Source organism: Ictidomys tridecemlineatus, chromosome 12, assembly GCF_052094955.1.
Source record: "Ictidomys tridecemlineatus isolate mIctTri1 chromosome 12, mIctTri1.hap1, whole genome shotgun sequence".
Classification (NCBI taxonomy): domain Eukaryota; kingdom Metazoa; phylum Chordata; class Mammalia; order Rodentia; family Sciuridae; genus Ictidomys; species Ictidomys tridecemlineatus.
The window spans coordinates 39,158,129-39,230,217 of record NC_135488.1 but is presented as its reverse complement, the minus strand read 5'-3'; positions in this window follow the sequence as shown (position 1 = coordinate 39,230,217).

The following is a 72,089-nucleotide window of genomic DNA, read 5'->3' as shown; positions in this document are numbered from 1 at the left end:
AGGTACCTTCCACCAAACCCACAGAAAAAGTCCAGCACCCAGAGTGACCCCCGTGTGCCCTCTGGCCTTGGGGTCACAAGGGCAGGTGGCGTGGGCCATGGGTCGTGGGGTCAGGGGGATCCAGGAAATCTCTGGACTTTCCTCCCACACTTCCCAGAACCTAGGTCTGCGCTAGAAAACAGAGTCTATTAAAAAGTAGGCTGGAGAACAAGGGAAGGAGGCCCCAGGTGAAATCCCTGACTGTCGCCTTTCCCCTGAGAAGGGACTTTCTGGCTTGTGAAAGAGGAACACGGCGGGGTCCTTATCTGAGTCACCGAGGCAAGAGACCCCAGGGCCAGCTGCAGCTGCTAGGACAACTCGGGCGACGGGGGCTGGGGGCTGGTTTAGCTGTGGGGTGGAGGTGGGCGCCGGGGCCGGAGGTGAGTCCAGACGCCCAGCCCCACATTCCCGTTGTCACCAGGGAGGACAGGAGGCACTGAGCCGGGTGTGTGGAGAGCACACCTGGGCCCTGACCTCGTCCTGCCTCCGCCTGCCCTCGGGAGGCCCCGCTGGTAGAAGGGGCTAAAAGCTGACCTTGTTCTGAGGTGCCCCTGTGAGCCCGGGGGACGAGGCAGCCACAGCCAGGGCCCTGGCTCAGGGAGACACAGGGTGCAGACAGGGCCGCAGAGAGGTTGGGGGCAGCAGGATGCACCAGTGGCCTGAGGAGAGACTCCCCTTGGCACCCCTGGGTCCCAGGCTGGGGCTGCTGTGGGCTCAGCCACAGCACCTAGAAGGGCCGGGGGAGGGCCAGCAGGGCTGCACAGCTCCCGGTGTCTTTGAAGAAGAGGAGAAACGAGACCCGTGAGAGAGGAGGAGCCCAGGGTGCCACGGTGGTGACCGAGGCCCAGCCACCTGCGCATCTCACCTTCTCCGGGTCACCGAGCCCCGCCTGGGGCCGCGCTGCAGTGGGACTGTCCCTCGGTAGGGGCTGGGGCTTCCCTCTGGAACCAGATGCGTCAGCTGGCCCCAGGGCACATCCCGTGGATCTGCTTGTCTCCGAGGGAATAATCGCCTGGTGTTGGCACGAGGGCAGGAAATGGCTGATTATGGCACTGTCCGCAGAGTTGAGCTGCCGTCGGTGGTGATGGGAACACTGGCCTGCGGGGGCGGCCCAGGCTCTCGGCAGGCAGTGGGCAGGAGGCCTGGCCCCGCAGCCCTGGCCCCCTTGCTGGTGCTCCCCAGCCTGATGTGCACGGGTCTGAACAGCATGAGAAATCGCTGCAAAGAAAACAGGAGTTTTCCCTGGATGAGTGTGAAGGCGTGGGCTTATTGTAGCTGGTGAAGAGTTGGCGACGGCTGGTGGAGCATAGTGTGGCTGCAGGCTCCTGGACCCACACCCAGGATGATCTACCTGCAGAGCGGCAAGTGACATTTAGGTGCTTCTCATGGTCAGTCATGAGGGAGAATCACGGTGAGGAGGGCACAGGTGTTCCCAGTCTCCACTGAGCATTAGAACTTCAAATCCTGAAGTCCAGCCAAACACCAGGACGGGATTTACAAATCTTCCAATAGAAGGAAACAGGACTTTGCATAGATGGGCAGGATGGACACGGGACACGTGGGGTGGCAGAGAATATGGCGTTGAGGTGTCCAGGGTCTAGGAGCCGATCCACAGAGCTTCCAGTGGCCAAAGCTGGGAGACTTGGAGCAATGAAATGAGTAACCCAAGTCTGAACCCTGACTCAACGTGCAAAATCAATACCCGCAAAGTCCACCCTGATGTAAATGGCGGTTGAATGTGTAAATGGAGGAGAACAGCCAGATCCTCTCCATAGAGACAGTCCAAAAATTCACCTATACCCTCCTCCTGGAGGAGGGGATGATGACTCCCACTCCCAAGTGTGGGGGTGTTGGGTGAACTTTGAGAGTGGAGTACGAGAAAGTGAAGCTCTTTGCAGCCCACCTCCACCTGGAGGTCAAGGTCAAGGTCTCCACCAGGAGATCAAGGTCAACATCCACAAGGAAACGTGACGTGGACCTATGGACCCTTGATGCCCGACTCCTTCTGGGGTCTTCCTCTCAAACCCTGTAGCCCCTGACCTGGAGAAAAACATCAAAACAAACCTAAATTGAAGGACAGTCTGTAAGACTCCAAAACAGGGGTCGTTAGCTCCTCAAAACTGTCACCATCCAGAGCAAGGAAAATCCAAAGAACTGTCCCAGCCCCGAGGAGTCTCCGGCAACGTCACCATGAAATGTAGTGTGGGACCCTGGATGAGGCAAAAAGGGGTTATTAGGTAAAAACCCAGGACATGTGAATAAAGAAGGAACCCTAGTCAATCACAATGTGTGTGTCTGTTAAATGTGAAGGAGGGACCACAGTGACGTCAGGCACTAACAACCCAGACACTGTGGGGACTCTATACCCACTCAGCTTTCCAACACATATACAAAGACTCTAGAACACACAGTTGACTGTTTTGAGGAATCCTGATGCTCAGCACACCCATACCTGAAATCAGAATGGGAGCTGCAACCACACACCCAGGTGTGGACATGTTTAAACTCTTGGTGACCTCCATGTGTGGGCAGCAGGGGACCTCGAGACCAGCCCAAGCAGAGTCTCTGCTGCCCAAGACGATGCCGATTTCCGTGTCCCTCTGGGCACTTGGCTATTGCAAATAGGCACGAGGATGCTGTTCATCACAAATGCCTCAGAGACCCAGGCCAGCAAAGCAGTCACCATGTCCAGCTGCCACGGTGGGTGTGGGGCCAAGGGAATGAGCTGCCGGGGTCTCAGTCATCGCAGGCACTGGACAGAACTTGGCACTTGATTCCATCCAACCACAAGGTGGGACAGGAAATAAAGTCCTACCATGTTCCTCAGAATGGGTGGGGGATGCTGGGCGTGGTGGCACAGCGTGGTGGCACACACCTGTCATCCCAGTGGCTCAGGAGGCTGAGGAGGAAGGATTGCAAGTCCAAAGCCAGCCTCAGCAATCTAGTGAGGCTCTAAGAAACTTAGCAAGGGTGACGCTCAGTGGTTGAGCTCTCCTGGGTTCATACCCCAGGACCAAAAAGTAACATAGGGATGTTGGGGACAGAAATCTGTCAAACGGCAGTAGCAGCTCCCACACCTGGGCAGCCAGGGCTCGGCAGGAGGCATTTAAATGGGAAGTTCCTCCTGATGTGCAGCGTTGACGGAGGCCGCCATGGGCCTCAGGCCAGGCAGCCCGTTGCGCCTGGAAGACAGAAAGTGGCTGTCTGTCTTGCTCCTGGGGCCCCGTCTCTGTCTTGGTGCCAATTATTTTCTCTAAACTGAAGGACTTGCGTCCCCTCCCAGGGACCAGGGTCTTGCTCCGCTGGTAGAGGAAATGCATTTGCTGACCAAGTTCCCCGAGGAGGCCGCTGGAGATTCCATTTCTTTCTTTCTTTTTTAGTTCTCGGCGGACACAACATCTTTTTTTGTATGTGGTGCTGAGGATCAAACCCGGGCCACACGCATGCCAGGCGAGCGCGCTACCGCTTGAGCCACATCCCCAGCCCCTGGAGACTCCATTTCTGAAGATGGGCTGCTCTGCATTCCCTGCTTCCGTGCTCTGCCCAGCTGTCAGGACTCCTGTGACCCCTGTGGAGCCTTGTGACCAGCCACCTGGGCTGGCTGACCGGCTGGCACTTGGACTGCCATGTTGGACCTGGAGACCGTGGTTCTTTCTAGTAACAGATGGCCCTAGACTCTGCCCTATCCCGGGTCCCGAGTCCCAGGAGGCTGGGGTCCACCCACGTGACCTGTGGTCTCTCAAAGCCTGAAGGCCTTTCCTCTAGAGGACACAGAGGATGGACGGCCAGGTCAGAGAGGCTGCCCCGGGGGGAGGGTGCAGCCTGCAGTATTTTGATCTGCTGCAAGTCCTTCCTTGTTCCTCCCCTCCACCAGCTGGAAACCCAGTGTCCAACCGGTGCAGCCCAGAAGCTCAACATCAAGCCAGAACCAGCGCTGAGCCAAGACCGAAAACTCGGGGGTTTGCCTTTGGAATTTACAGTCCACCTGGAAGAAGGATGAGAAGTGTGTGCGTGTGTGCGTGCGTGTGTGTGTGTGTGTGTGTGTGTACCAAAAAGGAGAAATCGCCCTTGTCTAGGGGGTCTGGAACGTGAAACAGCTTTTAACAGGCAGCTTGATGCAGCCGAGATGAGAGATAGTGTCGAGTTTCTTGCTCCTCGCCACCAAAAGACGGAGTCTAATTCTGCTGCCCCTGCAGTCCGGTTGGCCTTTGTCCCACCTCTGGAGTGTCCTGCAAGTGGCTTTCTGGGTCTCCTAGGTCCCAGGAGCCTTGAGCTTCTAGCCAGACCTCGTGGAAGATTTGCTCAGGGGGAAGCCGACGCCGTGTCCGAAGTCCCACTGCCCTGAGATCCCGGGCTGTGGGGAAGCCCAAGCCAGCTCACGGAGGGGCAGCAGGGAGTGAGGGACAGTCAGTCAGTCCCCTGCTGTTCTAGCCACCCCAGCCAACCCCAGACTTGGGATGAGGAAGCTCTTAGAAGGTTCTATCCCCAATCCCTCTCTGACTGTAATCCCCCGAGTGAGAATCAACTCCAACTTCAGTCCACCAGAGAATTATGAAATGTAATAATCAGCTCCTGGGTTTGGGGGTGATTTCGCCACCATTGATAACGAGAGACAGGACGTGGATGGTAATGCAGCCTGGGCAAAGGCCGTTAGAGTTCCTTTAGAGGATCCTGTTCTTTAAGTCTTTGTAGGACCAGCTTCTCTGTTCTGGTTGCAGGACTCACTCCTCAGGCAGAGAACGCACAGAGACTGTAGATCTCTCCACAGAGACGGCGGGGAGACGCAGATCCGTACAGCCCTTGGAAGGGCACGGAGCTCACCTTGTCTGTGTGTACCTTCGATTTCTCCCGGGGAGGGGCCTTTGAGAGGTCTTTACGAGCCAGGGGGTCTTAGTGATGTTCTAAACCATCTAGGTCTATTTTGAGAACTGAGTGGTACAAAGTAGATTCTTCCAAGGAAGAATCAAGGGAAATAATAGGATTTAAGTCAAGAAGTACGGATTTTCTACTTATTCCATGTTGAGTTAGGTGATAAGATTAGACATTTCCCCCTCGAGTTCTGGGAGGGGGGCTGGAAAGCGTTCGGTAACTCCAAGTGTTAGACGCAGAGATGCCGAGGAACAGGCGGAACCCGGGGTTGGCGGGCCTTTCCTGTTCAGACTGTGCGGGGGTCTCTGTGAGTCCAGGGCCTTGGCCACCTCCTGGCCATTCAGAGCTTCAGGTACGAGGTGGCCCAGGGAACACAGCTGGGGACAGCTGCAGGGTCTGGCTAACGATATGCTTTATCCCCAAGGCACAAAGGCCAGCCCCCCTGAGCCGCCCCCTGCTTCTGCCCCCAGGGGCTCTCTGGAGCCACCTGCTACCCAGCAGGCTTCACTCCTGGTCTCCCAGAGAGCCCAGGGCAAATCCATCCTGTGTGGATTAGGAAACTCGCCCAGAGCTTTCCAGAGGGAGAGGCAAGGACAGTGGGAGAGCTTGCCGCCTCTCCAGGAGGACCCCTGACAGGAACTTGGCATTGAGTCTTCCTCTTCTTAAACAAAAATAATTCACATCTTACATTGTTTCTCCACTCCCCACCACACACACACACTCACACACGCACACACATGCACACACACGCATGCACGCACACACGCATGCACACGCACACGCACGCACACGCACACACACATACACACACGCACACACACGCACACACACTCACACACACGCACGCACACACACACACACGCACACACACACGCACACACATGCACACACACGCACACATGCACACACACACGCACACGCACACACACACGCACACACATGCACACACATGCACACGCACACACATGCATACATGCATGCACACACATGCACACACGCACGCACACGCACGCACACGCACGCACATGCACACACGCACATGCACACACGCACACACATGCACACGCACGCACACACACACTCATGCACACACGCATACGTGCATACACACACGCACACATGCACACACATGCATACACACATGCACACACACATGCACACACGCACACATGCATGCACACACGCACACACATGCACACACGCACACGCACACGCACACACGCACACACATACCCCCGCACAGACACACACACGCACACACACACATGCATGCACACACATGCACACACACGCACACATGCACACACGCACGCGCACGCACACGCACACACGCACACACACGCACACACATGCATACACGCATGCACACACATGCACACACGCACGCACACGCACGCACACGCACGCACATGCACACACGCACATGCACACACGCACACACATGCACACACACGCACACACACGCACGCATGCACGCACACACTCATGCACACACGCACACGTGCATACACACACGCACACATGCACACACATGCACACACGCACACACACGCACACACATGCACACACGCATGCACACACGCATACACACACGCATACACACACGCATACACACATGCACACACGCACACACATGCATACACATGCACACACACATGCACACACGCACACACGCACACACACACATTAGAACATCTGTAAGTGGACCAGGCTTACTGGGCCTCTGCTTTGGCCTCCCCATCCGTCACATTTTTAAAACCTGATCAAAGGATTCTCTCTAGACCCAGGGAATACGGAAATAACCAGCCAAAGGGATTCCTCACTTCTCCACTCCCTTCTATTGCTACGTCCTGTTCTTCCCCTGGTTCCTGGAGGTCTGCACATGGTCTCATATGGCGCTCGCCACTTCAGGCAGGAGATGGTGAGGCAGGGCATCCCCAGCAGTCTGAGGGGAGAGTATTTTGAATGCAAGAGGCAAGGCGGCAGCCTGTTTCTGCTCTAGGGGGGCCTTTTCAGTTTAGAGCCAGTCAGGAAGTGACTTCTTTTTTTTTTTCCCACAAAAAAAGTCATAGAATGAACCTCCTCTCTAGTTTTGGTAGCAAGCAGGACAACAAGTAGGACTGACCCAGAGATCCTCAGGTCTGGGGGAGACCAGAGCCAGGTGGGCTGTAGTGGGTACCACCTCAGGGCATTTCACGGAGGAAGACACTTTCCAGAGAGTTCTGGAAGGAGCTCAACTTCTGCATATTCATGCCAACTGAACCTCTGAGGCTTGGCTTTAATCCCGATCGATCTAGAAATGACATTGGAGGACAAGAAAACTTACAAAAGAGAACACGCGGCTCCATGCCATAAAAGACAGGTAGGCTGCGCCTGGTCAAGGACGTCCTGGTGTCTGAGAGCGTGAGAATTAACACGGAGTCAGTCTGTATTACCTGGAGCTGGTTTGCCGTGGCTGTGGTTAACTGGGTAATGAGCTTTTTTTGTCCTCATTCTAGAGCAAGGATCAGCCATGCCGTTCACTGTCTTTTTGGAAACGCATGTTTATTAAAACTCCCCTGGGGTTTGTCACACATCTATTTCCTGTTTGAATACCCAGGGCAGCAAAGTGAGCCGGCAGTCCTGCTTCCACGGAGCCCAGTCCTGAGAGGACACGGTTCTCCTGGCCCACCATGCCCCATGGAAAACATTTAGAGACACCCTGCCTCGGCCTGATTCCCTCTGAAATTCACCCTGAAACAAAGGCTGATGTGAACGTGGCTCATTCAGGATGCAACATCCCAGAGAGCAGGCGTGAGGGAGGGAGGGCCAGGATGGGGGACAGGGAACAGCTGTGTTACCCAGCTGGGCAGCCACCAGGTACTCTTTGCTTGGGACACTGCGAAGGATCTTCTGGAGTGGGGCGTGGAAGCCTTCCCCTGGGACAGGAAGGGGGGACCCATTGCCTCCTTCAGGGCCAGCTGTGTTTCCCACCGCTCAGCAGCTGGGGAGGGGTGGGGTGAGGCTGGCTGGGTGCATCCAGCGAGGACCTCGCTCCTGTGGAGGTGGCTGGACAAGAGTGAGGCTGGCTTCCCAAGAAGTGTCCCACAGACGTGGGTCCAGGCAGAGAACTGGTCAGCACTCTCTCCGGAAAGAGCCAATCCGTGGTGGCTGGCAAGGCTGCACACTAGCCCCAGACAACCTGAGCCCCGCTGCAGACCAACTGCACAGAAGCGAGGCTCTTGTGACGGAGTCAGCAGGAAGATGCTCGCCTGGAGTCGATTCGTGTCTGGAAGTTCATCTCTGAGGCTGGGTTGGAGGAATGCAGAGCTCCAGAAACCGAGGGCCCAGAGAGCGTGGCGCTTACCTCCGTGGCCAAACAGTCACCTGCTTTCCTTGGCACTCGTGTCACCAACATCGTGTTGACATCAGGAGCCCCTGATTGGGTTGGCATTTGGTCTCGACCTGGAAGAGACAGAAGGTTGGGAAATGGATGGGATTTTTCCTGCAGAAGCTTCAAAGAGTTGCAAGAGAATTAGAAGGAGGAAGACACTAGAGAGGACCTGGGTGGGTGGGGCACGTGCCAGGGAGACTCCATGGCAGAATTAACTAGTTTCATAGAGCTCCCTAAAAACAAACGAGACAAGGCTGGGAGGACAAAGGGGTGCCTGGCCCCACTGACCCTCCTCCGGAGGAGCCTGGAGCTGTGGGGAAGCAGTGCACCATCTCTTGCACTAGGGGGCGCTGTTGACCCAGGACCATGTAAAGGCTGCTACCTGACCAGGGCCCCCGCGGGGTGGGGGCGGGGTGGGCAAGAGCAGTCATTGCTCAAGTGGATGGAAAACACGTTTCTTAGGGTTCCTGTGCAAGGCCCCGTGACTCCTGAGGGCTAATTTGCATTTTTAACATGTTATGCTAATAATATCTCATTGCAACAGAGGAAACGGCTTCCTGTCCTCCACGGAGGAGTCCAGATTCTATCCCCAAACTGTTGTCTCAGGTACTAAGATTTATATAAAAGGCTCAGAGGGAGGCCGTAATAGATTTCGATACATATTTCACACTATTTTTTTCTAGCGCACCACTGATCTCACAGGCAGATTTATGGAAATGCAGTATTTATTATACAATATCCATGTTGCATTAAATCTGATTGCACTGCGAGGGAGAGTTGGCGCAGTAGTCTCAGGGCTGAGCCAGACTGAGCCTCCCCCCAGGGAGGCCAGGAGGGGACCCAGATGTCTCCTGGTGGTACCGTGGGTCCTCAGCTCTGTGGGTAACCTCCCTCCCATAACCTCTCCCCCCCACGCCACCCCACCCCAGCAGCAGGACTGGGCAGGGTATGAATAACACGCTCAGAGACAGCAGCCCTCAGTCTTATCTGAGCCGGGAGCCTGGCTTGTTATCCAGTCTGCCGCCCGCAACTTATCTAGGCAGCCGTGGGGAAGGCTTCCTGGGGTCCCCAGTAGACCTGCCCTCCTTGGAAACCTGGAAACCTGAGAGGATTCGCTTCCCACAGAGCCCTCTGGGCCAGGCATCAAATTGGCCTGGCTCCCCTCTGATCTCCCGAGGCGGTGCACAGGGGGTCCGGGCAGCTGTAGTAACTCTACCCCCGCCGCTGCTCCTCAGGTCCTTTTCTTTTCCTAGACAAGATTTATAAGGCACGGTTTAGTCTTACGGCAGACAGACATTCCCGGGGGCGGGGGGGGGGGGGGGCCCTGAACTCCTGTATACCACGGCCCCTCTGTTCCCTGCAAGTTAACTCCAAGATGGGGTTTTAGATAAAGTTGGGTTGATACCCAAGGAAAAGGGAATTTGCTTGAGACCAGAAACCACTTTACAGGACTTGATGGATTGGGTTGACCTCAGGAGCCAGGGAGGGGGGTGGGCAAAGGAACCAGAATGGCCTGGGCACTTTCAGGCCTTTGTCTGCCCTGCCTGGGGCTGTACGGAGAAGCTGTAGGGGCGCTGGAGTCAGAAAAAGCTAAATCTGAGTCCTGGCTGCCTCCCTCACTGAGTGCCTGGGGTGGGTTACTGAGTTTTCTTACCTAGAAGATGAGGATAATGCTCACCTCTTTGGGTTGTTGGAAAATAATAGATATTCAGCACAGACCCTGGCACAGGGAGAGAAGCCAATGTTAGCCATTGTTATGAGTTCCCTTGGTTAATTCATTGAAGCCACAGACCCAGTGACCTTTCTGTTGTCCTGAGAAATGGACAGAGTCACCACAATGAAGGGACAGCACCCAAGAAACAAGTGGGGGTGGATCCCCACTCACACTGAGGTTCCAGTCAACCCAAAGCTTGATCAGGGATGGGAGGGATGCCAGGTGGCAGGAGACAATAAGACACAGAGTGACCCCCTGTCATTGGGGGGCTAGGGACGTTTTTCACAAGCTGATCCCCAGGGTCACGAACACCTATATACTTTTCCAAGGTGGGACGTGCCCAGTCTTATAGACTTATCACGAATGCCCTTTTATTTACCTGGAGATGTCAGTTCCCAGACAGCCGGGGCCTGGCTGCTGATCGGAATAGTAATCAGCTTCTCCTGTCTCCCTGTCTTCACAAGAACCTGGGACACTAATAACTTCCCCAGGGAGGGGCCGCAGCTTTGCGGAGTGTCTGTGAGGACGCACAGCCGGCCTCCGCCACCCTCCTTGCAGCAGTCAGGGATAAAAAAGATTCTTTTTTTTTTTTTTTTTTTTAACTTAGCTGACAGTTTCATTAAAAAAATAAAATAAAAAATAAAAAAAATAAACACTTGTGCCTGTTGTCCACAGCGGAGTGACATTTGTATTTTTAAACAGCTACTCAAAATTTACTTTCTATGGAACCTCCATTTTATTTTGTTTGTTTTAAAATTTGGAAAATGCCAAAAGCCTACTGCTTTGAAACTCAGCACCCCACGACATTGTGACAACGGCCCTACACCTCACTCACTCTAGGCTTGTGTGCGGAGGGGGTGGCATTGGGAGAACCCCTTTTCTGTATAGATACCCTGAGAAAGCACTTGGGTTGTTTTGAAAAAATGGTTTTCACGTTCTCGATATTGAGCCCAGGCATTCTTTCACGCAGTGTCTATTTGCTATTTGCACAGTTGGCTCAAAAGGCCTGGTCCCTGGGGCTCCCATTTAAAGCTAGATTCTTGTAACTTCAGCCTGGGGACGGAGGCCCCTCCTGCCACCTGGGTCCTGCTCCTCAGCCCTCGCTGCTGACCCCCACCGCCCCCTCGGCTGTGCCAGGGAGCAACCTAGGAAGAAGGTGAAAGGTCGAGAGAGGAAGGAGTTCAGTGTCAAAATCAGCCCTGGGCTCAGGGAAGCTTGGGCCTCCTTTGGACTCCTGCCTGCACCACCCCTATTCCCAGGCCCCAGGAGATGGCAGGTCCTTACAGCAGGGTCTCCTGGAGAGGGTTCCATTCCCACAACTAAATTTATTCCATCAGAGTTTTTTTCTTTACCTAAGTCTAATGGATGCTGTCATGATGTCAGAGCAGATGTTATGATTTTAGTCAAAAGCAGTAAACTAGAAGAGACGGTATGGATTACAGCTTTCCTGTCTATCCCAGGACTACCAAGAAAGGCCCAGCCAGACCCGATGGTGTGCGGTTGCCACCAACCCGGACCACGCAGAGCCCCGAGTAGAAAACCAGCCTGCCAGGCTTGTTCCCAAGTGATTCTGAATATACACCTTTATCACCTCTGTCTACCTAGATAGATTCATTCTCCATTAATTTCTTTCTAGGAGTTGTTCATTCTATCCTGCAAGATTCCTCGACATCTAGCAGTGTCAGATTTTGGGTGGGTGGATGGATGGATGGATGGATGGATGGATGGATGGATGGATGGATGGATGAATAAAAGAAAGCATGCATGGTGCCTTGTTCATTCTGCGCAAAGCAAATTAAACCCACAGGCTCATCTTCCATGAGCTCATTTCCTAGCTGACTGTTGGGTGTTGGGTGACATGGGGAAAAAAAATTTAAAAAGGAATTTGTGTTTATACTTTCACCCAGCAAAATGCATATCAGATTACGGGAAAAAATCAGAATGTCTGTAGATAAAATTAAAAGTGTGGGGTTTTATCAAGTCATCGAAGCAAATCATGCTTTGCAAGACGCCCGCAAAATTGCGAATGTTCTCATGGCCCTAATTCAAAATGTGTTCCTTAAACAAAGAACATCTTGGTTTGATTCCTTGTGTTTTGAAGCCTGTATGGAACAGATATATGTTTTTCCGGTGTGATATAAAAAACACAAGGGGCATGTAAAAATGTTCCGTCATTTCATCAGATGTATAGATTCTCCAACCAGCAGTTCTATAGAGGAGTACAACACAGTTAAGGGTAACTGATATGCACTTAACTTCATTGTCATCTAGTATTTGGGATTTTGTCCTTAGAGTTTCAGATCCCTGGTTTTTTGTGCTTATTTAAAATCTGGTAGTTAAGGCACAAGTATGTTCTCTAGGACACACTGATCCTGTCCACTGAGGGTCCTTGGAAGGTTTTCTGAGAATTGGGGGGAATGTCATTAAAGACCCAGGGGCTGAACATGCCTAACCCTGCCTTTCTCTTTTGCATTTCAATGGGTGGCTTTTCACAAGCAGCTGATGGTAACAGTTGTGTTGGGTGGGTTGAAGTATAATCTCACGACCCCAGTATAATCTCACCTCAGCTAATTGTATCTGCAATGACCCTATTTCTGGGTAGGTTCCACTCACACAGTGACACGGAGTTGAGACCCCAATAACCATCGATGCTTTTTCAGGCACTGAGAAGCAATGTGACATTGTGGTAGCAACTGCTTTGCAGTCGCCCCAGAACTACTGCTGCAGGTACATTCTGAGGTACGAGGGATGTGTTACTCATCCTACTGTTACTGTAACAAAATACCTGAGACCATCAACCTCAGAAGAAAGGTTTATTTTGTCTCACCACGTTGGAGGTTTCAGTCCATGGTTGGTTGTTCCCATTGCTTTGGGACCCGTGGCAAGACATCACACTATGGCAAGTAAGATGTGGCACAGCGAACCTGCTCACCTTATAGCTAGGAGGCACAAAGGATTGGGGTTCCACAATCCCCTTGGAGACACACCTCCAAAGACCCCCAAAGGCCTACCAGACCCCATCTTTTAAAGGTTCTATCATTTCCCAGTAGTTGCATGGGCTTATACGGTGAGATTCTACTGGGGTAGTGTGGGCCTCTATTCATTTTGACTCTCCTTATAAAAAGGGGGGCTTTGGAGACACACACACACACACACCCCAAACCTTTAATACACAGGCCTTTGAGGGACATTCCAGTTCAAATTGAAGTAGGGGCTTAGGACTTTGATGTGTGAATGTGGGGGACACACTTCAACCACCTGGAAGACATCCATCACGAGTTAAGACACGGAGACAGGCTCTGCAGCCCAACGGCCCTCCTTCCCTTCTGCCCCTTCCAAGCCCTCCTGCTCCTTCCCCCACGGCTGTCTCAAAGCCCTGAGAGACTTGTCCCTTTACATCTCGCCTGTGGCTTGGTTTCCTGAGACCTCCCAGACACCAGTCATGAGCAAGAGACGCAGCAGTTAGCCCACGTCCTGCTAACTCTTTAGCACAAGGACTCTTGACCTGCCGGATTTTGATCCACGTGTGATTTCTTTTTATAAAACCATGCATACCTCTTGTTACCCTCGCGTCTATCAGAAGGGACGCTGGATTGGGTGGCCCACATGAGGAGCGACGACTCTGCATGACTCACAGAGACCCTTGAGAGGCAGAAGGAGGAGCCCACTGGCATGCTCGACTTGAACATGTGACGTCCCACTCACACAGTGACGTGGAGCTGGGCCCCCAAGAACCACCAGAGCTCCTTCAGGCACCAAAAGGCAATGTGACACTGCGGCGTGAATTGCTTTGCAATTACTGATTTCTGAAAACCTGTCAAGACGACCCTTTTAGTGCATGCCTCAGAGCACCACCGAGATGGAAAAATCTCACCCTGACCGGTGCAGCTTTCCACCTGGACGGCAGGTAGATGGAGAAGCGAAGGCAGTTTCATCCGGGAAGAGCCAAAGAGAAAAATCTAAGGCAGCAATATGAGAGCAAGAGGAACCCGTCAGAGAGCTGGGATTGAATCCGCACTGGATGGCTGGATGACCTGGGACAAGTCCCCGTCTGTTCAATGTGTTTATCATGATGCCTGCCCTGTGGAGTGCTCACGAAATACATCACAGTGGCTCTAGTGTCCTAGGCTGTGTCCATCTCTGTGAGCCCAGCCCCGGTGAGCGGTGCAGGCACAAGCTCTGTGAGACTGCCCTCAAAGGACGTGGTGGCTGCAAACTTGCCTTTGCTACAAAAGCTGCTCTTGCAATGCAAACAGGCCAGAGTCCCCCGCTCCCCCAGCTCCCCCAGCTCCCCCCGCTCCCCCAGCTCCCCCAGCTCCCCCAGCTCCCCCAGCTCCCCCAGCTCCTGACCCGCCATCAGGTTCTGCATGCATGGCTGGCTTCCTGAGCAGTGGGGGGCTGCGGGCAGGAAGGGGAAATGAGCGGTGGCTGTGCACACCTGGGCTGCATCAATGGCCACGTTGTAGAGCTGGCCCTCCTGGGCTGCTGGCTCTGGGGCTGTGTTAGTCATTGCCTCGCGGGGCCTTGGTTTGTTTTCATACTTTTGGGAGTGTGACATGCACCTTCAGGAACTCATCTTTAATTGCCTTCCCTCCCAAGGGACCCAGTTCCTTCTCTACTCCTCTCTTCTTTCTAAGTCACTTCTTTCTTCCTCTGTCTCTCTTCCTCTGTATTTTTCTTCAATCAAGTAGAGATAGGGAGGCAGAGGTCCAGGATGAAGGAGAGTAATACTGGAGCAGGGAAGCTCACTGATGTTATTCTGGAAAAGTCTCCTTGGCTAACCCAAAGGGGCTCTGTCAGCCCGCCCGTGGTTCTAGCAAGTGTGAGCAGCATGTGAGTGCCATTGTGGGAGAATCATCTACCCAGATCCTGTTTTCTTGCATGCTGAGCCCTTCTCAACCGGATGGAACCTTACAAAGGATGCCTTGCCCAAGCACATGTTGCAGATGAGGAAACGAGACTTCAGGAAGGTCTAACAATTACATGCTTCCTGGGCTTGGAGGTGCACACTTGGCATCCCAGTGATTTGGGAGGCTGAGGTAAGAGGATTACAAGTTTGTGGTCAGCCTGGGCAACTTAGCAAGACCTTGCCTCAAAATGAAAAATTAAAAGGGCTGGGGATGCTGTTCAATGATAGAGCACCTTGGGTTCAATCCCCAGGACTGCATGCATGAACACACACACACACACACACACACACACACACACACACACTCACACACTGCAACTCAACACAGGGATCTACGTAAACCTTGCCCCATGGATTTGCCCTAATTTCCCCTTTGTTCACATAGGAAATTTGTTTTCTAAAGGCTCCATGAATATGTCCCCATGTTACAGAAGTCATGAACAGCCCTGTAAGTAGCCACTAAATGAAAACGTGTCTCAGACTACACCAACACGGGCCCTTCCTTATTTCTGATTATATGGTGCAAAGTCATGTAAAACTGCAAACTTTACAGGAACTATATATAATCTTGTTTCTAGACACACACTGCCCCAAGTTGGTGCCTAAGTCTCGGTCTTTTGCACCAACACTAACTCTTCTCATTGCTGTTATTGTTTTGGACATGAGCTCATCCAGCTCCGAGCTTCACATTTCACTCTCCGTGTCAGCACACAGAGGTCTAACACATGTTAAGATGTCGCATCCAATGCTCTATCCTGTGGATGTACCAACATTTATCTGACATTCTTCTTTGGGGTTCATTTGGGTTACTTCATTTAACATTTTTAAGTAAAGACACGGGAACATTCTTAGGTCTTTGGAAACACATAGTTTTAAAAGCTTAAATCTTGGATGTAGAGACACTGGGTCAAAAGATACGAATTTTAAACATTTCTGTAGATATTGCTAAATGGTAAACCAACCGATTTCCACTGGGACAACGGTGTATTCGAGGGCCTGTGTATTACCACTTCCGACCTTTGGCCCTCTTGCTCCTTGGCCATTCTGGTGAGTGGAACAACATGTTGCTGTAGTTTCGTTCACACACCTTGTGAACCCTGGTTTCTTCCTCCTGACCCACCTCCACTTCTTCACTCTTTTCCTGTCCCTTGTAGGTACGTCATTATGGTTTGGAGATGAGGTGTCCCCAGAAGTTCATCTGTGAGACGATGCAGGAATGTTCAGGGGGTGAAACTGTCAGATTGTGAGAGTTGTGACCTAATCAGTGGATTAATCCACTGCTATGGATTAGTCAGGTAGTAACTGGGCAGGTGGAGACGGCTGGAAGAGGTGTGTCTCTGGGTTTATGTTTTGTCCCTGGTGAATGGAGCTCTTTCTCTCCTGGTTGCTGTGTCTTGAGCGGCCTTCCCCTGCCCCGCCCTCCCACCATGATGTTGTGCATTACCTTGGGCCCAGAGCTATGGAGTCATGGCCTGAACCTCTGAAACCAGGAGCCCAGATAGAATTTCCACCTCTAAATTTTGCCATGGGGTCTTTGGGTCACAGTGATGAAAAGTTCAATAAAACACATGGATGGTGCCCCAAACGTGCAGTAGAAACTTCAGCAAAACAAAGGCCAATAAAAGGCAAATTCACACCCGACCATTCAGAACAGAGACTGACCTTCAGACTGGAGGTACCAGCTCTGGGTCAGGAAACGATACTTCAGACTTAGAGCCACGACACTTTCTGACGGCCTTGACCCATGGGAAGGGTGGTGGATGGGCTGGGCACACTTGGGGAGAGTCGGCCTCAGCTGTCTCTGGGGGCCTGCTGAGGGGCTGCGTCCCAGCTCAGGTCCAATATGCAGGGCCAGGATGTGGCACAGAGCCGCAGCCCTGCATCCTGTGGCCACCTCCGTCCCTTCCAACCCTTCCCCGCTGTTGACCTACTTCTCATCCCAGCACATATGCTGGCGGGTCCCCAACAGCCCTTGCATATGGCGGATCCCAGTGGCAATGAGCAAGAGGTCACTGGCCACAGAGGTTCTGACTCTACCCTGGATCCAAAGGGCTCCTGAGTGCATGGGAGTCGGCTTGGTCCAGATTCCCCAGACAGCCAACCTGCCTTCTCTCCCCCACCCCCTCCCTCCCTCCCGCGCTCTCTCTTTTAATGTCCTCTAATGATGCCTGGAGAGCCGCCAGCCCTGGAACTGGCAAGAGACCTGCCTTACCCAGGTGGCCTCGAGACCACCCCCAAAGCCGGCTTGGACCTCTGCCCCTGAGAGGAACTGCCCATAAAGCATTCTGTGTTTTTCCTCTCAGACACATATTCTTGAAATCAATATGTCACCACCTTCTCTGTGGTCTCTGCCTGATGGAGGGTACAACTATGTATGTTTCTGTACCCAGGAACTATACCTGATTTTTTTTTTTTTTAAGAAAAGGCTCACATTTTTGGTACCACATGCATTTCTTTAATTTCTGTGGGCTCCTGCTAGAATACCATATTGCTCTCCTAGTTAACTTGTCCTGGACATAATTAAGCCTGTTTTCACTTAAGATTCACACTTGAGGAGTGTGAATAGCATAACTCACTCAACCCCTTTATGAAAAGAGGGGAAACACGCAAAGCTCATTAGAGTTTCTCGAGCATTCGTTCAGGAACTAATTGCTAGTTTTTTATGCCCCTTCAGAACCCGAACAGCTCTCTTTAGGAGCACAAAATCAGAACTTTATGTCCACTTTGCAGAACATTTGCCTGTGACACCATAGGTCAAAGGAAAAACTCTTGTCCTCCGTGTTCCAACCTGCACCACCTTGTGCACTAACATACGAATGGGAATTTGTTGAGGGTCGTGGTGGGTGACAGAGGGACACATTGCCGAGCACCTGAAAGATAACCAAGACAAAGACACTGAGACAATTCAGTCTGGGGAAGAACCTGCCAAGTGTTAAAAAAAAAAAAAATAAGGCTCATTTAAGTTCTCTCCATTATAAAATTATTCATGCTCGTTTCAGAGATGAAAAGTTTGGATGGAGAGAGGAGGAAAATCACTGACAAAGCCCCACTTCAAGATAACATCATTAACATTTTTATTTATTAAATGCCTCTATGATAGGCCTTGACCTTGGAGAGTGTCCCAGGGTAGTTTGTTCCATGATTATGGCTCCCGTCGCCCTCCTCAAACCCTGTTCTTTTACTTATTCATTCAATGGTTCTTCATGAAGTCCCGTGTTAAGGGCTGAGTCCTGAGACCCCTGGAGAAAACACATACTCTAGTGGAAGGAGACGCGATACATGAGTGAATGAGTGTGCAGTGAGCCTGGGAACTCACTGGAAATGTGTAAGCAGAGGGCAGCGTTTTCTGGGTTTCTTCAGTGCGGAGAATGGATCCCGTGGAGAAAAGAGCAGCATAGGGCGGACAGGTGGGAGGCCACTGCAGAGGCTGAGATGAGCCACAGAGCAATATGGCGGCTTGGACTGGAGTGGCCGAGTGGCACTGGGGGAGGGGAGGAATGTTTAGGCGTTTGGGTCCTCAGAACTTGCCGATGTGAGTCATGGATGCATCATGGGTGTGAAAGGAAAGGAGGAATGGAGAGTGGCTACCAGGACTCTGGAATGAGTGTCTGTGTGAATGAGGGCGCCAACTTCAGAGGCAAGAAGACTCGGAGAAGAGCAGGTTGGAGGTAAAATAAAGAGGCCTGTGGTGATGGGCAAGGTGCCCAGTGGACATCCAGGTGGGAAGGTCAAGTTTGCAGTTGGATGGATGAATCTGGGGTCCAGAGCCGGATTGTCTAATTGGGAGCTGTTGACACATGGACAGCATTTAAACTCTGGAAATGGCTGAGGTCAGTTGGGGACCACTGTGAGTTGAGCACAGAAAGACTCTGTAAGAAAGTGCCCCACCTCTTAAAAACAGAGGATGAGGAGACCCTTGTGCCATACCCCAGCCACAGGCTCCCTGCCTCCACAGACGGTCTGGGGATATGTGAAACAGGAGGCAGATTTTCTTCTCAACTAATGTCATTTTGTGAAGGAACATGTTGTATTCTGGTACCTACTGAAATTGTGGAAGTCAAGGCAGTATTCTACAATCTTGATTTAAAAGATGGCTATTGTCATGTTTGTAAAAAACAAAAAAAGATGGCAGACTACGTATTGACAATCCAACATGTAAATCACATAATAAAATACATTTAAATGGCTTTTTAAAGCTGCATAAGAAAGAAATTTTATATGTAACTGCTGTTCATGAGAATTGGTGAGCTTTTCACACCATTCTTTGTATGTTTGTAAATGTCCTTTGGAACTTCCTCTCTTGACCAATGAATTATTTAGAAGAATGTTGTTCGATTTTCAAGCATTTAGCGATTTTCCTATTTCCTTCATCTGAGTTTTAGTTTGATTTCATTAAGGTTGGAGAACATAATCTATATGATTGTAATTCCTTTACATTTTTTTTTTGAGGATATGGTGTATTTTGATGAATGCTCCATGAACCAGGGAAAAAATATGAATTCTCCTGTTGGAAGGATGGTGGTAGAGGGTTTATATTTACCAGTTTGATTCTATTGGTCAAGTCTACTGTTTTGGTCTTCTCTATTCTTGTTTATTTTCTTTCTAAAAATTCTGCCAGTTGCTTGGAGACGGGTATTGAAATCCCCAACTATAATTACACATTTTTCTGTTTTTCCTTTTAGCTTTATTAGTTTTGCTTTGTGGGTTTTGAGACTCTGTTATTTGGTGTGTACACATTTAGATTCATTGATTTCTTCCCAGTGAATTGATTCTTTTATAATCATATAATGCTTCTCTTAGTCCATGGTCATTTCTTTGCTCTGAAATCTACTTTATCAGCTATTCATACAGCAACTACTGTTTTGGGGCTATTAATATTTGCATGTTATATTTTCGCCTACGCTCTTGCTTTCTATCCGTCCATGTCACTGAATGTGAAGTGGATTTCTTGTAAACAGTGTGTAGTTGAAGCCTGTCTCTGCCTTTTAACTGGTTTATTTAGACTATTTACATTTAAGGGATGGTATGTTAGAACTCAAGTCTGCCATTCCAGTGTTTCCTGTTTCTTTTCCATTTCTCGTTTCTCCTTGGTTGCCTTTCTGCAGGTATCTGCACGGTTTTTAGGATTCCACTTTGATTTGTTTATGATGTTCTCAAGAGCATCTCTTCCTTTTTCTGCATTGCTCTGGATCTCGTGGTAGAGATTTATTCTGTTCTACTCTTACCAGCATTTTTACCACTTCCCAAGGTCTGTGGAAACCTTACCAGGGTTGACCTCCCTTTAATTCTCCCGTGCTTACGTGAGCAGGAGATGGCTTCGTTTTCATAGTCAAATATGATTTACGCAACTCCCGAGGAGAAAGGTGGCCTATGGCGTGTGCCCATGTAGGATTCTTCGCATGACTCTTTTCTCCTTTCCTGGTGCTCCAAGACCCTTTTATCCTCTCTGTCCCATTTAAAGACCTTGTTTCAAGCATTCTTCAGGGCTAGGTTGGTGAGCTGCAGATTCTTTTCATGCTCGGTCATTGAACAATAGGCGTATTTCTCATTGACTCCTGAAGGATGGCTGTACCAGATAAAGAATTGGTGGTTGACAGTTCTTTTCTTTCGGAACTTGAAAAATGGGCTGCTTCCTTCCGGCCTCCCTACTGCTCAGTGTCCTCCCACAGGGACTGTCCTTTTCCTCTGGCTGCTTTTAAGAATTTTTTCTCTGTCTTTATTTTCCAGAAGTTTAATTATGATCTTGGGCTTGGCATGGATTTCTTTGGAGTTCACCCATCTTTATCAGTTTATGGTCTGTGGCCAGATTTGGGAAGCTTCCTAGGAGATGTTTCTTTGCATTCTCTTCAGCCAGGGCTTGCAGAGGTAGGACCTTTTGTTGTTAATCCCGTAGGTCCTTGGGGGTTCCTTTTTTTTTTTTTTTAATTTCAATTTGCTTCCTCTCTGTTTTTTTTCAATGGGGTTAAATCCACTCACATTCCTCAATCAGCTTACTGATTCGATGTTCTCTTGTCCCCTCCCCACCAACGGGGGTAAACCAATACATTTTTTTAAAAAATTTTTAGTTCCTGGGTCTTTTCAGTTTTATAATTTCTAATTGTTTCTTTTTCGTAACTTCGTTTTCTTTGCGGAGCCTTTTATTTTTATTTCTGTCAACAGAATTTGTAGTTGACTGTTGAAGTATTTTCCTAAAGATCACCTTAAAATCCTTGTGGGATAATCCCCGCTCTGGGTTCATCTCACTATTAGTTTCTGTTCTTTTTTTTTTTTTTTTTTCATTTCTTTCAGTTATGATTTTCCTGCTTTTTTTTTTTTTTTGTATGACTGGGAACCTTTCTCTTGTGTCCTGGACAGTGTGACGATGTCTCAGGAGACTGTCTTTGAGGTTTGTCTGCAGTGACAGTTTCCTTTTCACAGTCTTTGGGGGTTCTTTTGTTCTGTTTGGTTTCTCCTGATGCTCACGAGGCTCCCACTGAGTGAGGCATAGAAGGCATTTCTCCAAATTGGTTCCTTCGGATGGGGGAAGGGACCCTCTGGCCCTTGGAAATAAAGAGCACTTGCCGGGTGGCGCCCCCTGCTGGTGTGCCCTGCCAGCCTGTGTCTCTGGGTGGGAGAGGAGCCTCAGAGCCTGGAGACCCAGAGGCTTCCTATGCTCAGGGTGTCTGAAGGGAGAATCTGCCCTTCTAGAACTGCCCGGCTTCCTGGTGTCTTTGGAAGAAGAAAAGTACCTCAAGCTTGTAGGAAAGGACAGCCTTTCCCTGATGGTTTACCAGGGGGGCTCCGGATCCAACCTTGGGGTCTCTTGTTCTATGCAGGGGGACGAGTCAGCCCCCGGGGGCCACTCTCTGTTGCAAAGTTGGGGGTTGGGAAACCTGGGGCAGAGGTGGCCGCAAAGAGCACGACCCTGCTGCCATACTGCTCCTGCGCTCCTTGGTGGCCAGTCAGTTCACCTTCTTCTTTCCACCTGTCAGAACTCCTTGGTTGCCTCTTAAACTAAAAAGGAAATCTCTGAGAACTAGGGGTAGGCCCAGGGTTCTCGGAATTGACCCCAAAAGCACAATCCAGTTGATACTTAGGGCCTTCCTCCATGAAGACCCTGTGCATAGGACGAGCTGGTTACAGACTGTGAGAAAATATCTCCAAGCCACACATCCACTGGAGGAGTGGTACCTCAGAACCCAACGGGATCAAGAGAACAAGAGGGCGAGCCAGGATTGGGAGAAACACGGGCAGAAACACTGACCAGGGCCAGCCATGCAAACTACACGAAGAACTCTGAAAACTCAGCAGAGAGAAAAGAAGCGACTTAAAATGGGCAAAAGACTCAAACAGACACCGCACCAAAGAAGACACGCATGGCGAAGGAGCACAGGGCAACGTGATCAAGGTCATACGCCATCAGTGAACGGTAAGTTAAAATAATGAAATACCACCCCGAGTGTTCCTCGGTTTTTTTGCTGCTGTGACGTACACACTTGACCAGAACAACTGTAGAGGAGGAAGCGTTTACTTAAGGCCTCACGGTCCCCAGACAGCCAGCTCCATCATGGCTGAAAAGTGAGGCACAGGGAAGTAGCTCACTTGATGATCAGGCAGCAGAGAGATTCCACTCTCCAGGTATAAAATATTCACTCTAAAGCCATGTCCCCAATGAGCCACTTCCTCCAGCCTTCGGTCACCATCAGGGATTAATTCACTGATTAGGTCAAGGCTATGGATGACCCAGTCATTTCTCCTCCAAACCTTCTTGCATCCTCTCCCATGTGAGTGTTGGGGGGACACCACAGCTAAACATAGCAGCCAGCCAGGATGTGCCACCCCAGTTACCTTTGTTCGTTGTTACTGGTGGGAATGCAAAATGGGACCTCACTTTGGAAGGCAGTTTAGCAAGGTTTTTTGTTTGTTTGTTTTTTTTTTTTTTTTACAAAACCAAACATGCCCTTGGCATGAGGTTTGGTAATTGAACTCCTTGCTTTTTTTTTCCCCAGATGAATCAAAAACTTATGTTTACATGCACATCTGCATGTGGGGTGGTTATAGTCACCTTTCTGTAATTGTCCAAACTTGCTAGCACCAAGATGTCCTTCAGGAGGATAGACAGAGGAAAGTCTTGACAATTGAATATTCTTCAGCCCTAAAAGGAAATAAGCTGTCAATCCATGAAGGGAGGTGGAGGGAACATAAATTCACTAAGTAAAGAAACCAATCTGAAAAGGCTGCATACCTGCAAGTCCAACTACAGAACATTCTGGAAAAGGAAACACTATGGAAACCAAAAAAAGAAAAACGATGGTTACCAGAAGTTATGGGGGAGAGAGAGGTGAAGGGAGAGGTGAATAGATAGGTACAGAGGATTTTTAAGGCTTTTCTTTTTCTTTTTTGGTGGGGAGGGGTATTGGGGATGAATTCAGGGGCACTCGACCACTGAGTCACATCCCTAGCCCTATTTTGTATTTTATTTAGAGACAGGGTCTCACTGAGTTGCTTAGCACTTTGCTTTTGCTGAGGCTGGCTTTGAACTTGCAATCCTCCTGCCTCAGCCTCCTGAGCCCCTGGGATTACAGGTGTGAGTCACCTTGCCCAGTTTTGAAGGTATTTTATATTTGTTTCCAACCCATAGAATGTACACCACCAGGAATGGACCCTAACACAAACTATGGATTTAGGATGATAATGTTGTGTCAGGGTAGACTGGTCCATTATAACAAACCACCATACTGATGGGCAAGGTCAGCAGCCGGTACATGTGTGGGGTCAGGGCACTTATTAGAAGAACTCTCTGTACTTTCCACCTGATTGTGCTGTGAACTGTGAACATCTCTAAAAAATAAAGCCTACTTTAAAAAATAGAATAAATCTCCATAGTCACACACACACACACACACACACACACACACACACACAACTCAGTTAGGAAATGGGTTAAAGACATGAGTAGACATTTCACCAAAGAAGGCAAATCAGCACATTGAAAGATTATTTTGATGCCATAAACCTTCAGAAAAATGCAGATGACAAGATCATCAGAGTGGCAAAAATGAAAAATAATGACAATACCAAATACTGGTGAGGATGTGAAGAAACTGAATCACTCACTCACTGCACAACCACCCTGGAGAACAGCTTGGCAGTTTCTTAGAAAACTACCCATGCAACTACCAATGCTTTCTTGGGCATTTGTGCCAGAGAAATGACACCGACATTCATGCAAAAACATTTAGACCAGTGCCCACGGCAGCTTTGTTTTTGTTTTATTTGTTTGTTTGCTTTTGTTTGTCAATTAGTTGAAAACTGGAATAACCCGCGTCCTTCAGTGGGTGGATGGTTAGACAAACTGGTGCAGCCAGGGCATCGAGATCTACTTTGCAAGAAATAGGAACCTAATATGGCTACTTGCAATCACTTGGATCAATCTAGGGGGAATTTTGCAGCACAGAAAAAAAAAAAAAAGTCAATTCCAAAAGATTACATGTTGCATAATTTCATTTATATGCCAGTTCATATACTATCCATATGAACTAAAAAATATGTAGACGTGGAAAACAGCTTAGTTTTTGCCTAAGGTTAGGGACAGAAAGGAGGCAGGGGAAGGAAGTGGGTGTGTCAACAGAGGGACTCTGGTGGCAAGGGAGCTGTGCCAAATCATGAGCTGAGGGGCACACACAAACCTGCATAGGAGGTTAGGGTTGCACAGAACTAAATACACACACACACACACACACACACACACGCACACAGAATATGAGCACGAGTGGGATGGTATGGCTGAGATCAGGCGTTCTATTTATGTGAACAGCCTGGTGTGGTTGGTGCTGGGGTGTTGCAGGGTGTCACCAGGGGGGTACGCTAGGCGAAGACATCTCTGCATGTCATTCTAAATGTGAATCTACAACGGTCTTGAACATTCCCACTTGCTTTTGAAGAAAGTCAGTGTGCACTGGCTTCTTTGGGTGATCTGCAGCTGGGGCTCCGCGTGTGCAGGTTCAGGGGGTGGGCGGGGGGAGTGACAGAGAACGATGCCTCTGCTTCGGTGGCTGTAACTTGGGGACTCCACCTGGCTAACTGGCAGTGCAGCTGCCAGCCTCAGCTCCACCTGGATTCTGAGTTGCAGGCAAGGAGAATGCTTGATGGAACCCCTCCTGCCACTTCTCTTCCAAATCCCGCTAATTCCTGCAGGCCACCCGGCTGCCTGTCCCACGGATCCTAAGGAACAGAACTTCATGAGGCTTTCCTGACGATGCTACTTTTCTGCCGTTGTTTTGTGTGCTTTTCGATGAGACAGTTAGATATGTCATGGTGGAAAGTCCGGTATAACATATTTTAATGCTCATTAATGGACATTATATGTTTTTACTTATTAAAAAGCTACGTATTGGCGGTTGTGGTGGTGCACACCTATAATCCCAGTGGCTCGGGAGGCTGAGGCAGGGGGATTGCAAGTTTAAAGCCAACCTCAGCAACTGAGTGAGGCCCTAAGGAACTTAGCAAGACCCTGTCTCTAAATAAAAAAAAATAAAAAGTGCTGGGGATGTGGCTCCGTGGTTAAGTGGCCCTGGGTTCAGTTCCTGGTACCAAAGCAAAACAAAACAGAATAAAAATAAAAACAGGGAAAACAAACTCTTCAGAGTTAAAAAAAATAAATATAAAGTGCTAATATGATAAATGGCCATGCATCATGCTAATGGAGAAGGCAGGCCGTAGGGAACGCGCGGTATAAAGGGTGGAGTTTATTTGCAACAAAGAAGAGCTCAGACAGTGCATTATCAGGAAGACACGGAACAAAACCTTTGGAAACACAAATAGAAAACACCAAGCCAGTGATTTTGTGCAGAATTAAAATTTTAGAGGCTCCTCACGGAAATCTATGGACACCTTTCATACTCTGTGTGACTAACCTGGCCTCCTCTCCAGGATGCATTTAAAAGGAAAATTGGTATCCGATTATGTTATAAACATTTCTCCAAGCCAGTAAATCTCTTTTTAAAACAAAATTTTAATGGCTTTATGCTGTCGGTGCAGTAGATACATCATCTTTTTCTTCACTACCAGACATGGACACTGTCTGCCTGTTTTTTTTTATCTCTCTGGTATTGATTATGTTCTCATGTCTTGTCCCCATGAGAACCACAGATGAAAAAGGATGAATACCTTGGTGTCATATTGGGGTCCAAATTTCCCCCAAAAAGGTGTTGTGTAAACTTACATCCCATAGAAGAGGGTTTGCTACAGGAAAACCTTTTTAGAACTTGGTGGTGTCTTTTTAAAGAGAAACATGTGCTAATTTTGTCATGGAAAAGTTGCATCCTATAGCTTTTTTTTTTTTTTTTTTTCTGGTTGCTATGTGGGACATACTTTCCCTGTGTGTCTGTGAACAAGGGGAAGTCTCCTTGTTAAAATCACTTGTGCCTTTTGAATAGAGCCCAAGAATGGTCCCATCCATTTGGATAAGTGTGCAACTTCATTGAGAAGCCAAACTGGAGTATATTTTATCCATTTTCTGCGGTGGCTCTGGGTGAATTATAGCATTATAAATTGATTGTGGTGTTCCCCAGCAGATATTAAGCGGGTGGTTTCTGCAGGTGCACCACTGTGACTAGAGCAGTGTTACAATGGTACAAAGGACCTGCCTTGGAGGGCCTTCCGTTCCCCTGCAGGTAGGGAGTCAGACCCAACCAGACAAGCCTGTGACAAGTCCGTGGGACCAAGGTGCCAAGGAGAAAAATACACAGGGAAAGAGGACCTGGGGGTGTAAGTTCGAGCCTGTGCTATTTTCAAGGCTGGTGTTAGGAGAAGGCCTGAAGGATCAGAGGCCACAAAGAAGTCACGCAGAGGTCAGTAGGGAAAGTGTCACCGTCAGAGAGCACCAAAAATACAAAGGTTCTCATGCAGGTCCTAGAAAGGACAATGGTGGGTGGCATCCCAGGTGGAGGGGAGATGACGGGAGACCGGGTCATTGAGAGGGCCAGAGGCCAGGGGTCATTATAGGTAGATGGAAAATCATTTAGGACTTGTGGCCTGGTGCGGGCGATATGGCTTTGTTTATATAAAGGCTGGTAGTCTCTGACTGCAGGTAGAGAATAGGCTTTAAAGAGTTGCACGGAGAAGCCCGGAAGCCAGTTGGGTCATGGCCACGCTCCTGTTAAGGGGATGACGTTGGTGGATTTTTGGTGTCGTCTGGAGAATCGGCGGAAGGATGGCTTGGGGCCTGGGAGGGAGGGAGAAGTCAAGGTGGCTCCAAGATCTGGGGCCTAAAGTGCGGTGATACCCGTGCACAAGTAGCAAGGGGCACCGCTGCTCCACAGTTCTGCTCTGATATCACAAGCTGGACTTGAACCTGAGCCCAGGGCGGAGGGGAGGAGACAGCAGCAGCGTGTGAGTCGGCCAGTCCTGGAGAGGGTGGAGACCTGGATTCAGAGGCTGTGAGCAAGGGCTGGAGGCACAGCTCAGTGGCAGAGCGCGTACTCAGTGTCCACGAAGCCCTGGGTTCCATCCCCAGCAAACCCCAACAGAAAAAGGACCGCTTCAGAGGTTACGAGTGATTATAACCAATGATACCCCCTATATATAGAGAGAGAGGGGTCCGTGACTGAGAACCAAGCCCTGGGTAGCCCACCAACCTGCAGTTTGGGTTTACAAAGAGGAACAAGTCTGAGATGGAGCATTGAGGCAGGAGGAGAGCAGACGGTACCCTTGGGACGTCCAGACAAAGTCCAGGTCGTTGGTGTGCTGAACAAAGAATCGAGCAAGACAACAGAAGTAACAGAGTACAGATCTACTGAAGGGGAAGATAGCCCTCCATTAGGTGGAACAGAGCGGGCTGGGAGGGCCAGAGACAGAGAGAGAGAGAGAGAGAGAGAGAGAGAGAGAGAGAGGGAGGGAGGGAGGGAGGCCGCCCCTGTCTCTGGAAACTAGGGTGTTACATTCTGAGCTGTTTGAAGACCTTACCCCATTTTCTCCCATTGGTCATCTTATGATTCCCGATTAGAGTGTTTTCCAATTTCCTCCCCATTGGTTACTTTAGAAAACCTACTTAGAATATTGCCCACTTTGCTTCCCTTGGTCATTCTAAAATTTGAACCTGAGGTGGGAGTTGTCACGGTGTTGTCCCCAGCGGTGGGGCTGTCATGGTAACGGGATTTTACTGTACACCAGGACAGAACTTGTCTGCTCGTCTGGTCCTCCAGCGGCTTCTTTCTGATCCCCGTCTCCGCTGTCTTGGTGACCCTGAACTCCTGCCCAACACGGGGAGACGGCGGGATCCTGGACCCCAGGGAACAGGTGTTTTGAGGAAGGGATCCTGAGTTAGATGAGGGCTTAGGACTGAACCTGGGGTTGATGGGGAAGGCGCTGCCACCCTGGGTGACAGCTGACACAGAGTGAGGAGACTGGAAGGTCACGTTGAGGTGGGCTGAGGACAGATTGGGAGAGGAGTAGAGCAGAGACCACAGGCCGTAGGGACCACCAGAGGGAGAGCTAGAAGTGGGGCTGCAGCTCACAGGGATGGGGGTTTCTAATTCTTTCTTTCTTTTTAATTTGGGGGTGGATTTCAGCACCTGTATTCTCATGTAGAGACTGGGAAGTTGATGATTTGGAGAAATAAAAAAGGTGGGACAATGGCTGGACTCAAGTTTTTTAAAGGCAAGAGGGATCCCACGCCTAAGTGGAAGGGTGGCTGAGTAGGGACAGAGTCAGGTCACCCCTCGTAACAGTGGAAGGCCATACCTGGGTCCAGACTTCCATGAGTTGGTGGGTTTGTTGGTGGAGGCTGGCAGAAGTTCTTTTCTGGTTTCTTCCGTCCTTTCTATGGGATAAGAAGCAAGGTCGTCAGGTGGAGAGGACAGAAGGTGTGAAGGGCTGTCACCAAGGGAGTAGACACAAAGGAGCGTGGGCGCTCAGGCGCCACCTGAGCAAGTGGTCGAGATTTTCCGGGGAGACTTGCCTACACGTTGCATGGCTTTCTTCAGCCTCCGGCTTCTCAGTTGCAGGTGTGCACAGAGGTGGACTTCTGCATGGCTGGGGTTCGGCCAGGTGAGTCTAATCCAGGGAGACCTGGTCAGATATCCCAGGGCACAGGTGAAGGAGGAGCAGTGCCCAACGAGGAAGGAGGCAAACCTAGAAAGACCGACTGTGAACTTGATTCAGGAAAGTCAGGTACCTTCTAGGCATCATGCTTTTAAAGTAAGGGGAGTAATGTAATGCACTGGGTGTTGGATTTTTTTTATTTGTCTACTTGGAGAAAGAAGAAGCGAAGTGGCACCCCCTTTCTCCACAGAAAAGCCCTCTTCACCACGGCTGATTTTAGGACTGTCAGCAAAAGAGTCCATTGTAGGTAAACTTCCTATTTTCATGTTGCCTGTTGACTTGGCCACTGGCCGAGAAGATACCAGCACTCCACGTGCTGGACACCCCCTTACTAGGTTTTCACAAACATGTATCCAGTCTAGTACTTTGAAGAAATGTGCAAACAAGGCCTCTGGCCTTGAGCTGGGGCTTCACAGAGATGTCTACATTTTTAAGATAAGTTACGTTAGGCTCCATGGTAACAGCTGGCAGGGGGTGGGGAAAGAAAGGGGAGAAGAAGCTCTCCCCTTCTCAGGTGTTGTCCTTGAAGGGTTAACTTGCCCAGAACAGTGACAGAAAAAGCTGCTTTTATGTGAACTTCTGCAGATTGTGAACTTCTGAGCCCCTCCCCTTACCTGCTGGGTATAAAACTCTGAAACTTCCTGAACTCGGGGTTCAGGGGATTGACTGATTATGGCAAAAGCGGTGCCCTCTGAGGCTGGCTGCAGCCAAATAAAACTGTTTCCCGCTATCTTCGGTGCCTTGCCTCGTTTGTCCCTACAACAGAAGAAGAAACTCTTCAAGTTGTCTAGCAAGCTTGGTGTCCCTGGCCCCAGGTGGCCACTGAAGTAGGTATAAGAAGGACTCTGTTTTGCAGTTAGGTAAGTCTTTACGTACAACTAGAAGCTGCTTGGGAGGGTGATGTCAGACAGTGCAAGATCTATTGGCTCAACCCCCACATTAGCCAGCTTTTTGTTACTATAAAGAAACACGGGTGGCAGTCTACTTATGAAAAAAACCAGGAGAGACATTTATTTAGCTCACCGTTCTGAAGGCTGAATGTCCAAACAGCATGGCACAGACTCTGGTGAGGGAGGACCTCATGGCAAATGGTAGGAGTGCATGGTGGAGGAAAAGATCACATCTCAGAACAGAAAGGCGGAGAACCGTGGAGGGCAGGCTTGGTCTTCCAACAACTACCTTCTGAGGGCATGTCCCCATTGACCCAAGGGTCCACCTCTTAAAGGTTCTATACCAACTCTCCACACAGCCACCCTGGGGACCACTCCTGTAACATATGACCCTTTGTAGCGACCCACTGAAACCCAGCTCCTTCAGCGAGCAAAAGGCAGAACTCCTGCCCTCATGGAGCTTGCAATGACAGAACCTACCACTCAAATACAAAGCGACGAGGAAGAGAGTCTTAGGAGTGGGGTTGGGGATTACCTTTTCAGTTGAGGCGTCAGGGGACACCCCACTTTGAACGTGGCATTTATGTAAACTCTTGAAATAAAAATAAGAATATCTGTGAATGTCTAGGGGAAGGGTGTTCCGGGCAGAAGGAATGACAAAGGCAAGGGTGTGGCTCTCTCTGGTCTGTGTAATGACATGAACCTGGAGTGGGCAAGGGCAGAAGCAGAGAGAGATGCAGGACGACTCCTGGGGTCATCTGGCAGGCGGCAGGGGAGAATACATTTCAGGCAGGAAGGAAGTGAATGACTATTGTTCAAGAGGGAGAGAACTTGGTTGGCTCATGCAAGGATAGAGGCTGAGAAATACAAATCCAGGAGGGACCATGGAACAGTTCCAGTCCAAGTCCAAGAGCAAATGAAGACAGATGTCCTGGCTCAAAGACAGCGAGGCAGAGAGAAAAATATTCCTTCTTACTAAGCCTCTTATTCTTTTCAAGACTTGGATGATTGGATGAGGCCCACACACGTGGCAGAGGGCAGCAGTCTGTGCTCAGTCTCCTGATTCAAATGTTAATCTCCCCCAGCAATGCCCTCGAAGACACATGCAGAGATGACATTTAAGCAAATATCTGGGCACCCCATGGCCCAGTCAAATTAATCATCACATGGGCCTTATCCCAAGAAAGCATGATTGATTTGCCATCTACAAAAATCAATCAATGTCCTATAATGAAGAAGGAGAATCACAGGAGCCTTTTAGAGGCAGGGGATGCCTTTGACAAAATCCAGCACCCCTTTATTATAAAAACACTCAACAAACTGGGAAGAGAAAGGAAACTCCTTGACCTCGTAAAAGATATCCATGAGAAATTCAGAGATCGGGAACAGATACAACATGTCTGTGCTCACCACTTCAAGTCCACACCGTGTGGGGAGGTTCTGGGCAAGACAAAGAAATGAAAGACATCCCGTTGGAAATGAAAAACCAAAACATCTTTATTTGTCACGGCATGACTTGTACATAGAAAAAATCCTAAGGAATCCCCCCCACACACACCAAAAAATGATCAGAGCTAATAAATGTGTCCAGCACTTCAAGAGATTGGGCACTTCTGGAAGCCAAAATATAAAGTGGGAAGCAGCAAAGAGCATTGGAAATAAACTTTTCTTGATGCTCAGTATAGATTTTGTTGAATTAAATGGAGTGATTTCAAATGGAAGGAAGATCCTTGATCCTTGGGCGAAGTTTGATGGTTGGTAAAGCATGGGTGTGGTCTCACATGGTCTTTACAGATGACTCAGTGAAGAAGCATCAATGTGATCCCCATTTTCGGGGAAGAAAGTCGTACACAAAACTAATGATCACCTCAGGTCCCACCTCTATGAAATGATGGAGCCTGAACTCAAATTCAAATTCTCTTCTGTCCAAATTCTTTGCTCTGGCAAGAGGGGAAAGAGTTTGTCTACTTATCCCGTACAGAGATTTTAAATCACAGTTCATATCCTTTAACTGTGACACCATTTTTGAAATAGCAATTTTAAAAGAGTTTCTTAAGTAACTGGAAAAAAAATGTAGGGAAGAAGCACTCGTTTTGCCAAATTCATCATTAGAACCTTGAAGTTCATTTCTTGCTCCAAAAGGCCACATCCCAAGGAGGATATAAAAAATCATGAGGCCATGAGCTCATGTTTGAGAATTCGCTGTTTTAATACAGGCCACGGTTTGTCAAATGAATTAAGGCATATTTTAGAACTGGCCCTTGCCAGGGACCACCTATATGTCCTTCAACTGAATTACTATAAATTCTTAGAGAAATGCTAATATGATGAGCACTTTGTGCTAAGCACCCGCCTTGCCCAAAAGCACTTGTATTGGTGGTCCAAAAGCAGATGAGGCAATTTTTTTTTTTAGGATAAACACTTTTCTATTTCCATAGGTCTTTGCCTACATAAGGGCTCAGTTGATATGGAAACGGAAGTAATCAGAATTGGGTCTCCCTGGCATACACAGGGTTTCAGTGGCTGAGCAAACGGCTGGCCTTCATGCAGGGGAGGGTGGGTGCCGTGGGGGAGGATGGGAGAAAAGACAAGAAGGTCCAGCCCCCGGATGCCAGGTGCTCTCTCTTAGCAGCAGCATCATTGGGAAAGACCCCAGGACCTACCACAGGGAGGGCACTACACCAAAGGGGACCCTGGGAACTTTGATGGACAAACACTAACCCCACACCCGTACTGCGGGAGGCCTCTGCCAGCCTTGCATCCTTCTCCCTGGCTGGCAGGGGGCGCCTCACAGGGCCAGCAGCCTGCCTTGAGCCCAAAGCTGCACATAGGGTCTGACCCTGCTGGGGTCAGCCTGGAGGTCTGGGGTGTATGTGGTGCTCAGGCAAATCCATGAATGATGAGATTTGGAATCTTTGCACCTTCTCTGTATTTGAAGCTCCGGGACAAAAACCGGGATCTCCAATCCTGGTTAGGAACCCGGCAATGAGAACTCCAGATGGGGATTGACGACATCATTCTCCATTTCTGTTCATTAGTTTTTCTGCCATCTTGAGGTTGCTTTCCTGCTTCTATTAAATATTCTAGTTGGGGGGGGGGAAGTCTCTCTGGGAAACAAAGGGAAGTGTGTCGCTGTATTTTTTTTATTGAGACATCTGGGGATGTTTTTAAACATCCACCATAAAAGAATCATATTTCCAAGGAGCGAAGAAGGATAATTGCATCAAGCGGCCTTGGCCACGTAATTACATTTCTCTGGGCCTCGATCTCTTCGCCAATAAAACGAGGAAGACGCGAGCTGGCCGACGGAACATCTCGAGGGTTCCCTGAGAACTCTCTTCTGCCAAGGAGACCCTGGAGCCGGAGGGTGCCAGGGGAGGGTGGCCATGACCTTGGGCAGAGGCTTCGTCTACAAGGGCAGTGAAGCTCCAGCAGCAGCCTGAGCTCCGGCTGCCAGGAGTGGGTGACTCCGGCACCCATGCCCTAGGGAGCCTGTGGTTCCCTGCACCTGACTGACTTTTCCCAGGTCCCACCTGGGACTCAGCTTTCCAAGGGAATGTCTCTGAAGCGTGTGAGCAGCTCTGGGGTCATCTCAGCCGCTGACTGTGTGGGGGATGTTCGGGAACTGATTTAACTCTCTGGGGGTCTCTGTGTCTCTTTCGTGGTAACATGAGAACCATCGTTTTGTAGGTTCTACTTGGTGGTTCGGTGGTGAGGCTTAAATGGAAGATTTCTGAGAAGAGGGTTTGGAATACAGAAATTTCTCCAATAAATATTAGTCATAACAGCCGCTGTGGACAGAGGAAGCTGCAGATGCGTCGGATTGCCTTTGGCCTTGGCACGCATTGGCTTTTGGTCACTGCCTTCAAATTTTTGTATGGCCATTATGAAGTAAAACCAGCAGAAGCTGGGTAAGTGTTACGGATTTACTCCGCCCAGCGTTTGCTGGGCAGATGGAAGGAGTTCTAGTATTGCGTTGTGCAAAGTTCAGGAAGGGCTTAGAGCTGGGTAGTCATGAGAACCATAGCGAACACCCTGAGGGACCACCCAGACCCCCTGCAGGCATGAAAGACTTGCTTCCTCCAAGGCCAGATGTCATCCATTTTCTGTTGCTATCATGAGATACCCTGGGCTGGGTACTGTACAAAGAAAAGAGGTTTATTTAGCTCACGGTGCTGGAGGTTTAAGAGCACGGTGCTGGCTTCTTCTTGGCTCTCGACAGGGCCTCATGGCAGATAGTATCGCGATGGCAGGGAAGATGTGTGAGAAGGGCAAGGGTGACAGAGGGGTGGTCTCAGGCTTGCTTCTAACAATTCATCCTTGTAAGAACTAATCCAGTCCCTCGAGACCTGCCTTCGTCCCTTCCAAGGATGGGCTCCCGTGACCCAGTTCTCTCCCACCAGGCCTCCCCTCTTCAAGCTCCTGCCACCTCAGCACTGCCATTCTGGGGACCAGTTCCCAGCACATGAACTTTGAGGCACAAACCACACCCAGGCCTTAGCCTGGACATGCTGGTAGGACATGGCCCCTGACTGTCGGTCCTTTTCAGGAATATCTTGTCAGTGCAGAGGTGAAAAGCCCAGTCTCACTGGGTCTCACTGGCTCAGGGCACCATTGAGAGGCCATCCTTGCCCCAAAGCTCCCCATGGGATTGGCTGACCCTGCCTTAAGACTACCTCACAGCCCAACTTCTCTCCCCACCTGGCCCCTCTCCCCTTCCTGCCTCTCCTTCCTTCCACAGGCATGGATCCTAGGGGCCCTGGTGGAGATAGCACTGGGGACCGGACCAGGAGGAGTCTGGACAGAGTCCCGAGGCGTCCATGCGATCTGGGGTGCTAAATTGCTAAGTCTTCATCTCATGACTTGTGGTTCACAGCCTCTGAGACGGACGGGTGCTCCATAGTGGGTCAGAGTGCCGAGCCCGGCCTGGTCCCCAGCTCAGGGTCATTGGAAAAGGGCGTCTTTAGCAAGCTCCAGGGCTATTCTCAACCATAAAGGAAGAGCGGCTGCCTAGGAAGGCAAACTTCGCATTTTTTTAAAAAAAAAAAATTTAAATGTGTCCTAATTAGTTCTACATGACAGTGGCATGCATCTTGACGTTACGTAAATGGGGTGCAACACCTCTTTCTTCTGGTTGAACACGATGGAGAGCTACACCGGCCGGGTAGTCCTATCTGCCCTGTCTGACTCGTTCTATTATCACTCGGGGTTCTGAGTCTTCTGGGGTCAGAGTGGGGTGTGGATGTTGCTTTTCTGCTCTGAGAAGGGGACGTGGGCCAGCGTGGTGATGAGAGGCAACATCCTTTAAGGGGCTTCAGTGCCACTGGCTGCCTCTTCTTGGTGTGGCCGGCGATTCTTGGCCCCTCGGAGTGAAATGACCTCCAGGTTCGAATAGCTTTGCCAGCCAGACCTATTATTTCAAGTAGATTTCAGAGACGATGGACATAGGTGGTGTTGGAAAATGAGCCAGAGATGATTGGCAACTTTAAATGTAATTGTGAAAGGAGGATGAGTCCCATCCCCACAACAACAACAACAACAACAACAACAACAAAAGCATCTGATCAGCTATTAAATATGCATAGGTCACTGTATTAATTCACGTCAGCGGGAACTCAGGAAAGCCCCCAAATTTCAGAGGTAAGCTCATCACTCATTTCTAACCCTGACGCGAAGATGAATCATTTCAGGAAGCTGTGCAGTGAAAATTCAAGACTCAAATTTAGTTTTCTCTATCACCACTGAAACTGGAGTCCAGCCTTGTGCCGAAACACACTTTCTCTCTGCTCAGTACCTGCTTCAGCAAGGCCACAGTCAGGACACCGTGCTGCAGGGGAAGCGCGTGGCTCAGGACACGGGTCCACGGTCACATCCCAGCTCCAGCATGGGGAGCCCTGTTACTTGGGTGAGCTACCCCACCTCCCCAAGCCCTACCTGTAAAATGGGGCTTATAGACTCCTTCCCTTGCCGGTTTCTTCTGGGGCTCAGATGAGATGGGAAACACTAGCACAGAAGAGGGCCAGACCAGATGGTTCCCCGCAGCCGCACCCTGGTGCACCCTCGCAGTCAGCTGCTACTTCCTGCTCTCAATCTCAGAGCCGTTCAAAAGCCCCGAGGAAGCTGGGCCGGGGGCTGGGGGGGGTAGGGTGAGGCAGAGGCTGTTAAGGTATTCCCTGTAAGTGAGAAACGAATTGGCAGATGACAGTACCAGGAAGCCAATGCTGAGCTCAAAATGACCAGCAACGAGAAATATTCCAGGATTAATTACCGCAGAAGCATAAATTCTGGGAGACCCGGGGTGGCTTTCCAGAGAAGTGGTTCTCAACCTCGGTTGTGCAAGAGCATCATCTGAGCCACCTAAACAAAGTGCCAAGGCCTAAGTCCCACCCCCAGAGACTCAGATGGAATCAGCTTGGGGTTGTGCCTAGGAATCTCAAAATGTCTCACTTGATTCCCACGTGTAACTGGGAGCCAGACCTCTTGCTAGAGGAACAAGACCTGAAAGAGGAACTTATTTGCCTCTGACATATGAACAACACTGGGCCATTTCCAAGCACGTTCACCTTTCATGAGATCAGACAGGTACAGAGAGGAAAGAGGTTTGCGCCAAGACCTAGAGGGCCATGGGACAATAATGTTCCCCTTCCAGAGAATTCCAGTATCTCCTTCTTGGGCTTCAACATCAATAATGCCGTCGATTCTACCATTACACTATTCCATAGAGAGAAAGAAAGAATTGTCTGGATTACTGGCACATGCCTGTAATCCCAGTGGCTCAGGAGGCTGAGGCAGGAGGATAGTGAGTTCAAAGCCAGCCTCAGCAACAGTGAGGCGCTAAGCAACTCAGTGAGACCCTGTCTCTAAAGAAAATACAAAATAGGCCTGAGGATGTGGCTCAGTGGTCGAGTGCCCCTGAGTTCAATCCTTGGTACCCTTCTCTCCCACAAAGAGCAATTTGCCCCTTAAAACAGGTAAATGGGCAGAAATGGATCTAAGTTTTTGGAGCTTATACGATTTGAGGTACCCTCTCCAACAAATGCTCGAAAATCACAAATGCAAAATTTCACCAGCTTTAGGATGGATCAGCCCCTGATAGGAGGCGAGTAGCATGCCCAAGATCCGGCAGTCAGGAAAGGGCAGAATTGGCATGGGAACCTGACTCCAACTCTGTCACCTCTTGTGGCCACCAGAAGCCCTGGTATCGGCTCTCTTTTTGGTTATTAAAATGTTTTCCTTTGAATGTTGGTCCCACTGTGGAAATTAAACTTCCCCGAGTCCTGAGTCCTAGTTTCTGTTTCCACCCTTCTGGAATGTCCCGTGATGCTTCTCAGGAAAGGTGCCAGAGAAGTCATCCCTAACCCAGCACACACTGACCCTGCGAGGCCCCAGGCAGCAATCCAGGGCAGGCTGGGGGACCTCCAGCGCGGCTCATTGTCAAACTAAGAGCATCGAGGGGCTGGCCCTGCCAGAAAATGCTCTGGGATTGAAAACCTGAGCACTGGAGGTCAATCCTCTTAGGGAGGCAGAAATCCAATGAAGATGCTGCTGTTGGCGGAGGGGGAGTTGTCTCAGACCAGCGGAGGAGCCCTTTTGGGGGTAGTGGATGGGGGAAGAGAGAAGACAGGAAGGGAATTGTATTTTTAGCAGATCCATTAGAGGTCTAGGGTGGTTCTAAACAGACCAGAGCATTTAAGAGAAACAGGTTCACTCTCAGGCTCCTAACAGTGGTAGCCAACGTCCCACCCACTGCCATGGCCGCTCCCCAACTGCCACCACGTCTTTGTCTGAAACCCTCGACTGCACACCTATCTTGGCTGAGGAACAGACTGTGGCAATAATACAGAGGGAGAACAGATCCGTTTCCCAGATGAGAAACCTGATCGACACCACCTTCTCCAGATAATCAGAGTCAATGTTACACCCGTGTAGGACAAGCTGGCGTCAGACACTGATGCATGGAGAAGGAGAGGGTCAATATTAATTCCCGAACTTGACCATGGCCTGTGATGGCAGAGGCTTAGGGTGGTGCCCATGACCTCCACTTCCTGGTGATCTTGTCTTGCCCTCCCCTGGAGTGTGGGCAGGGCATGGACTTTCTTCTAACCAAGAGAATATGGGAGGTGCTTGGTGACATGGACTTGGTTGCACAATTGTGTAATATGCAACTGTACCCCCATCTTGCTGGACGCCCCCCCCACTCCCTTGCTGGTTTGGAAGCTGTAGGTTGTGATGTTGTGGTGGTCTCCATTGGGAGGAACTAACTGAGGGTGGTCTCCAGGAGCTGAAGACAGCTTCTACAGGTGGCCTGCAAGAAATCGGAGCCCAGAGTCCTACAGCTGTAGGGGGGACTGAACCCGCTCCACCCTCCAAAAACAATGTAGATTCTTTCCCAGACAAACCTCGCAGCTGGTAACCTTGTACAACCCCACGCAGAGAAACCAGCTAAACTGTGCCCAGACTCCTTATCCACAGAAGCCACTGGATAATAAAAGGGGGTGGGGTTAAGCATGATTCCTACAGATTTGTAGGAATCTGTCATGCAGTAATAGGAATTGAGTTCCGATGTGTTCTGTACAGGAACGTCCTTATTCATGGCAACTGCATCCTGAAGTAAGGGATTATCAGACCTAGAGCTTAGTCTGAAGAGGCTCAGAAAAATAAAAGTATATAATGTGTTTCTGTATAGTGAGATGAAGCCGGCAAGATGAAGTGGCAAAACATCCATGATTTGAGGATCTCAGTGATGGCTACAAAACAATAATCACTGCCAATATCTATGGGTTTGAAAACTTTCTAATAAGTTTAAAAAGGCAAAGTAACTTTCCCCTGATCACCTGACCAGGTGAGCCACCACGTGCTCTGACTTGTCCACGTGGCAGAGGTGTCTGAGGAGGAGCAATCTACACTTCTCTTGGTCTCTCTCCAGTCTTCGTGGGAAAGCTGGTGCAACCACAATCTCGGTTGTTTCCATCTCGTGTGTGTGTTGTTGCCTTGGTTTTGGAAGAAGGACGCTCACCTTTGACTTCATTGTTTGCTATCCTTTGTTGCAATGAAGAGCTCAGGGCACCTCATTCCTGGTGGCCTGTGGTCTGACATCTGGAACTTGAGTTTGCCACGATTCCTTTGGGTTTCAGGCTTGTGGGTTGAAAGTTCACAGGAGGCCTGTTGGTGAAACGGGAGCACCCCATTCTCTGTAGGGCTCCCGAGAAAACAGAGCATGCATTCTCTATTTTTAAAGGCCTCGTTCCTGTAAAAGGCCAGTTGGGTGTCGGAGGGACTGGGCTACCTGATGCTGTGGTTCATGAGTGTGGTGAAGGTTCAGGCCCCCTATGGCTCATGTCCCCCAGCTTGCTCCTGGTGGTCCCCAAACCCTACTCAGACCATTACACAAGTTTTTTTCTTGAGGATTTCTCAGAGCCATTCTAATAGGAAATCCACAGTGAGAAGCTGATAAGGCTCGGAACAGCGGAGAAGCCAAGGTCTAAAGAATCCCCTTTGCTGATGGAGTCGAGGCCGAGGGAGCTGGGGACGCCTGACCAGAGGGGAGGCCTCCGGGGACACGGCTCGCCATCTTGAAAAGAGGTACCGTTCAGTGACTTCAGGGATGATGGCGGCCAGAAAGGGAGGGACGCAGAGAGCCAGGCAGGCCAGGATTCAGTGGGTGAATGAGCCTTGGTGTGTGCATTGGTAAAGGGGCCTCCTTCCCAGGACGGGACACAAGCAGGCACGAGAGTCAGTGCTGTCCCCGGATGCAGAGCAGAGCCGGGCACCATGGCCAGGCCTGCCCTCAGCCCTCCTCCTTGATCTAGACCAGTGCTGACTTTGCTGCACCCCAGACCTGGGATCTTGGGAGTCTCTGAAAGTGGTGGTTGGTCTTTCAGTGCATTGAACCCACGGCTGGTCGTGGAATAATTCCCGATGCTCCAGTTTTGTGATAACTTCCATCACAGGGACGGGTGTTCCTTTCTTTCCTCGGACAGATGATGGCATTGTAGCACTTCCAGAGGAAACTAGCCACCAAGCAGTGTCTTCCCTCATTGGATTGACTCAGGCGTGCTGAGAGAGCCTGAGGCTTGGGGTTTTGCTTTCTGAGTCCTGGATGAAACCGAGAAATGCTATCATCTCCAAATTTCCTAAAAGAGAGTCACGGAAATCTAACATTGATACAAAAAAGTGCTCCCTCTTCATTGCAATTCAGGCCTGAACTCTCCACCCTGAGCAGGTCCAGAGTCCCTTTCTCTAATTCTGGAAGCCGTGATAGAGGGAGAGAAGTCTTCCATCTGTCTCCTTCGGGTGCTAGGCCGTTAGTGCGGTGTATTGTTTCTTACATCTCCCACTTTATGTCAGGCCGTGATTTTCCTCTTCTTTCGTTATAAAGAATTCAGTCGGGCTGGTATGAAAATGGGGTTGGCATCCGCTTCTGCAGACTGACTCCTGAACAGCATGTTTTGGGGAGGTTTATAATTATCCCTAAACTGCTCTCATTCTAAGCCAGAGCTTAACATCGACTCTGGCTGCCGCACAGGCTTCCTTCTGTCCCACGTGTGCGGGACCTGAGTGGCCAAAGGCAGCAATATGTCTCCAGGTTTCCGGGACCCTACACACAGGCCGAGGATGTTTGCTCCCAGAGGCTGTGAGGTGTCAGAGGTGTGTCCACATACGAACGCACAGGGCCTCATGCTCACAGCAAATCCACAGCCTCTCAATGGGCAGTTTGTGACATGTGACTTTTAAAAAAAAAAAAAGTAACAGACAAAACAACTGACATTCCAACCTCTCCTGGTCCTCCAGGGCAGATGGTACCGCAAAAGTGACGTGTTACCCAGTGCGAAGCTGTCCAGGCCCGTGGGGAAGGAAGGGAGCGGGGCTGAGGTCTGATCCTCTCTTTTTCCATCAGAGCGTGGCTCCTGCTTCTCAGGCCTGGGGCCTTCTGCTCACTAGTGCTCTGCAGGGGATCCTGCCAGTCCAGCCTGGGGAGGGGGACACAGCTGTAAAACGTCACCAGGCAGCAGGAGGGCAGTCAGAGGAGTGACTAGACAGCACACCTAGGCCCCAGAGGTGACCCTGAGGCCTGCGTGCATCACTGATCCCAGTAATCTTTCTTATTTGCTCCCACCCGCAAGAGACAGAGCGGTCCCTGGGTGCTCACGTCCTGGCCTCCTGCTAACAGAGGCTCAGAGGTGGTGGAGTACCCCCGAGATTGCTTATTCTATTGCTACAGGTGAGGGGGATCCCTTCCCACCCAGTATCAGACACAGAAAGGAAAAGGCCAGAATCTTTTAAAGCATAATTAAAGTCTCACTTTTCTCAATGGAACATTATCTAGATTATTCCACAAAAACCGTGGCTTACAACAGTGTCTAAAAATGTAAGGTTGTTAGCTCGAATCGGGTGGAAAATGTTCCTTACCACACCATCTCCCACAGTTGTTCATTTGATGTGTGCCTTTGGAATAAACAGACTTATCTTTCCTGTCATACAAGGCCGTCTTTCATTTAATGGAGATGTTATTAAGATAAAAATCTCGATTCAATTCCATATTGTACCATATTAACACACACAATTAGTAATGCTTTATCAGTTATGAAGAAAGATGATGACTGTTTTTAAGCTAAATTACCTTTATCATGGTAGCGCATGAAGGAAACTACAAATATTTACCCAAGTGTATGTTAATTCTTATTTAATTTTAACACTGCTTTTATCAACCAAATTAGCCAATGAATTTTATTAAAGGAAATATTATTATAGAAGAGCGCTTCCAATCCTGCGTTCCATCTGCTTTTATTTATACAACTTTGATGGTTCCTTTTCCTCTTTCATTTCATTTTTAATTAAGAGGAACACGTGGAAAATTGAACATTTGGGCCTAATTTTAGCAGAATTTGGAATAATCAGAACAGTGTTCCTGTGAGTAGAAAGATTGTCGGAGCACACGATGCGGGTCGGCGACCTCCCCCACGTGGAGACTTGCAAAGATGCCCAGTGATCGGACGAGCTGTTGAAGACCTTGTCCCCACCACCTTTCGACTCCCAGAGGTCCAAGGGAGCACCCACAGCAAATCTTACCTTGGCGATTTTGCCCTGAGGAAAGCCACCCTATCCTGTGCGTCATTTTTTAAACGCAATCTGCAGTATCACGAGGTCGAACGTCATGGCAGGAAGGCTCTTCAGGTTCAGGTTGGGGGCCTTCTTCCCATCAAATGTCAACCTCATTTCCCCTCTGGAATTGCCCAGGATCACGCGAGGCGAGATTCCAGATGGAAGGAAGGGTAATAAAGAAAAACTCCAGTACTGAGGATTTCCTGGGACCTTCTTGGACTAGAACCTTCTGTCTCGAAACTTTGTTGACCTGGGTTTGCCCAGATAAAATACCCTGTGCCCTAACAATGTCCAAGGGAATCAACACACCGTCACAGCAGCAGTTTGCAGTCAGAAGGGATAGGCTTATGATCTTTGGGGGCAGTGGAGTTTGAATTGTGCTGAGTTCTTATTTGACCTTGGGAATCCTGCAGGGAGACAGAACTTGTGCCCACCTTTCTTTACGCATAGGAAGGAAACCAGACCCACTCGAAAGGTGCCTGGGGATGAGGTCGTGAGTAGATGGCCCCAGAGGGTCTCAGGAACGGGGGTGGCAGAGCTGGTATCCCCCACAGCCACTCAAGCCCAGGGAAAGTGTGCTTCTGTTCATCTTGGACCCCTTCACGTGGATCTGATGGTAACTGCAAAACATGGAGACATCATGCAAAGAGTAGGCAGACCCTCACGGTGGCCCAGTCTGGCCAGATCCAACACTCAAAGGCATGCCCTGGTATCAGACCCCTGCTCAGGGAGAATGTGGAGAAAATCCACTCTAGTTTAGTGAACAGCGAACAGACTGGCGTGTGTTTCCTGTGGCACGTATGCACTTGAAGCTCTGTGGTCCAAAGGCTGCTGGTCAGGCCACCTGGGTCCTTCTCGCTCCCACGCTGACACTGCCTTGATGTATGACCCTGAGCAAGTCATAGAGTCTCTCTAAGCCACAGTTTCTTGTCTTCAAAATGGGCAGAAAACCTGCTTAGTCTATAAAGTGTAACAAATGACACACACCTTCCTAATGCTCAGGAGCTTTTTGAGGGGAAAGTGAAAATACAACGTAATATTGTTTTTAAATCCAGTAGTCCCCCCCTTATCTGTGTTCTAAGGCTCTCAGTAAATGCCTGAAACTGGAGATAGCATCAAACTCTGAATGTAAATTAAGTGTTATTTGAACACAGCACTGTAATCGCATGACAGTTGATCTGATGCTTGAGAAGACTGCTGTGCAATGAATGGGTGGGTAGCATATACAGTGAGGATACGCTGGACGAAGGGATCATTCATGTCGTGAGCAAGATGGAGTGGAGTGATACAAAATTTCATTGCACTGCTGAGGACGGTGGGCAGTTTAAAACTTATGAATCATTTATTTCTGTAATTTTCTATTTTAAAATTTCAGACTGCACTGACCAAAACCACTGAGAGAGAAACCATGGATAAGGAAATCACTGTAGTTGAAAACACAACAAAATGCAAACTATAATCATCATTATTTTTTATTGAAACCTGAGTTCTTTTTTTTATTCACTCTAAGCTGAAAATCTGAACATATTACTGAAAAGTAGATTAGAAAATGTCTGTGGGTGAAAGAAAATCATTTCCAGTCCCAGAAATACCAAAAATCCTGAAAAACTTTTATTCTCTGAAAACCCAGCTCTGTGGAGGCTGAGGGCATTTATCATTTTACAAAACTGAAAACAACCAAGGGGTATTTTATCAAATCGGAAACAAATCATTGGAATCTAGTCCCTGTGTGCCAATCTTCAAGTAGTATGGGTAGTAAGAGAGGTGTCACTATTTCTATTGAGCAATGACAGCCATCTGAAAACTGGGGTTATAATGGACAGTCTTGCAAAGTTTTATAGCAGTCCTAAATGACAATCTAATGCATCCAAAGCCTCTCGATCCCTTACTTAAGCCAGCACTTCAGAGGAATGGAAGACGCATAAAATTCAGGGGCTGGCAATTTATACTTAATCTCTGTAAAGACCGTGTGTTCAGGGAGATCCCTGCTCTGCGAGATAGTATCTGAGCATCAACATCTCCAGCTACATAAAACGGCTTATCAGGAGTAAACATATTAATTTGACCCCGAGGGAGAAAAAGTGAGAGCAAATCAACCAAACCAGAATGAGCCATTTACATTCTTCATTTCTGAAGATAAATTCTTCATTCATTTTCATCTTGTAATCAGGCACTTTCCAAATACACACAAAAAAAATCTCATTTTCTATCTCTAAGGCATATGTGTCTCCTCGCTCCAATATGTCCTGTTTTTAGGAAGTAGAGATGGTTCAAAATTACATTTTAAATAGAAAAAAAAAAAAACCAGTCTCTCTATAATTAGTGAATGTAACCAGACTATTTGCAATCAACATATACTTAATGCCTTATTACCCTAATGGAAGATATTGTAAGTGATGATAAAATTGGCAGAAAGAAGCTATGCTAAGTGATGATAAAATTGGGATTATTAAGTGATAAAAACCTTTTATCTTTTGCTTGTTTTTTTTTCTCCCCCATCACTAATCTATCCAAGTTCATCCCTAATGAGAAAAGCTGGATGAACTCTCTAGGCCAATAAGGGGAAAGAGCCACACCTTTACCCACAGCCACCACAGATGGGTCGGCCTCCAGCCTCAGAGGGTAGAAGAGGGCCGGACAGCTGGAGAAAGCCCTAGACCTATTCTTAGCATGCTCTCTAGGGTTTTGCCCATTGGTGCATTTCTCTTTGTTCCCACTCTGCGGTTTTGCTGTTGGCCTATGACTCCCAGGCTCTGCATCAGAGACGGGACGGGAAATGAAGCAATTATTTTGCATGCAGAGTGCACCAGGTAAGTGAGGGGGGTCCTGGGCTCCAGGGGCAAGGGCTTCTTATCCCCGGAGCCTGGGACATGCAGTGACTGCAAAAGTGTTCTCCATACCCCAGAGGCTCACCCACGCTGGTCGACACTCACATATTGAATAAACTCACGGGAAAAATAAATCTGCGTGGATGGCCACGTAGGTTGGGAGGGACTCTGACTTTGCTGAACGCTCGGATGGTATGTTGTATCCATGGGAATGAGGTCAACAAGGGAGACCTTTCTTCAAGGGTGAAATGCACAGAGGTGCTCTGGAGAAGGGCATGCAGCTGTGTCTTTGGCCTGCAATCTCTGGCTCGGGATATTCTCTAGTGAAAAAGGGATATGTTCGTTACCGCCCTAGACTATAAGCTTGGAGCAGGTGGGCGGTTTGGTCCTGGACCACTTGATCCTCAGCACCTAGGACAGAGCCCACGAGGCACTCAGCAGATGCTGGGGGTTGCCATCGCCCGGGTTTGTGAAGAGGAAACAGGAAGTCGATTATCCCTCACATCCAGATCTCCTCATCTTTCCAGGGCCCCTCTGTCTTTCAAGAGGCCAAAGTTTGGAAGCTCTGGGTCACTTTTATTCTTCCTCCCATGTTCCCCACATTCTATTAGTTGGCACATCTTGTCTTTTCTGACTGCAGCTTCCTTTGTATTCCCTCTAGCGTGGCCCTGGGCCTGGCCTGCAAGCTACGCAGCCACTGCAGCCTCCACTCTGGCCTCCGGGTCTGGCCTCCCTGCCTTCACAGTGCACCCTACAGTACAGGGCAGGATGGATCTCTCTCAAAGACACCTGCAACCATTGTTCGGAAGTTTGCCGAAGCTCCTCGCTGCCTGTGGAGCCCGATGTCGCTCTCTCAGTTTTGCCTTCTCTAGGTACGTGACATTTTAAAGGTCTTCTCTGGTTTGGGCGTGATTTGCTTCAAACGTAAGTTTTATTATTCTTCAAGTCTGGTGAGGCCCATGGATCAGGAGATGAGTCATTGAAAAGGCAGTTTACTCCTCACAGATCCCATGAAGAGGGGACACACACCAGGCAGGGACCAAAAGAGATGCACCAGGTCCATCAGGAGTTAGAGGAAGCAAGGGGAAGACGTGAGCCAGAGACTTCCCTGGGTTTCTGTAGGAGGAACGGGAGAGGCAGGACAAACAGGCTGGGACCGGGGAGGTTGAATAATTTTTGTGGGCTCTGGGGAGTAAGGGCTGCCCTGGGTTGTCTGCTACCTGAAGGACAGGTGGACAGTGGCCCAGAGTAGAAGAGGTTGATCAAGGAAGCACTTGGGGGTATGGGTTCCAGGTTGGTTGTTTTATAGATGAAAGATACAGCTTCAGCCATCTGCCATCTCTGGGAATCAGCGAGGCCCCAGGGTGTCACAGCATCAGGGGATGCAGAAAATAAAGACAGGATTAATATAATGGTCTAAAAAAACCCCAAGCCATTTCACATTCCATAGCGCTTACCCTCGCCATCCTGGCCCTGAGGCTGGGTGCCCCGTCCCAGCCATCACCAGACACCCCCTGTGCCAGGACCTGCCCTTCGTTGGCTAGACAATTCTCAACAGGGATGGGAAATGGGACTCGGGTTTCTGGTGTCTGCTTCCCGGGAACTGCTGATCCTTATACTTGGAGGGGACCCCCGTTGGGGTCTCAGCGCTGATGGCTGGCCGCATCCCTGTCTGGAAGCCTGCTGTGGTCCATTTCCTTCACAGATGGCTGTCAAGAGTCAAACCGGTCATCGGTTCAGCCAGGCAGATGCCATTGCCAATTCATAATGTTTAAAATCGTCAACTCAAGCGACTTGGTTAATTTTTAATGGCTGCGTCTGTGCCCCTGGATGCTGGCTCCTGAGATCCAACCTCGGCACTCAGCCTCCCGATTATGTAAGGACTTGGCCAAGCCCCCAAAAGGCTTCTTTTTTTTCCATCTCATAGGCTTTTATTCCAGCTTCAGGATCACATCAATTCCACCTGATTACTCACTTCCTTATTTAATTCACAAAATTTAGTCATCTGTTTTATTAAAATGGTGGCCGACCCAAATCCCATTACATGGAAAAGCGCTTTACCTTCAGTATTCCAGGAGAATGTCTTTTTTTTTTTTTTTGGTACTGGGGATTGAACTCAGGGGCACTCGACCACTGAGCCACATCCTCAGCCCTACTTGTTATTTTATTTACAGACAGGATCTCACTGAGTTGCTTAGGGCCTCACTGAATTACTAGGACTGGCTTTGAACTCGAAATCCTCCTGCCTCAGCCTCCCGAACTGCTGGGATTACAGGCGTGCGTCACACACCCAGCCTCCTTTTGAAGACAGTTTCATTTCCATTTTTTTTTTCACCAGAAAACGTATGGATAATGAACAAAAAGATGAGACTGGGACATTGTCATTTCTTACCTACTCCTCAACATCTTTCTTTAAAAGATGTTCGTTTATTAAAATTTACTATATTTTGGTACTTGAAAAAACTACATATGTACATATATGGCTATAGTTACATAGTTTTTAAAATCATAACATTTTACATTTACTATTTTATTTAAATATCAGATAATGTATGCATTATGTATACATATACATTATATATGTCAAACCTACATGGGTGTGTGTATACATGCATCACATGGCATACACACACGCCATAACACATACACATATCTGATGTTCATATACCTGTATATATGTATGTCCACTTACGTATGTATATCTGATGTACATAGATATCATATATCTGACAAATAGGAGATGTAAAAAACATTTTTATTATTAAGCTTTCTTCCCCCAAATTTCTTTTGTGCTTGAGAGTCAAAAAAGAACATACATAAGATGGAGGGGACCCAACTTTGAGCAGTTAACTGCACACAAAGCTCTTGACCCCAAGGTTACAATCGTTCACCAAGCATGTAGGATCCGCTAGGGTCCAATGTGCGGCTGAAGAGGGTCAGTGTGGGGCAGAGGTCACCTGCGTGGAGAAAGGAGCCGCGTTAGACATTGTGCAGAACGTTCCACGTGACTTTTTTCATCTCGTCCCTAGAGTCAGGCTGCGTGGTAGGTACTCTGATGATCTCCACTTGACAGATGAGAACACTGAGACGCAGGGAGTCTGAGCACCGTAGCCGGTTGTCCAACTGCAGAGTCAGGTCCCCTGCCTTCCTGGGGCCCAGGCGGCTCTGTACAGGGCCACCCCCCTCACCCTGCTGCAGTACAGGACGTGTGGATTCTGACCATCTCCTGGAGACTGTAAGTTCCCCGGGGGGCAGGAGAGGTGTGGACCTTTTTAAATTATACCCACCACCACCTCCAGGGTCGCCAGTCAGAGCCACAGTAAACCGACTAGCCGTGCTGAGGACAGGGTGCCACCTCCCACCGAGCTCCACAGTGGTCCCCTGGAGGACCGAGCTCTGGCCTGGGGGGTCCCACGAGGAGCCTGAAAGCCCGGCGTTGACTCTGGGCTCTGGTCTTTGCTGTGTGACATTAGGCAAGTCACCTAACCTCTGAGTCTCCGTTCTCTCATCTGAAAAGATGGGGATAAAATCTGCTTCCTGGGGTAGTTGTGAAAACAAGTGAGAAAATCATTGTGAAAGTGTTTAGTAAACTGCAATTAATATAAACATAAGCAAGTGATCGAGTCCTAGTTGAATGGCAACCCACTGACTGCCCGGACCCTCTGTCGCCTGCTCTCTGGCAACCTCGACGCCCCAGGGACCCTCACGGCTGAGTCTAGGAGGGATGAGAAGGCAGGTGGAGAGGTCTGGCAAGAGTTGAGGCACTTGGCCTGGTGGCCCTGCCCGGTGGCCGAGGGACCACAATCTCTGACATTAGCCATGGCTTCCTGCCCTCTGGCCAATTCTCAGGGCGTCGCCTTCCCATGACCATGGGAGGCAAGGACTGCTGGTGCCTCATGAGTGCCCAGAGGCTGGGGGAAGGGGCGGGCTCCCTCAGGCCGTGGAGCAGGGAGGATGCAAAGGCTCTGCTGTCCAGAGTCCTCTCACTCTGGCTTTGTGTATGTTTTGGTACCAAGGATCCAAGCCAGGGGCACTCGACCACGGAGCCGCATCCCCAGACCTGTTTTATATTGCTTAGGGCCTCACCATTGCTGAGGCTGGCTTGGCACTTGCGATCCTCCTGCTTCGGCCTCCTGAGCTGCTGAGATTCCAGGCGTGTGCCCCAGCTCAGTGGACTCTAACTCTGGAGTCCCACACGGACCACCCCCGTGATCCACCTCGGGTGGCCCAGCTGTCTCACTGGATGCTTGGGGAGGTTTGTAAGGCCCAGAGCTGTGCATCCTACCCTCTGGGGCCCACTCCTCGGGGCATAGAATGCCAGAGATGCTGCTGACTCATGAAACAATAATCCTCCCTCTGCACTGCCAGCTACTGCCCATGCTCCTCACCTGAGTCAGCAGGAAGACAGAGGTGTCCGTCTAGTTCTAACACATTTTCATCACTACTGTGTCAGTCTGTTTTGTGTGGCCGTCACAAAATACCCGAGGCCGAGTACCATATAAAGAAGGTAGGTAATTTACTTACAGTTCTGAAGGTCCAAATGACATTAGCTTCTGGTAAGGGCCTCCTGGTAGTTGACATCCCATGGTGGGAGCTCATGTGACACAGGTCATGTGGCCAGAGTGGGAGAAAGATTGAGAACCAGAATGCCAAACTTGCTTTTTGACAACCTCCTCTCTCAGTAACCAATCCAGTCCCAAGAGATGGGGATTAATTCCTCCCAGGGAGGGTGCCCCCATGACCTAATGGCCTCCCCCCTAGGCTCCGCCTTTTAAAGAGCCACTACCTTTCAGGGCTAGGATACGTGGGACCAGGCTCCCAGCACAGAAGCCTGGGGGGACAGACCACATCACGAGGTGGTGAGCTGTGAGGTGTATAACATGAACCCACCCATGTCCGCCCAAACACCACCCCTACTGTGCCCAGGTAAGTCTTCCTGGGGGCTCACGTGGCTTTGTGTCCATGGGTTTCAGTGGGAGAACCCAGGCAGGGTCCATGTCCGACCCCTCCTCAGAGCAGAAGCCCAGGGTGGGTGGGGTCAGGCAGATCAGCAGGAGCCAGCAGGAGGCTGGACAGGGCAGAGAAAGCGTCCCTCAGCCCCAGAGGCAGAGAGGCCCGGCTGACATGTTGGTTATATGAGCAATTTGTGAGTCTCCAGGCAGCTTCTCCAGCCTGGCACAGAAATTTCTAGCATACGGCACGCCTTCCCCGGAGCTGTACTGGTTGTGCCTCGCGTCACAGAGGCACTGTCACCTGTCTGCAGTGGAGGCTCTTCCTGTTGGCCCTGAGATCATCTCCAAGGCCTATTCCAGTCTCTCTGCGGCAGCGTCTGCCTTGGGCTGATAATGGTGCAGTGCAGGGAGGGAGGGAGGGGCTGGGGAAGAGGAGCGGAGGGGGCAGGGTCTCCCCTGGCTGGTCCCTCCCCTGCCTGCCCCTCTCCTTCCTCTGCCCCTGAGCCAGAGCCACATTGAAAAATTTTTCCCTTCGGATGCATTTCTGGTGTTTCTCGGTGGCTTTACCGAAAAGTCACTCCACAGAGCATCTTCGTTCTTGAAAGTGAGGCCTACCCAGGTGCTCCTGAGCTAAGCTGGTGTTTTCCGGAGGATCCTCTTAGATTGTGATTATTTAATGGACCATCAGCCCTGCTGGGAATGGCCACAAATACGACTATTGACGGGGGGGGGGGAGGATGCTTTTCCTGAGACACATTTGGCAAAGCAAATCCAGCTTCTTACAAGAAAAGAATGTAATGAATTTTTTCCTCTATTTTTAGTTGCGCATAAATCCCTTTCATAGGTTGGAGCTCAAAACTCCATATTTGTCTGGGTCTGAAGTGGAATCTACAGGACAAATGGAAAGGACAGCATATTTGTCCAGGGCTATGCATCGACCACCCTAGAACTGAGATCCCTAAACGTATCCAGGGGAGGGAAGGAAGGGACGTGCCTGGGGCCAGGCCAGATGGGGACAAAATGCCCACCGAGGGCCTGGGAACACCAGTTTTGGCAGTTAGTCCGAATCTCTGAGAAGGGATGATTCTGAATCTAGCCTTTAGGGAATTTAAATGAAGGCTCTGGTGGACAGGGTGCATGTGAATGTATCAAAAGGAAAATCAAAGAAAAAAAACAAGAGTTATAGGACCGGGGCCCTGGTCAGAGCCTAAGCAGCCCCATTGGAGGATGAACGCCTTTCAACATGCCAACCCAGAGTTCTTGTCCTAACCAGGGGACGTGGAAAGGATTGTACGGAATGAGAGAGGTGGGCCCGACTTCAGTAATCGGAGGGACAAGGGGGTGACATCAATCAGGGAAGTCAAGTCAGGGCCCGACCTAAAAGTTCACAGGTGTCACACCATGTCACCAGCCCTCCCAGGAAGCAGACGCATTGGTGGCTGAAGAAGTGGACAGCAAAGGGTAGAGCTGTGGACTTCAGAGGTAAAGAGCCCCAAAGAGAGCAGATGAGCAACCTAGATCCCTGGTGGAAATGTAGAAGGACGTTGGGGTGCGGGGTGGGGGTGGGCAAGGAGGAAGGGGAGCCATGGGCCAAGCCACCAGCAAACCCACCTCCGTTGACCATCCATTTGGGTGGCTGAGGTTGGGGAGGCCAACTCACATACTCTTTTGTTTTGGGAGGGGGAGGTACCAGGGATTGAGCTCAGAGCCACTCAGCCACTGAGCCACGTCCCCAGCCTTATTTTGTATTTTCTTTAGAGACAGGGTCTCACGGAGTTGCTTAGCACCTTGCTGTTGCTGAGGCTGGCCTTGAACTCACGATCCTCCTGCCTCAGCCTCCTGGGATCAAGGCGTGCACCGCCGCACTCAGCTCCCAACTCACATCTTCTTGCATCAGGGCCACTAGCGAGGAAGAAAGGGAAGCCTTTCAGCTCAGGTCACCTGCTGTCCCAGAGGTCCCCCCCGGTTCACCAGGCACCAGCTTTAGTAAATCAGCAGAGTCCAGAGTCCCTCCCTCTCCCAAACCCAGGCAGGTGACACCCCTGTACAAGTAGCCACAGGCCAAAGAATGGTACTGGCCTTCCCTACGATGCTCTGTGCTTCTCAAAACACCTGAATGTGTTCCCCTTCTGTCCCCCTTGACCCACAGTGAGTCAGTGAGGCAGGGACAGCATCTTAGTGTCCTCGTTGAGAAATCAAGGCACAAAGAGGCCCAGCCACTGGGAAGGGTCTAAAATCCTGCAGGAGAGAGCAGGTCTCTGCCTCCGCGGCTGACGGCCCTCTGGAGCGTCACCCGAACTAGTGGAATACAACCTTCCTCTCCTGTTGGTATGAGTCTAAGCAGATCCTTTGGGACGCACATGACCCGGACGTAAATGGCTCCTCTTTAAATCTCCATATACAAAAATGACAACAAACAGAACTCCCTGAGTCTGCCCTGCCAACCAACAGACTTGAAAAGCAATCAATCTGCCGGGTCAAGACACTTTGTAGTATAAACGCCCATTAAAGCCTTTTAAAAGGGCCTTGGCCACCTTTCAGTTTTTAAAACGGGGCTGGGGCAGGAGCTCAATGGTAGAGCACTTGCCTTGCGCATGCGGGGCACTGGGTCGGATCCTCAGCACCACATATAAATAATGGTATAAATAATGGTATTGTGGCATCTACAACTGAAAATAGTTTTTTAAATGGCTTTTCTTGCTTTCTGTTTTTTCTTTTTCTTTCTTTCTTTTTTTTTTTTTTGGCTTCTCGTGGCTGTATGTTTTAAGAATACAACACAAATCTGCCCTCACTAAGGTCAAAGTGCACAATTCCATGTTAATGACTATGGGTACCGCACTGTACAGAGCAGATGTCTAGAATTCATTCACTGTACTTTAAGGATAATGGGAATACCCTGAGTCCCTCCGATGTGGTCACCTGGGGTGTCTGCCGGTTCAGCCAAAGCTGGGAACCTACGCAGTGCCTGATCCATGCGTGTTTCCTGGGGAAGCAGTTATTGCACAAACTGTAATTTCTCAGCCAGATGTTTTCGTCCATAGAGAACAGACTTAGGCTTTGAGATTTTTGTGGTGGTGGTGGTGGGGGGGGGGGTTCTGGGGACTGAACTCAGGGGCACTCGACCACTGAGCCACATCCCCAGCCCTGTTTTGTATTTTACTTAGAGACAGGGTCTCACTGAGTTGCTTAGGGCCTCACTAAGTTGCTGAAGCTGGCTTTGAACTCACGATCCTCCTGTCTCAGCCTCCCAAGCCTCTGGGGATTACAGGCGTGGGCCAGAGACTTTTTAAAACTAAATCACAATATAGAATCTGCTCCAAATTCTACATTCTAAACCCACACCACGTGGATGATAACAGGCTCCAAGTCCCCCGAGCCCACCACTGTGTCCACTCCTTGCCAGTCTCCCTGTGGTGGGCAGAAGGATGAACCCTTTTATGTGAGGGAGCACAAGGACCAGCCCAACCCACATTTCCGTTTTAAGGGAAGTGTGCTTTGAAAGAGGGACACTTGTGCAGGCTTTCTGCTTCCCCCAGGCGACAGGGAAACCTAGATGGTCACAAAGGCAGTCTCCCACTTTTCCTGTCGTAATGAAGGTATAGACCACGGTGGATGCAAATCGCCAACTAGTGCACCTGGTAAATTGAAAAAGCAAACAAAACCCCAAAACTACGGAGTGCACTCATTGACTCTTCTTGTCCCTTGGCCCCACGTCATGATTTAGATCTTAAATGCATCCAAAGGCCCACAGCTAAGGGCTGGACCTCTCCCACAGAACTATTTGGAGGTGATGAAACCTTTAGAGGCAGGTGTACCGGAAGGAAATGAGGACATTAGGGACATGCCTATAAAGGCCATATTGGAATCCCAGCCTCTTTCTCACTTTCCCTTTGATTATTGACCACCACGAGGTGAACAGATCCCCTGTGCCATATACTCCCACCATGACGTACAGTGTTGCCATAGGAACAAAACAACGGGGCCCATCAACTACTGACTAAAACCTCTGAATCAATGAGCTACCATCAATCTTCTTTAAGTTGATTATCTCAGTTATTTTGTCACAATCACGAAAACCCGACTAGCACATTCCCCAAAGACGCAGAGGCGTCACAGAGTTGTAACGACATCTCTGTTGGTTCCTGAAACTTTCTACCCCTCTATGGCTGGATCCTGCACCAAGCTCTTTGCTGGGGTTATCTGGTGTGGACTCTTGTTTTCTGCTGGGACCCAAACAGATAGATATTAACTTTATCATCTGTGATGGTTTTAATATGTTGCCCAAAATTTCATGACATAATCCCCAAAGTCAACTGTTAGCAGTATTTGGAGATTGAACCGTTGAGAGACAATTAGGATTAAATAAGGTCATGAGGGCCCCCTGATAGCATGAGGGGCTTTTTAAGAAGAAGAGAGAACTGGGCTAGCACCTGGTTGTGTCTTGCCCTCTTCCACGAGAGGTGTCACAAGAAGGCCTTCATCTGATGCCAAGCTGATGCTGGCCAGGCTCTCAGACTTCCCAGCTCCAGACGTACGAGTCCTACAACTTCAATTCTTTATAAATCATCCAGTCTGTGGTATTCGGTTATAGCTACAGAAAACAGGCAGAGCTATCACCCAAGATGGATGGATCAATGCTCTCCACTCCCTTCTCTGGTAGCATTTGGAGCCTCCACTGCAATCATCACATTTCTTCTGGTCTCTGCCTTAAACCATAGGCTCCCTGAGTCCCGACGCTGACTTACTCTTTACCCACAGCACCCAGGATGCGTGGAGGTCTAGGATGCGTGGAGGCCCCGTGTGGGAAGTTCCGCACTGCTCCAAGGCGCTTGGAATTGTGGTTAAACAAACAGGGTCTGCCCCCTTCATTAACACCTGCTACCTGCCAGGCTGGGTGCAGGGAGGCAGGAGCAGACCCACGGACAAGCTGGACTTCCCGTGACCCTCAAGGAATCTATAATCATTTGAGGAACTGACAGGAAAATTGTGAAGTGTTTGTGCAGGGGCGGGAGGGTGTGGGCAGCCACGGGTAGCCCAAGGCAGGCTTGGAAATCTCAAATGCTACAGGGCCAGGCAGGCCATATAAATGTGGGAATCCAGCCCGGTGGGCCCAGAGGGACTGGGGAGAGTGGGCCCTATCCACAGAAGGCCACTCATCCTCGGCTGGAGCAAACGGAGCCCCGGGACCGTCTGGACCAGTGTCTGTCCCCCGTTTTCCAAGTGAAGTAAGAAAACAGGATTTTTCTTTTTGAATATCCATAAGCAATCCCCATATAGAATGTATGGATAGACTATCTGAGGATGAGCGAGAGTCACCACGTGAGGCTCATGTGTGTGCGTGCGTGAGAACGCACACGTGGGCATGCTCTTGTGTGTTGGGACAGGAAACGGTGCTTCAGTGGAAAGAGAGTTCCAAGTAGAAAGGACAGGATGAGCGGGTGACCCTGACAAAGCCAGGGGCGGTCAGGTAGAGGAGTGAAGAGAATTTCTGGTGCCTCTGAGGCCTGGGAGGTGAGGAGACGGGGCGATGGACGAGGCTGGCCAGCAGGGTCCAGGGCACAGAGGGGTCTTGTTGGTCTAGTACAGTGGGCATTGCTGGTTGACTGACCGGCAACCCAACTTCTCTGCAGCTAGTATCTCTAAATTGTTCAGTTACCAGGCAGCAAGTCACCGAGAGGAGACTCCCCAGTCCAGAGTCTAAGCCCATCATGGAAACCCCATTACTGTTCTAAGGATGCTTTGGCATTGGCAAGAACGCAATCAGTAGTCGGGGGTCCCCAGTGGCTGCCTGAGACCACAGGCCGTACTGTTCCCTACCCATACTATATCTTTGCTTATACAGATCTACCTATGGTAAACTTTAATTTATAAATTAGGTTCAGCAAGAGTTAATGAAACTGATAACAACATAGAGCAACCCAAGCAATTCCTACAACCAAAGCAAATGTGGTCTCTCTTATTGTACTGTAGGTTTAGTAACCTCGGTGTTTGGTTTTTTTTTTTTTCTTTCCAACTTCCTTAGTAAATTGAGAACTTTTAATTTTCACTTATAGGAAATATTTTATGGCTTCTTTTTGACCTATTTTGAATTGACGGCTTCACTCCCCTTGTATTTGGGACCCTCTATGAAATAAAATAAGGGTTGGATGAACACAAGCGCTTCAGTATCACAACAGGCAATCTGACGACTGAGATGGCTGCTCAGAAGCCAACGGGCAGGTAGCATCTACAGTTTGGACACTCTGAACAAAAGGACGATTCTCCTCTTGGGTAGAATGGAATGAAACAAGATCTCATCATGCCACTCATAATAGCACGTAATTTAAAACTCAGGAATTGTTTATTTCTAGAAATTTTCGTTGACTCTTTTTGAATCGTACATGATCTTGGGTAACTGAACCCATGGAAATCAAAACTGTGGATAAGGGAAGGACTACTCTGTTTGTTAATGAGACACTGGGGGAAAGCATGCCTTCTACCCTCCTCTATTTCCCCGTGGACATGGCACACTGGCTGCTGTCTTTAGGATCAAAATGAAAACCAGGATCAGCAGACAAATCCAGACACTGGAAAAACAGAGGTGTCGGATGAACACTGGGGAACTCTGCCCACCAGGAGGTTATAGGGTCATGAATTGGGCCATTTAAAGTGCCTCTTCCTGAGACTTCAAGTTATGGGACGTGGTGCATCTGCTTATTGCTGGCCCGTCATGAGCTGTATCTGTGATCATGACTGCAGGCCACGTGCGGAATGAGCCACCTCCAGTTGGGGATCTTGAATGTCATCTTGAGGGCACTGGGAAGTCTCTGAAGGGTTTTACAGAAAGATGTGCTCTCTCCAGATCTGACTTTTAGAAAGGTCTCTGGCTGCAGTGAAGATGCAGAGCCGGGGTCAGGCAGAATCAGAGCAGGAACCTGTGTGCTTCATCTCGCCCCAGGAGCGGAATCACAGACGGTCCCAAGAGCCTTCTTGGGTTGGCACTCAATGACTTTTCGGTGAATGGGACTTGTGGCCGAGTGGATGTCCCTTCCCTCATGGCAGGAGTATCTGTGACCGCCAGCCGGTCACAAATAGGTTTCTGGCCGAACATGGCCGATGCATTCTCATTCTCCCCCGGCCTCTCTGACATGCCGTATCCTGTATACAGAACCAGCCACAAAATTGATTCATGGTGCATAGTGTGAAATGAACATCTGGAGCCCTTGTCCCAGAGAGAAGGAAAGCATGCCATTAAACTGTTCACGCCTTTCCTCAGGTGGACGCTGCACGGTCCCATTGGATGCCCCGGACAAACACATCTCAAAGAATCATTCAGAATTTAAAGCTAGTGAGAGCAGAAGGCTACCCCCCAAGGCTGGGACCCATTTTGGGGGTGCCTAGGCCCAGCACCCCTGCAGTCAGCCCTGCCAGGAGCCAAGAGCTTTAAGCTCTGAGGTGCACAGGGGGCTGGTGACAGGGAGGGGCACACAGAGGTGAGTGTTTTGGTTACTAACCACATTCTAGTCCCTGACAAGAATGGTTTTATAATTATAGTGCCTTGTCATTTATTTTCATGCATTTTTTATCTTTATTGTATTTTCCAATTATAAAAACGTAAGTGAATGATAAAGACGAACTCATCCTGGGTCTAATGAATTTTCTGAATGCTCCTCTCCTTAGGGCCTCTTTCTTTATTTCCGGGATGGTCCTGGGGGTCTTCTCACTCATTCCCTGCTCACACCCTGGGAGCAGTTCAGATGCATAGATCCCAGAAGGCATGCTTTTTTTAAGGTGACGAAGCACCATAAGTAAACCCCAAACAGAATTCAGGGATGAACGGACAGCTTAACCTCCCACCCCACCAAGGTGCAGATAGACCGAGGAAAAATCGTATTCCAATTGCACATGGGAAAACCCAGCTCAGTCTTCTGAGTGCACAAACAAGGTCCATTTGGCTCCCTCTGGGATGAAGGAGACCCTTGGTGTTTGTTCCACATCAGCCTGTTCCTCACGAGGGCCATAGCGCCTTCCTGACCCAGGGGAACGTGATCAGCACCCCCAGGTCAACCCAGCGCACCTTCCAGATGGGGAACAGCATTACCACTCCTGCTCCTGAAAAGGATTGTAGTCTCATTGGGGCTGTGTCCTCCTGGCCCTGTGATTAAGTCACTTCAAAATGTGGGGACTGGGCTCTAGCAGAGTCCTGCTATTAAGTGATCCACGTGCAAAACATAACAGCCTTGCACTTCATCACCTCGTGTCGTCATTTCTATAATACATGCTGGTATTCTGTTGTTTTAACCTTTCTGGAATTCAGATAGGCTTTGCAAATCAAGGACATTCTGGGTTCTCTGTCCGAGCTCATGGTATAATTGCCATTGACTGGTCGGGCACGGGCATCAAAAGCACCAGGATCGAAACATGCAGAATGGGGATCAGCAGCCTGGATGAAAGTCCTGGAGGTCAAAGTGGAACACTGTTCTAACTCCTGTCAACTGACGGGTTCCCAGGATATGGTGGTGCAGGTGGGCAACCAGGTGTGTTTAGTACCCTCAGGGCAGGGGTCCCATGTACGTGAACTCTACCAAAAGAGTATCAGTAGAGGAGCCCAGCAGCCACGCTCTGTAGGGCTCCTTTAAAAAGTGTGCCTCACCAGTGAGTTGGATGGTCTACAGACGGGGACATAAAGTGGGAAATGCCACCTTCTCTCTGAGCCAGGCAGTGACTCAGGAAAGCCAGGCTGAATGGAAAGATGTTTCAGAATGCCCGGAATGATCGTTCTCACTAACATTCTGATTGTTTTGGAATCACAGAGTGATATGTGATTTTTAAAAAAGAAAAACTGGATGCCTAATTAGAATGAGTGTTTAAAAAAAAGAAAACCCAGAAAATGGAAAAGAGTAGCTCCTGGGTGCTATGGAGAACTTAGGACCTTTGCACATTGCTGGTGAGGATGGAAAATGGTGCAGCTGCTGTGGAAAGAAGTATTTGCTGCCTCAAAAAAAATTAAACTGAGAATTGCCGTATGGGCCAGCAATTCCACCTCTGGGTAGGTACCCGAAAGAATTAAAAGAGGTCACTCAAACACATCGTGGACACCCATGTGCATCACAGCATTGTTTACCATAGTCAAAAGATGGAAGCAACTTTTGTCCTTCATCTGATGAATGATAAGCAAAATCTGGTTTCATCTATATAATGGACTATTATTAAATCTTAAAATAAGAGTAAATTCTTTCATTTTTCTTTTTTTTGGCACCAAGGATTATACCCAGAGAGTCTCCACCATTGAGCCTCCTCCCCAGCCCTTTTTAATTTTTTTTTTTTTAAATTTTGAGACAACTCGCTAAGTTGCTGAGGCTGGCTTTGAACTTGTGATCCTCCTGCCTCAGCCTCCCAAGCAGCTGGGATGACAGGCATTCGCCACCGCGCCTGATGAAAAGGAGGGAAATTCTAAGACCCGCTACAATGTGGATGAACGTTGAAGACCTCAGACTAAGTGAAGTAAGCCAGTCACACAGGTACAAAAACCAAGATTCCACTCGTATGAGAGATCTAGAGTGGGATTCTAGAGTCAGAAAATAGAAGAATGATTTCCAGAGACTGGAAAGAGGTGGGGAGAAGGAAAACTCAAATCTGAGGGGTACAGAGTTTCCTTTTGGGAAGATCAGAAGGTTCTGGAAATGGATGGGGACAACGGTCACTCAATGCAACGTAGTTAATGCCGCCGAACTCCACACTTAGAAATGGTACGTTTAGTGTGACGTATTTTTTGCCACAAGAAAAAATGTATGTGTTGTGAAGTCCATGTAAGCTCTACTAATTACAGTGTGCAGGAGTAATTTCAAGTGGTAAGCATTTGCCACGGTGAACTGTGCATTCACGGTCTGAAAGGTCGGGTTGCCCGTTTTCAGACGTGGCACCCCAGATTTGTGACACAGGGGTGGGTGTCTTCCTGTGTCTTCTCCTTCCATACACAAAAGGCCCATTCAGACTTTCAACTTCAACAGTAAAAGCTTGTGCCCTGCAGCTTCGCCTCCTGGCCATTTCCATCCTACCAGCTGGGGGTCAGAAACCTAATCCCGGACCTCAGTGAGGACGCAGCTTCTCAATCAGGTCAAAAATAATCCAAAAGGCCTGGGTGGCATTGCGAGCTCAGCTCCAGGGATCCAAACAGCAAGGTTTGCTGGTCTCAACTTGGCACCAGGTAAATCATTTTATTTCTCTCACTCTCCTCGTAAAATGAGACATTTGGATGAAATTCCCGAGATCCCTAAATATTTCCCCACATTTGAGAAAATAATTAGGCAAAGCGTCATCAAAGAGCTGCATTAACAAACGTGGTAGAGACATATGTGCCCAGCAAAGGGGTCCCCTTCGCTCCTGGGCAGACTGTTCAACGACATTTCCCAGAGTCTCTGCTTGCTGATCCTCATGTGGCTGCTTCCCTGTGCCACACCCTTCCGCCGGGATGCTCTGACTCATCCGGAGCCCCAAGGAATGGAGCCAGCTGTCGTCTAGGAAGTGAGACTCCAAATACACTTTTCCTCCCCCTAAAATTGTTGGGATCAGATCTTTTAGTCACAGCAGCAAAAATAAATCAAGAAAGCTGAATAAAACCTCTGCCTTGAATAAAACCAAAAGAGAGTTCGGTCAGAATTCTTTGGGTATTGGAGAAGTCAGAGGGGAGGCCCCTGAGGCAGACCCCACCGTCCCCAAAGGAGAAGAGAGATCTTCCAGTCTGGGTAGAAGCGCAAGGACTGGGAACCTGGGATTTGATTTGTTCTTCGAGCCGTGGACGAATATTTGACGTCATGGTCTACCCCAACCCCGGTGGTCCCCCGACACCCATGCACCCAAAGTTTCTCCAGCATGAAGTGGTATCACCGGGAAATCTAAAAATGATCCAGAGGGAGACGGTGATATGGAAAGAGTCTGCACGTCGCCAGGAAGAAGCCCAGTCCGCGTGGACCCCGGGGGCATTGGCGGTGGGAGAGCTAACCTAGCACCGACCCAAGGTCAGTCTTCCGTTTGATAAGCCAACCCAGATGGAGAGGAGGAGGTGGGCGCCATCTGGATGAGGTGCCTGAAGTCCCAAAGGGAGGCCAGGTAGGCAGGAGGTGACAGTGGACTCTAGGAACTCCACTCTCCACACTCCACCCCCTGTGGGTAGCTCACAGGGGACACCTCCACCAGCCCCAAGCTGAGTCCCTGGGTTCATCCCATGGGACACCAGTAAGGATGTGGGAGGGGGGACAGAGGGAAAGAAGGAGAACTGGGAGGGGAAAGGGAGACCGGGAGGAGGAAGGATAAGTAGAAGAGTTGGGAAGGATTTCTTGACTTAGTAGAGGGAAGAGAGTAAAGAATCCTAAATAAAGGACAAAACATCCCTAAATACTTCAGGAGAAAATACCCAAAAGATCACTCAAGCAACTGATCTGACACAAGTAAAAATGATTGACATTTAGCCAAAAAAGCAAAACAAGTCTCTGGATTCCTGCAGCTTCCAGAAGCTTACTTAGCCACCTGAATAAGACGTTTCCAAGCGTTGTATTGCAACTCCAGGCTCAGAGACCAAGGTGAGGATTTTTCACAGGTGAGTAATGGTTGGTGCAATGACTGTCTTTAGCCAGGAGATATTTCTCTTCCTACTTTGGAAATACACTGGGACCAGGCTGAGGAGCAAGGATGGCAAGTGCCTCGGGGCCTTTGCACTTGCCGTTTCCTCTTTCTAGAAGGCTTTCCCTTCCTGTTCAGGCCCCCTGGAGACAGAGCAGTTGGAGTCTGCCCTGGCTTGTTTGCAATCTCGCCCGGGGTCAAGGGAAGGAGGGTTGAGGTGAGAAAGGTCCATTCTGGCCATCGCCCCTCTCCCCCACCTCCTTGGCCTCCTCCTGTCGCTCACAACTATACCACCCGCTTCCTGAGACAGAGCAGACCTAGCTCACGAAAGAGGAGTAACTGTGGAATCAAGAAGCCCAGAAGTTGACACAGATGTTTCCTAAGTGACCGTGGGTAATGTCCAGATAACACCTTCGTGAGCTGAGAAGATTGTGTGTAAAAAATGCACTCACTGCATCTGGCCTCCAGGGCACCACAGCCCGGCAACCAGCACCCTGCAGAGGGTCGGGTGCTCTCCCACCATCTGGGGCGGGGGTCCACCTGGGAGCCGCCCTGCTGAGCATCCGCCAGGCAGTCCTGTACCCACCTGCCCACCCGGAGCAGACCCAGCTTTGGAATCCGAAGCTTGCTTTCTACGGAACGTGTTTCCCTGTCACACCACAAAGCCGAAAACCTGCTCGCCCCCACCCATCAGAGGCCGCAGGCTGTGGGCTATGTCACTGGACCACTGGACCGTATCCACACCCGAGCCTGAAGTCTGGACCTGTGGCTCGAGTCTCTTGGTCCATTAAGCAGAACTTGGAAAGCAAACCTCCTTCCCCTTTTCTGATGGCAGGGGCTGCCAGGCCCAGCCACGGCCAAGTTTCCTTTTGGATCAAAACTTTCATCGTAAATTCATGGTGAGCCCTTAAGTAAATGCCGGGGCTGGGCACACAGGAGCCCTGGCTTCTTGTGGCTGAGCCACCTTCAACTCCATCTCCCACCAAACAAAATAAATGAACATCTCTCAGCACCCTGGATCCGCATCACCCAGCTTTAGGACAGAACACGGCGTGGATGGCGCGTCTTGATTTCTCCCGACAATATGGATTCTTGTGTGATAATGTCCCTCCCGTTTCCTAGAGTCTCTTGCAGCCAACTGACGACCAGCATAATACAGACACGACTTGCAGAAGAGACGGCCTATTATTAGTTCTTAGAAAGGGTCTGATTTCCATGCTCGTGTGTCACTGAGAACCAGCCGATGGTTGGGGGGTAAAGCAAATAGATCAGAGCAGTCAGCACAGGATTTGGAAATACAATGATAAAATAATCATAAGCCGGCATCTTCCCGTAGACTTCAGCTTGCCCAGGAAGGACTGTTCTAGGGTGGCTTATGATAGATTAAGATTGGGATTTCAAATGGCTTAATTGTGCCTGTTCTGAAGTGGTGCCACTTTGTCCCTAGAGAGAGGGAGAAAGTTATACTGAGTTTCACATTCATGGATATAGATCTCTATATTTTTTCTTCTGAGGAGCTGTTTGGATCTCAGAGCTGATTTCTCACGCGGAAGAGAAATGTCAGGAAATGAGGCGGAATTCCATTTCGGTGACCACCGCTTGGGATGATTGAGCCGGCTACAGCCCCAGAAGGCCTCGTTCTGGCTCCTGATTTCTTTTCCTGCAGACAGAATTTGACACCAGTGAGTCCAGATCCCGGCGTATTCCTGTCTCCATTGTTCAGAGTTCGCTTTTCAGCAAGTGGGGAATTCAAAGGGATCATCCCGGTTCCTGTCTGCACACCTGCACGCCCCCACTCCGACGGGGTGACCGTCATTGCCACCGGAGATGAGCAGCCACTAGGCCCTGCGTCTGCGAATCTCCGCGCCTCGGCCCCCATCCTGCAGACCATCAGTGGGTGCAGACGGAGACGTGAGAAATGAGCCCCTCCGGCGGCGCTTGTCACGTCCTTTGGTCACTCGGTCTGGTCCAATGCCAGGAGCCAGCGAGGGGGTCCTCTCTGCTGCCCAGGATGACTGAACTGTCACAGGAAATGAGATGGCGCGTGGGGCTCAGGCGGTGCGGTGTCTCTCCAGAGAGATCGGTGTTAATGGGAGGCTCCCAAGTCACTCACATGGAGGAAAAGATCCTAGCAGATGACAGGAAGCCAAGGGACAAAGCACCGGGGGCCAGACCCTTTGAGGCCACCCTGTGGAGAGGTGAGATTCTCACAATGGTCCCATGATCCTGAAGAAACCTAAGCACCCACTGTATACCATGCTCTTAGAACAGAAAGGCTACCCTACTGTGCAGTGTCCTACGGGTCATACGTGGGTGGTGTCCACTGGCATCTGGCCTTTATGAGGGACCAGGGCCCTTTCCAGGGCTGCCCAGGGAGAAGCACGTTGCCATCAAGCTCTTACCTCCTGGAAGGGAGCGGCCAAGCAGCCCAGAGGGTTTCCGCCTTCTCTGGAGACCCGTCCCTTCTGGGGACTGCCCAGCCGCGTCTCCAGGCCCCCACCTGCAGCGGGTGAAGAACTCACTTCCTTCCATTAAACCACAAAGCCAAGGAGCCCAGGGTGCTGGGAGAAAGCCATTGCTTCATGGAAAACGAATGGGGGCCATGAGCCTTCGCCAGAGCCTGGCTCGTGCCAGAGACGAGATGGAGGAATGGCCCTGGTGTTTTATTTATCTGTCTATTTAGTTTTAATTCTATTTATTCACCTAACTTTTGGGGTCGGAACCAAGGAAAGCTGTGCGAGTCCATCCAGGTAGATTCCTTTAGAAGAGCCGACTTCAGACTTGCTGATCACCAAACTGCAGTGGTCAGGAAATTCCAGATGAGCCAAGCTGGCAGGTAGACCCCCCCAAGACCCTGGCGCCAGGCTCCATGCGTGGACTTGAACCCCAGGCTCCAGCACCCACCAGCTCTGTGGAGCTCAGCTGGCTGCCATCGGGTCCCATCCGGCCTCGGTGTCTTTTCCTGTAGAGGGGGGTACTGATCCAGGAAGTGCTCCATAGGTCTCAGCAGCCATCGGGGTTGTTCCTGTCCTTATTTTATTATTCTCTCTCTTTTCACAAACCCCGAATTACCACTAGGTGTAGCGAATGGGTCTACCTCCTAAGTGCTACCTGAGCTGCAGGGCATGAGCTCATGTTGTGGTCCCCAGGTCGCGAAACGCCCTCTTCTAGAGGACCCGACAATGTCGTAGAGAATGTGTGTCCTTCTGACTCTGCACTGGCGGGGAATGGTTCCGCGTCCCCTGCCTGCCCACATCTGCGTCGTCCTGCTCACAGAACATCGTCGGTCCGTTTGCTCGCAGTCTTCTTCTTCACCCGTAGTTCAGAAAAAACCCTCTGCCCCTGCTGTCTCCCTCTCTATCCGAGGGCCCTGACTCCGGCTCACTCCAGAGCGCAGGGCAGGACGTGTCTCTCATTTCCACATGGATTCAAAGGTGCGTCTTCTCCTAATGAACCCTTAGGAAAGAAAAGGAAATGGTATTCACGAAAGATAAACATGTCGTCTTCTCATGCCACATTCCAAGTATCAGTTACGTAAAAGGCTATTTCAAATCACAAGACTCTTGGGTACCTGCTGGTCATTTAACGCCTTCAACAAATGATCAAAACTGCGTCCTGTATTTCTTTGGTTTTATAGTTTCCAAGATGCTTCCTGACGTATTTCATTTATTGAGGAACTACTGTGTGCACAGTGTGGCATCAGGTGCCTTGACCCTGTCTAGCCTTGGTTGGAGTGTTGGTGGGTCTGGTTGTGGGTGAGTGGGTGGGGGCAGTACAAATATTTCAGAAAGTGAAACAGTGGGGACTCGCAGAGACCAGGAAATCTCACCTGGAAATGCAAGGAACAGATGCTAGCCTGGCCCAAAAGTGCAGCTGGTGGCCGGGTATTGTGGTCGAGTGGGTACAGAGGTCCTGTTTTAGAAAGTATGGGTTCTCACTGACCAGGGAGGCAACGGAGGGAAAGCAGCCGGATGCTGGTTCCTGGTTCCTGGAGATGCGTCGGCTGCACCTGGAAGAGATTTGGGATGCTGGAGCCCTGGTGCCAGAGACAAGGTCAGGCAAAGGTCGGGCAGAGTGCAGTGGCCAGGTGGGTTGGGCTTGGGGGCAGGACACAGTGTGGAGAAAAGGGAAGAAGACTTCAAAAGGCAGCCACAGGCAAGACAAGAAACGGGACTCTCCCGAGTCTGCAGATCCTTGTCTGTTTGAAAGGAAAGGAGACTCCAGGCTGTGGCCAGGGCGATTGTGACTGCGGCCCCATGTGCCTTATCTCAGGCCCAGGCAATGCCAGTGGGGCCCAGAAATTGTCAACAGAGGTTGGAAACTGTTAACCGAGGTGTGAGCAGGGTCCTGGTGATACACAGAGAGCACACCAGCTGGGTACCTGGAGGACTTCATAAAGGAGCGACTTAAAAGAGTGTGGGCAGCAGGACATGGTGACCCACACCTGATGTCTCAGCTGCTCAGGAGGCTGAGGCAGGAGGATGGCTAGAGTCTAGGAGTCCTGACTGTCTTTTATTCCAGACATGATTGGTACCCCGTCCAGGGACATGGAGTCCCCTCACCGGCAGTGTGAGGGTAAATGTGTCCAGACTCTCTCCAGTCCTCTCCATGTGAGTCAGGAAGCAGGGTAAGAACAACTCACTATTGAACACTCAGATGCTCAAGTGCCCACTTCTGGGGCTGGTCACCAGCCTCCGGTGACAACGCAGCTTCCTTCTGCTACCACACGGGCTCTGTGCTCCTTTCCCCCGACCAGCACCCCGGCTAGACAGGCAGGGTGACTCCCATCTTTACTCCCGAGTCATCTGAATCTTCGGTGGCCTTGCTTTCGCTCGGTGGCCACAGATTTTTTTTTTTGTCTGTTTGTCCAAGACTATGGGACAAGAGTATGAAGAGGCACCACAGAGAGTCCCCTGGATTGCAAATGGCACTCCTCTCGTCCTCACCCAGTCTGCCCTTTGGCAATCAGATCACTCCGTTGATTGACTTCAATGACCGCACCACCACCGGGTCACCGGGTGCAACCACAATCAGCAGCTGCTTAAGGGTGTGGTCACCCCAGGTGTTCTCCAGGACACATCTGGCTACTTGAGCTGGTGATTCCAGTGGCAAGATGGCCAGAGTCTCCGCCCCTGTGGATGTGTCAGGTCTTTGGTAGCAGGACGGATCTCTGCCAGTTCCCAGGGACACGTTCCCTTCGGTTGACTTTCTTAATGATGGGATGGGTACTGGGGCCATTCCAGGGGTGTCGCCCTGACTCTTCCCACCCTAGTCTGCATTCCACAGGCCAGGGAGCCGGCACTGAGATCCTGCCAATAACCTAGTGTACTTATTGCCACTCTAATTCTGACGATGGGCATCTTTGCCTGTTTTAACCTATGATAACAGAGTACTGCAGACGGGGCCATCGAGCATGAACTCGCTGGCTGACAGTTTTGAGGCTAGGAGCCAGCTTCTTGACGTGACCTTCTTGCCAATAGTCCCGGGGCCGAGGGCAGAAGGGAGCAGAAACCACTCCCTCATAACAGCACCAGCTCCACCCATGGGGGGAAGGCGTCGTGGTCTACACGCCTCTCAGAGGTCCCACCTCTTAACACTGTTACCATGACAGTGAAACTTCAATGCGTTTTTGCAGGAAAACACTCAAACCATCGCAGTGAGAAAATGAACCACAGGGTGGGCTCAGGATGGGAGACAGCTGAGAGGAAAGGCTCCATCTCTGGCCTCAGAAGGGAAGTCCAGGGACTTCAGGGCACAGTCCTAAAAATTGGCCTCAGAGCCTCCGGGGAAGGTTCAGAAAATTACCCAGGATATGCTGTTCCTCTGTGTCCATGTTGCTGGATCCTTCTTCAGAGTTTCAACTCAGAGACTCTTGAGCTACCCATGGGCTCATGTCTAAGATCTGCAGGAAAGATCTTGAGTTCCCATTTTGGCAACTCAAGTTAGGTTTAGCTGTTATTATTATAATTATTATTATGATAACCTATTATTTTTGCACCTATATGCACATCAAACAGAAGCTTGGAAGGCTACCCACCTCCTGCACCCCCAGAACCCAGGCCTTGTCCTACGAAGGTCAAATCCTCCGGATAACGCTCCGTCTCTGCCGTTTATTATGACCATCGCACAGGCTTTGATTCTGAATGTTCGACACCACTACCTGCTTTCTAAAGTATGAAGTTGGGAGAATCCACTAAGGTACCAGATACCTCCAACCTTCAGCCGACAGCCACCTCAGCTTTTCAAGAACTCGGGGACTCTCTTCACCAATGCACTTCTTATGGCCTGCTGGGTTTTTTTGTTTTTTGTTTTTTGCTTTTTTTAACTGGGGATTGGATCCAGGGCCACATCTCTAGTACATTTTTTTTTTAATTTTGAGACAAGGCCTAAGTTGCTGAGGCTGGCTTTGAACTTGCAATCCTCCTGCCTCAGCCTCCTGAGCTGCTGGGATTACCAGCATGCACTGCTGTGCCCAGCTGGCCTGCTGATTCTTATTCACACGCAAAAAAAAAATGTTTTTAAGGCTGGGGATGTAGCTCCCTCCATAGTAAAGCACTTGCCTAGCATCCATGAGGCACTGGGTTCAAGTTCAGCCCTAGGCCGCCCTTGGAATCCAGCTTCAATTAGTCCTAACCAACTATGGATGCCACTCTCAGGTGCATAATCCAATATTTTGCACCCAAATCCAAGGAGTGACATCTATATTAATTAATTTGGCCTAATCATATTTTGTATTCTTCCTTCTTGGCTGTCTGTCCCTCCATTCCCGTACACACTTCCTAGACTCCTGCCAGGAAAACTCGGCCTTTGTTGATTGGCAGGTGAAGAGGCCAAGGCAGGGCACGGTGATTGAGTCCTGGCACCTGCCCTGGACACCTTTCCAACTCTTGACCCTCTTGTGCCCTCCCACTTCTATTTTACCCTCTATTTCTCTCCCCACAGATCCAACAGCACTTTCCCTTTTCTCTTCCAGGTTAACTATGACCTTCTGTCCACTCTGAGAGGAAGCCCAGTCCTTCCCGTCCTGGGGTTCTAAGCCCCTGGTACTGTGCCCACTTAGGACCCCCGGCTGTTCCCTTGTTTCTTTGAGAGCCTTGTTTTTTCTAAGAAGCTTCATCTATTATGTACCCATCTCAATTGCAAATTGTAAGAAAAGCCAGGATCCATCCGTTTTTCCACCCAGAATGGAGACGCAGCCACGTTTCCCAACACAGGAAGAGAATGGTCTTGATCACGTTTGCATTTCTGTCCCTGCGCAGACCCCGGCGCTGGCCCTCCCATCCCCGGGGGGACACTGGGCCAGGTAGGAGAACACCACAGTCAGGACAGCCCTCCCCCGCCTTATCCCGTCCACCCAGGGGTCCCATGTGGAGGTCTCACCACGCCCCTAAGGGGACAATCAGCTGGGCTCTGCAGAGGTCTGGACACAGAAAGGGCCCTGAGAAAGTGTTTCTGAGATGTCTATGACTGGAATGTGGATTAAAAAGGCTTCCCGGGGTGATCCGCTAAATCTTTACAAATGTTTAGGATAAAGCACAAATGAGAAGAATATGTTCGGGGAGGCTTTGGGTTTCTAACTAAACTGTGTTCTTAATTCGCTTCCACTGAAATGTAAGCGTTGAGACCCGGCAGAAAACACCGCAGGCCACATGCCAGGGCCCTGGTTCTCCAGGGGCCCCTCTCCCCGTCCCCTCCCTCCCTCCCCCCCCCCTATTTAATAACAGTACACAGTGAGGAGCCACCGTCTCCTGGGCCACTCGCAGACATTTTAGATGGAGGTAGATCATTTTGGTGGACAAAGATGTCAGCTACTGAGTACCCTGAAAGGAAGCTGGTATCGAATGACAGTAAGAAGAAAGTAAATTGTGGGAGGATAATTGGACTTCCAAGATTTTTATAAGATTTTTTAAAAAAATATTTGTAGTTGTCCATGGGCACAATACCTTTTTCTGTGGTGCTGAGGACAGAACCTAGGGCTCCACCTGGGCCAGGCGAGCGCTCTACTGCTGAGCCACCACCCCAGCCCTGTTATAGGATTTTTAAAGTAGACTTATGGAGGCATCATGCAGATATATGTCTATATACAGAAAATGAGACAAACGGTTCAGTGAATCGCTCAGTGAATTTTCACCGACTTAATACATGGGTGTTAGTCAGCATTTCATCATCGTGACCGAAACACCTGGCAAGAACAACTGGGAAGAGGAAAGATTTATTTGGGCTCCAGTTTCAGAGGTCTCGATCCGTGGTCAGCTGGCTCCCAGGCAGAAGGTGCAGGGCAGAGGGGGGTGGAGGGAAAGCTGTGGGCAGGAAGAGAGAGGAGAGGAGAGAGGGAGGAGCCAGAGGCAGACAGAGCCCAGGCCCCACCCCCAGGGAGGGACTTCCTCCCACCAGGCCTGCAGATACCACCCAGGCCTCCATTCAGAGGATTAATCCACCAAATGGATTAATCCACTGACAAGGTTGTAGCCTCCACAGAGCCCCACCTCTGAACCTCACCACCCTGAGGACCGTGGTTTCAACACTCGGGCTTTTTGGGAGACATTTCAAATCCAGCCATAACAACACATAACCTGTCAGTCATTGCCATTATCCCAAAGATGACTTCTACCCAGATTTCTATTGCCATCATTTTGCTAGAATTATAAACAGGCATTCTTTTTTTTTTTTCTTTAAACATGCATTCTTTGTGAATGTGTTTTCTCATGCATGCTGTTTGTGCAATTCATGTTATTGCATGTCGCAGTAACACATTCATTGCTCTCAGCCTAGAGCAGACAGGTGAACTGCAGCCTACCACGACCTGATTTTATATCACTCACCAGCTGAGAATGGCTACTATTTTTATTTTATTCTAGTTGTTGACAGACCCTTATTTTTAATTTACTTATACACAGTGCCGAGAATCAAACCCAGTGCCTCACACATGCCAGGCAAATGCCTACCACTGAGCCACAGGCCCAGCCCAAGAATGGCTTCTATTTTATAAAACATTGTTAAAACAACAACAAACAAAAGCAAAGAAGGGCATGCAGCAGAACAATGTGGGGCTTGCAAATACTTACTAAAATACTTACTTTCTGGCCCTTGATAGAAAAAGTTTTCTGACCCTACCTGTAGAGTATTCTGCTGGATGACGATACCACAATTTATTGATTCTTCTGGGTTGTTCCCTATTATAGCATTTGTGAGTAGTGCTGCTATAAGAATCTTACACGTTAGTGCACTTTGCTGTATGTCTGTACCTTTTTCTGCTGGGGATAAGTCTGGGGTATTATTATTGGAGTATAAGTTAGTACCACCTTTACTTTCATCAGCAGTGATTGAGAGTTCTAGTTGCTCCGCATCCTTGTCAACACTTGCTATTGTCTGTCTTTTACATTGTGATCATTTTGGAGAATGTATAGCAATATATTTCCTTTAGTTCATATATTCTCCTGATGCCTCATGATGTTAAACACTTTTTCATAGACAGATTGAGCACTTGAGTATTTCTTTTGTGACATTACTGCTCACATGCTTTGCCCAAGCTTTGGCCATATTTTCCTGATTGATTGGCATAAGTTCTTTATCAAATTCTTCATTGAAGTTGAATTGCAAGTACTTTGATCTACTCTGTTATATGTGTGTTAACCCCCTAGTGGTATTCTTCAATGGGCAGAAATTCTTGATGTTAAAATAGTCTAATTTATCAATTTTCCTTTATAGCAAATGCCATATTTTCATTCTTCTTTAAGACTGAGTAATATTCCATTGTGTATATACACCACATTTTCTTTGTCCATTCATCTGTTGAAGGGCACCTAGAAAGAACTCAAAAAACTTAACACCAAAAAATAAATAACCCAATCAATGAATGGGCTAAAGGACTGAACAGACACTTCACAGAAGAAGAAATATAATTGACCAACAAATACATGAAATGTTCAACATCTCTAGCAATTAGAGAAATCAATTCAAAACTACTGTAAGAGTTCGTGTCACTCCAGTCAGAATGGCAGTGATCAATAATACAGGCAATAATGGATGTTGGTGAGGGGGTTGGGTAGGGGGAGGTGGGACTGCGATTGGTGCACCCACTCTGGAAAGCAGTGTGGAGGTTCCTCAGAAAACTTGGAATGGAACCACCATTTGACCCAGCTCTCCCACTCCTGGGTCTATACCCAAAGGACTTAAAATCAGCCCTCTACAGTGACGCGGCCACATCAACGTTTAAGGCAGCTCAGTTCACAACAGCTAAACTGCCGCACCAACCTGGATGGACCCTCATTTTTATGTTGTATCCAAGTCAAGCAGGTAATTCACCTGAGTTGGTGGCAATGGAGAGAGCCATGTTCTGAGCCAGCTGTGGTGGGGCAGATGCTGTTGGAGTTCTGCCCTGTCCGTCCCCTGGCCCTGAAGAGCCACTTGGGACTGTGCCAGTCTCACCTCCACCAGCCGGGGCTTGACCTTTGGGCTACAAGTCACACTCGGCCTTCCTCGGTGGCGGAGTGGCAGTGCTGGGAATGACGGCCTCTGGCAAGTCCCCATCAGCCATCAGCGGACCAGAGGTGGCACATACCCGCCCGAGCCCCAGTGCTGCGCGCTGGTTCCTGGGCCATGTTTTTCCAGAAAGTCAGGCTCCCGTTGTTTGCCGTGGCTGCTCTCCTCTCCCTCCTCTCCCCCACCCCCCGTGATTGTGCCCCTCTCTTCTGAAGAAGCTATTTGCCCTGGGACCCCTGTCTCACAGTCGG